The sequence below is a fragment of the Delphinapterus leucas genome, chromosome 16, assembly GCF_059928025.1.
Source record: "Delphinapterus leucas isolate spDelLeu-1000000601 "Yukka" chromosome 16, BTC_Dleu_Yukka2, whole genome shotgun sequence".
In the NCBI taxonomy this organism is placed as follows: Eukaryota; Metazoa; Chordata; class Mammalia; order Artiodactyla; family Monodontidae; genus Delphinapterus; species Delphinapterus leucas.
In genome coordinates, this window is record NC_143144.1 from 45,813,020 (window position 1) to 45,885,108 (window position 72,089).

Genomic DNA, 72,089 nt, shown 5'->3' on the forward strand with positions numbered 1-72,089 from the left:
AGAAAAGGGAACCCTTTGGAATGCACTGTTGGTGGGAATGTAAATTGATACAGCCACTATGGAGAACAGTATGGAGGTTCCTTAAAAAACTACAAATAGAACTACCACACGACCCAGCAATCCCACTACTGGGCATATACCCTGAGAAAACCGTAATTCAAAAAGAGTCATGTACCACAATGTTCATTGCAGCTCTATTTACAATAGCTAGGACATGGAAGCAACCTAAGTGTCCACTGACAGATGAATGGATAAAGAAGATGTGGCACATATATACAATGGAATATTACTCAGCCATAAAAAGAAACGAAATTGAGTTATTTGTAGTAAGGTGGATGGACCTAGAGTCTGTCATACAGAGTGAAGTCAGTCAGAAAGAGAAAAACAAATACTGTATGCTAACACATATATATGGAATCGAAAAAGGAAAAAAAATGGTTATGAAGAACCTAGCGGCAGGATGGGAATAAAGATGCAGACCTACTAGAGAATGGACTTGAGGACACAGGGAGGGGGAAGGGTAAGCTGGGACAAAGTGAGAGAGTGGCATGGACATATATACACACTACCAAATGTAAAATCTATGGCTACTGGGAAGCAGGAGCGTAGCACAGGGAGATCAGCTCAGTGCTTTGTGACCACCTAGAGGGGTGGGATAGGGAGGGTGGGAAAGAAGGAGGCGCAAGAGGGAAGAGATATGGGGATATATGTATATGTATAGCTGATTCACTTTGTCATAAAGCAGAAACTAACACACCATTGTAAAGCAATTATAGTCCAATAAAGATGTTAAGAAAAAGAGTAATTAGAAAATAAAATAAATTAGCTTTCAGAAATATGAATGTAAATTCTTTGACTGCTTTTCAAAAAGTATTTTTTTTGTATAATTTTGTTTTCCTCATTGACATAAATCTTTATCCCTTTCTTTTTCCTTTATATGTTAATTGTAAAACATAAAGACAAATTAGATAATATGGTTAAAAAAGCCAATGCAAAAAGCCTTTTAGGAAGATTTTTAGAGTAACAGAAAGCAAGATCTTGCAAAGAGCTTTTAGGAGTACAAAATCCAGTTTACATTAGATTACCAAAGCAGATTTTTTATTTTTATTTTAGTTATAAGCATTCCTGTGATAATTTTAGAAAGATCTTTTGCTTGATTCAGCTATAACTATGTATTCTTAGCAATCTGTGGCCATATAATTAAATGTATTGCTGCTATTCCAGTACATTAAATGCACAACAAAAATGCTAACATATATGAAGCCTATTTTGTTCTGCTAATAAAATATGGTTTTCCTTTGACTGTTGAAGAATTTAAGAAACTACTACTTAATTAAAAATATGTAAAAGTCACTGCTTTTAAAATGTAGAGATATACAAATTTTGTATGTGATTAGCTCATTTGTTTAGAATTTACCTAACAATAACTTATAAAGCACTTCCATATGCCAATCACTATTCCATACAATAATTTCAGTTTTACAACTAATGCAACTGAGCTACAGAGAGTTTAAGTCACTTTCAAAGATCTTAAAAGCTAACAAGTGCTAAAATGTGGCTAGTACTGAACCTAGACAGTCTGTTTCCCAAGGCTATGTCCATAACCACAATACCATGCTGCTTCTTCTGATGTCAGCGGTGACATAAATACCTTGGACCAAGAACTATTTCATCCATGTCAAATTCCTCAAACGTAGTTATGATCCTGTGACAGAAGTTTATATGAGTAAGGAAAAACCGTCGCTATCAATGGAAAGAAAACTCAAAGAGCTTCTAACTCATGCAGTGTGAATTAAGTAAGAACATTACACTTGGGTACAAATACTAACATATTTGACAATGCATTTACATGAAATTATAAAATAATGAATTATAGTAATATTCCCAGTGAACAAAAATAATTTTAAAAGTATTACTTGAGGGCTTCCCTGGTGCCGCAGTGGTTGAGAGTCCCCCTGCCTATGCAGGGGACACGGGTCCAGGAAGATCCCACATGCCACATGCCGCGGAGCGGCTGGGCCCGTGAGCCATGGCCGCTGAGCCTGCGCATCCAGAGCCTGTGCTCCGCAACGGGAGAGGCCACAACAGTGAGAGGCCCGCGTACCGCAAAAAAAAAAAAAAAAAAGTATTACTTGATCTTCTGATCAGGCTTCTGACAATTCAGTTCCTGTTCTGCCTTCTTCCTGCAGCCCTTTACTTGTCTTTCTTTTTATTACTTAGATCCATTAATTTCTTAAGAATGAGAATGGGCTTCTCTCACCAAATGCCAACCATGTAAAAATCTTAATGTTGTTGATAGACCAATTAGAATATGAAATAAATAGTAACTTCTGAAAAAAATGTAGAGATTGAGGGAGCCATGGCCACTATGTAAATCGTCCTAATGAAAGCAGTGACACAGAACAATAATCATTAATGACTTCAGTGGGCATTACTAGACCATATTGTTGGAACATCGTAATCAAATTATATAATCCAATTAATGATGACACTAAGGCATCGTAAAATACACCTTCCTTCATCCATGGTGATATTTGAAATCTATTAATGCTAATATCTTATTCTTGAATTGAAAATGACTTACTTGTAATGTCCTTTAGCTTACTCAGTTCATTTTCCTTTTTCAGTTATGGTCTATTTGTTGACTGCAGTTTTACAACTTACAGTTCTATCGATCTTATAAATTTCAAGGTCAAACTCCTTTTCTTTTGAATGAGAGTCAAAATGTAAAAGAAGGAGTTTTTATATTAAGATTTCACTCCTGTGTGTATTTTCCTGGAAATGAATATTCCAAAGATCAACAGAAAAATATAAGAATAGTCTCTCTGCTACTGCTTGTGAGAAGCAAATTGAAAATAAAATGTTTGTGCAGCCAGAAATTTTGAGAGTGCAGTACTCCTTTGAATGAGAGGCCAAATTGCTTTGAACTAAGTGATCCAGAGGGAGACGGAGAGGGGAGAGGGGAGAGAAAATGTGTGTGTGTGTGTGTGTGTGTGTGTGTGTGTGCGTGTAGGAAAATGAAAGCTTCTAGATAAGAAACACCAGATGACTTTGAATATCCAAAGTGATAATAGAGGAATGTTGAAAAGAGTAGAGTTTTCAGAATATCTGTGACTCTTTCATGATCTTTCTGCTTGATCATTTGGACACCAATGCACTTCCAGACTATTATGGGACCAGTGGGTCATTGTGAGCACATTATTTTCTAAAATGGTCTTGCAATCCTTATTGGAGGACTCATGGAGTTCAAGGATTCTATTTGCCTCTAGTAAATTCAGTCCAGGATAGTGGTTCTAGGTTGATATCTGGAACAAGAATTCCAATTTTTCTGTCCATACAGACCATCAGTGACATGTCATGTGGCTGCTTTTATTCTTAATGAGAATGCACTTCACAACCACATATGTAAGAAGATCAGCCCTCACTGAAAATTTAGGGAAATCCAAGGGATTCTCTGCCACCTTTTTGTCAAAGGGAAAAAAATAGGAACGATTTTCCAAATACATTCCTTAAAATAATGATACTGTACAAATTAAGGTGCATCTATTCTGCCTGTACATTTTGCCACACAAAATGAAGTTATCATAGATTATCTCATTTATGCTTGTAATAAATCTATGAAGTAGTTACACTTACTATTACACCTATTTACCTAAACTGAGGTATAAGAAGTTAATAATCTACTTAATTTACACAGCTATTAAAAGGCAAGGTTAGGATGTAAAACTTGGTTTTCTGACTCCAAAGCACATGTTCTTAAGCTCTATACTGTACTAGGAATCAATTCCTTTAACACTTTAAACACTCCCCAAAAGATGTGAAATGATGAATAATAATGATTTAATTGGTTATTTGTTTTATTGCTTTACCATGGCGGAAGATGTTCCCTAGTTCAACAAATATATTGAATGAGTATAGTATGTCAAATACTCTGCTAAGTGCTAGAATAATTCACTGATACTCATAGGGAGCTGGTAAGGAAATGGCCGAGTAAAAGTTCTAAAAGACTGACACAGAAGTATTTGTGATCTTTGATATCATGAGAGCTTTGATATCTGAAGTCTTTGAGTTTTATTTCTTTAAGATGCAATTTGATAAAATCATGAAGGAACTTGGAATGCATCCTTGCCATTAATATGATATTGGAGTAAGTTTGCTCCGTAATAGTTCTTCAGTTCAGTCAATTGGATGATCAGAGTGTAGAATTCTAATAGAAACTATAGATAATTGGAAACATGTGAAAATTTTCTCCTCCTCTTTTCATTACTCCTCTTTATAATTCTGAGCTCTCTATGATCTTTCATAACTAATCCCTCAAAATCCTGAATTCCTACAAAACTGTCTCTTTACTTAAATAGTAGCTTTTTCCTCATAGGGAAGGAAAAATTTTTCTTCTCCATTTCTAGGTTCTTGACTGAGACCTCCCTGTAATAGAACAATTAATGGGGGAAAAACAAATTTAACTATGTACAAAAATATGAGACTCAAACACAACCAGGCAATTGAGGCTTAAATACCATCCTGAGCTAAGGAAAGGGATAAGTGGTCTGAGACTTCAAAGGGAAAGAGGGAGTTCACAGGAAGATGAGAAAAGGAAATGTTCAGTAAACAAATGTTTGCCCTGCATGCAGATACTTCTCTCAAATGAAAAAATTATCTCTAGTAATAGCTCTCTTCCTGGTACAGACCCCCTTTCTAAATTCTTTTAGGCTGTTAAAAAGGAGGAGGAAAATAAAAAGGCTTTTGCTGAGTCTGCTGGGTCTTTATTGCCTTCAGCTCCACGTGCCAAAGTGACATATTTTCAGGTGGCACGTGGTGCTACCCTTCGCATTTCTGCTGAGGTAGTATCAGTGGTCCTGTCTTTTAATAACTAATTTGTTACACATTCTTTCCCCATTATTTTTATATGAAAATGACATTTCAAACGTTAAAAAGAGAAAAGATTAAGTTATAGAGGGCTTTTTAAAAATTGTTGCAAATTTGGTCGAGGCTCTTCATTTTTGCATTCAAGAAATAGTTGCTGACACCTATGTGGCAGGAACTTTGCCCTGGGAACACAACTCTGAGGAACAGAAACAAGATCTAGATTATCACTGCGTTTTCTGTCAGTGAGGAGTCAGATATTCATAACTTGATATTAGAAGGCAGAATTAGCTGAGTATATATCAGGGAACCTGGGGATTGGAAACGATTTCTTTGGAAAAGCGAAGCACAGGTTAAAATCTAAAGAATATATAAGTGAATAATGGGTTGAGTGTGAAGATTAGAAATAAGAAATAATGTAATCTGGAAAGATCTTTAGGTATCTCAGGACAAAAGATAGCATGATTAAAGAAAAGAAAAACCTGTCTGGAATGCAGAGAGCAAGTGAGAACATGGAAATAAATGAGACTGGAGAGGAAGGAGAAGGCGGTATCATGCAGGACCTTGTAGGCCATATATTTTGGTTTTCATTCTAAAATCATACTATACAGAGAGTTGTAGACCATGAAAGTTTTGTTTTAACATAAAAGCAATGGTACATCATTAACTGGTAAGCATGTTTTAATTTGTAAAAGATCACTGTGCTTAAAGATAGAAAATTAAAAGAGTGGGGCAAGATTGCCTGTAGGGTGAACAGTTAGGAAAACCTGTTAGACTAGGTAAGAGATTGTATTAGCATGGTGACATCAGATTGAAAGCTGTAGGTGGATATAAGAAGTTTTTCTGTAGTAATGAAAGTCAAGATTTATTGAAGGATTCAACACAGGAAAGGGTGATGGGCAGGCTCAAAGGTGAACCCCTGGTTTCTGGTTTATGCAACTCGGTGCAAAATTGTGCTATTCACTGAAATAGTACATACTGGAAGAGGCCAGGTATGGTCTGGGGGTAGCAACTAGAATCCATTTTGGAGTGTTACATTTAAGGCACCTTTGAAATTGCAAGTACAGATGTTATCTGAGCAGCAGGACCCAGACTCAGAGGAGAGGTCTAGGCAGGAAATATGCTAGTCATTGGACATATTGATGGCAATTGCCATGTTAATATAAGAAAAAAGTTAATATATTTGAAATTTTATTAAAAAGACATTGTTTGGGGCTTCCCTGGTGGCGCAGTGGTTAAGAGTCCGCCTGCCAGTGCAGGGGACATGGGTTCCAGCCCTGGTCTGGGAAGATCCCACATGCCATGGAGCAACTAAGCCCATGCGCCATAACTACTGAGCCTGTGATCTAGAGCCCACCAGGCACAACTACTGAGCCCACATGCCACAACTACTGAAGCCCACGTGCCTAGAGCCTGAGCTCCGAAACAAGCGAAGTCACCACAATGAGAAGTCCACACACTGCAACGAAGAGTAGCCCCCACTCACTGCAACTAGAGGAACCCCGTGCGTAGCAACGAAGAACAAAAGCAGCCAAAAATAAATAAATAAAATAATTTTTTTTAAAAAAGACATTGTTTGAACTTAAATGGAAGTTTTGAGAATAGGCTAAGGTGGAAATAGGGTCTACCTGGCTGTTCTCTCTTCCTAGTAAGGAATGAACATATATGGACAATTCTGGAGATTCCCTTTGTAGAGTAACATGATCTTAAGCTTCAGGTCATAATAAGAACAGCATATCACAGGTTCATTTCATTTGAAACCAGTCCTTCCATATCTTGCTAATACATTTTTAGGTTTTAAATCTGACTTGTTGCATGAAATTTAAAAATATACAGAAAAAATATACGGCTTTTTAGCTCGATGACAAATTTGTGGAAATAAATCACACTGGGCATTCAGCTGTTTGTATTCATATCCTGCACTTTACAACAAATTGGATATGGGAATCAGGTAGGGGCCTGAGTGGTTAGAAGTCTGAGGCAGGAAAAACAATGAATTTGTGAAATCTGGACAGTCAAGGGTGAAATTAAATAGATTACAGAAGTTTGTTTCCAAGGCACAGGCATCATCAGCTAACCTGTCTTTCCTTGGCAGACAGATTATCCATAGACCGTAGAGAGCAGGATCACCCAGCCCCCAAATTGCTTTCTAGTTTTCACTTTGATCTCCATTTGCATATTTAGCATACATAATACATCCTGGTTACTTCATCCAAAATTACTTTTTTTCAAGACAGTTCTGAATATACTTGTCGTTAAAAATATTTTTGTGCATTTCAAAACTAATTATACTTTCATGAACACATCATTCCAAAGCAAACACTTAGCCTGTTGTGAACACTGTTATTAATAGATTACTTTTATGTATCTGACTAACCTCTCTTCATTAGTGTTTGGGGCAAAATTATTTAATCATTTTTGTTTTGATTCAGAATAAAGAAAGTTTATTGGTTGGGCATGAAAAATATCTTATTGTGGGGTTTTGGAAGCTGCTAAAAGAATAAAGCTGAGTGAAAGTCATCTAAAGGGGTCTGACTGGGAGGAACTGTAGCTGCACCTATATTCCTGGGCTGTTTCTGTCGGCCAGGACATAATGAGAACAGTGGCTTCTGAGCAGCACTCATGGAGGGATATTCAATGAGAGACTGCAGTTGGGCTGACTGCAGTTCAGAAAAAATCAACAAGCATTCTTTCAGGATCAACTCTAGTCTGATTCTGAGGTTACTTAGATATATAAATGTGACACAGACTTGGTCTGAAGGAGCTTTTATGAGAAGAAAATACTAATATATTTTTTATGAAGTAATTTTTCCAGTGGAATACAGTGTATATTGAAGGAATGCAGAGAAGAGGCATTTAATCTAGACAACAAGGAAGATTTTCTAGAAGATGTGATGCCTTGCCAGGTTCTTGAAAGAGAAATAGAAGTTAACCAGGGGTAGAAGATGAGGAAGGGCCTTTTGGCAGATGGCACAGCAAACATAAATTTGGTTTGTTATGGCTAAAGAATGAACTGAGAATGGGAAGGGTAAGGGAGGGAGGGAGGGCTGGAATACGAGGAGTCGTACTTGACTTAGATGTGTAGAAAAATCTACCCATAAATGTAATAGTAACCAAATGGTGAGGGGTTTTCGTATATGTATGCCTAGCTTTCTCCTTCTTTCCTTTCCCTTTATCCTGCCTGCCTATAAAGTTATTGATTAAATATCTATTCCTCTATCAATATTCACATGCAGATTCACCACACTTTTTCTCTACTTTGCAGCTATGAGGATCTTAACTAAGGCAGTGACCTCATATATAAATATTATATATATATATATATATATACACATATATATTATATGGAGGGAGGGAGGAAGGGAGAGAGAAAGAGAAAGAGAGTGAGGAGAGAGAAAATAGTATTGAAAGGTAACTACTCTTTGAAATACAAACAGAAGGCATGTTGGTAATCCAAGAATTGCATCTTGTAAGAACTGGTCATGTTTCCTTTATTCTTTCCACAGATTGCCTCTGCTTTCTTGTGTATCCCATTTCCACTCCCAGCAGGCATTCTCTGTATTTTAACCGTTTGTGTTGTTAATGAATTTATTAAAGAATTGACTCACATAGGCCACACTGTGCCATACCTATGTGGTTGTTTATGAGTCTTTCTTTTATCTGATCACTCAGATCCATGAAGAAAGAAGTTGTTGGTTTTTAATTCCCATGTTCAGCACGTAGTAAGTTATCTACAAATTTGACTGAATAATTTTTGAATGCATAGATGAATAAAAAACTAGATGAACAAAGTATTATGAGAACATGGAAGTAAAAGATAAATTCTGACTGGGGAAATAGACAAGTTTTCATGGAATAGGTGAAATCTAGTTCTACCAAGAGAAGCAGAGACTTGCCAGGCAGAAGTAGAGGCAGAAATGAATTTAGGTGACAAAACTTCCTTAATAAGGCAAGATACATTCTAGCAAGAGTAAGGGCTCTGATGTGACTGAAGGGCACAGTGCTTAATTCTAAGTAAACAATGTTAAGACCATGACATCCTTTGAATGATATTCGAAGACAATTTTCTTCACTCCAAAGGAAACTGAAGTTCTTTGTGCAGAGAAGTACCATTATTTTACCTTTGATTTGGGTGCATAAAATAATTCTCGTGAAATTAATAAATGAATGCCGAATGAGAACAAAGCTTCTAGGAGATCAGTGAGGAAACCACTGCAAGAGTAGAGGTGACAAATAGTGAGGAGCTGTGCTATGTCAGGGGGTATAGGAAGGAGAGAATGAAGTGTAATGAGATATTTTAGATCTAAAAATGCTGTGACCTGAAACTCCATGAATACTGACCAGGATGAAGAGAGAAAAACTGGAGATTTCTGATCTTTTCAGCTTCATATGGGAGAGCACATATCTTACAATATAGAACAATGCTCGCCAAAGCCTTTTTTATTCATGCCCATGTACATAATAGCAGAATTTTAATAGATAAATAGTAAACCTTGAAGTCATCTTCCAAATAGCACACGTACTTGGATGGCTTTAAGCCAATTTATGTTGCAGTCACAGGACTGTGCCATGTACATTGAACTGTGTGACACAGCCCTATCAGGCTGACCGAGTACCTCCTCGGAGAGTGCTTTATGTCTCGGAAGTGTACTTTTGACATCTTCCAGGCAAAACCTTCACATTTTAATTATCATGGATGTTCTAGCTCATGATACTATTTATGTTCATTATCATGAGATACTTCGGTATTAGCATTGTTTGAAATAACAAATTAATCACTACTGATTGACAGGCACTATTCTTAAGGTTTGTTCAACACAGGGATAACAGACGATTCATAAGTAATTTTATTTACCTTTTCATAGGACACATCGGTGTACTGTATGTTATGTTCGAGTTGATCTATAAGTTTTAAGATGTTAATGACATACATTATCAAGTAAACTTGTTACTACTGTTAGAATTACAAAAATCTAAGGATTTTATATACTTCATTTCCAGAAATCATTAGGTGATGTATCTGTTATTGTATAATGCTATTTATGTCTTTAAATCCTCGCTAAATATATACATGTATTCTTTCTTCCTTTCTTTCATTTTTCTGATCTGCTCCCATTGATGACTCTATACTTTTGACTCCAGACTGGCAATATGAGGGTAAGATGACAAAAATAAAATCTCAAACAACCTCATGAACATTGCTTGTCTGTCTTTGTTTTATTCTCTTCAGAACATTATTAAAGATCTATTCACTCTTTTTAATTAGACCCTTTATTACAATTAAAGTCCAATTATGTTTGTTTCTGTTGTGATGCTTTAATTACAATTTATCCTTGTTAATCATTCCTTTATGTTGTTTTTATGGGTTAAATTACCATCCCGTTATCTCTGTCCTGAAGGACCTCTGCTCTCCAGTGGTCTCTGCTGGTGTTTTCCAGTAAGATTTGAACAGTTTCATGGTATACAAAGTGTCTTTGTTACGATGTGGTAAGGAATCTATATAGCTCTTACGAGAATTTTTAAAAAATAAAAAACTGTTAAAAGAAATGATGCATAGTAATTTGATTGCAGGATTTTTCTTTTTAAATATCAATATACATCTCAATGAATTTAATCTCAGGGTGAATGCTCCTGCAGTAGCTACTTCTTACTTTGTCTTGTTTTCTCTTTAGATTGCAAACTAGCTAGGGGGGGACCACCAGCCACCATAGTTGCCGTTGATGAAGAGAGTCGGAATGGTGAGTAAGCTATGTGTTTTAAAAGTGACTTAATCTAAGAGGGATTTCTCATTTCAAACCTAGAGTTGATATGTGTGGAAGTACTAAATGAAAGCTTCAAAGCAAATCCACTGACAGTTCCTCTTTAATTTCTTACCTGTGTGAGTTTAAATTAGGACACTAACTGGAAATACTTTATTTGGATTACATTATGAGAGATTTAATGAATAGAAATGTTTAGTTTTGATTGCAGAGAAGTCATCTGATTCACAATCAGTCTAAGAATGCACCTAGATACCGGCTAGAACTTTTCTTTGTCAATAGGTAGAGTTGACTATCACACATACTGTTACCTAGTGTACTTCTCCAAAAGAAATGGACCACAGGGTAAGCTCTGCACTGCTAATTTAAATTTGCTACAATCTGGTAAGGATTAAGATCCATAATCTATTAGACATGGTGATTTAAGAATAGTTACTAGGGGGACTTCCCTGGTGGACCAGTGGTTAAGACTTTGCCTTCCAATGCAGGGGGTGCAGGTTTGATCCCTGGTCACAGAGCTAAGATCCCACATGCCTCGTGGCCAAAAAAACCAAAAAACATAAAACAGAAGCAATATTGTAAGAAATTCAATAAGGACTTTTAAAATGGTCCACATCAAAAAATAAAAATCTTAAAAAAAGAATAGTTACTAGGAAAACAAAGTGCTTGGGAACGGAAAACTGACAAAAGGTGTAGAGCAGAGGAGGAAATCTGAATTTTCATTCAGTCTATCTGCCATAATTAACAGCTAACTCCTAATTTATATTACAATCTTCAAAATTTTAATTTTCCTTAACAAAAAATTAGCACTTTTGTTCCCCAACACTCTCCTAGTCTCTAAACTTTACAGATATTTAGAGATTCTCCTCCTCTATTAGGTAACAGTAAAGTGGAAATCCCTTGAGTCTTGGTTTCTATTTCAAACTATTCTAAATATGAGAATGTTCTGTGGCTCATTTTGTCTACTAATTCTGTAACAGACTTTCCACTGGGTTTGATTTGTACTTTCTGTCTAGGCTCAACACTGTTTTTCCATATTGATATCTTTTTAAAAAAGAATGTCAAGTGGTTTATTGGAAAGTGACTTTTCCCTGAAATTCAATCTACGTGTATTTTGAAAATTTCTATAGTACACATAATACCTGTGTTGGTTCACTTTATTATGTATCAGTATTTATTATGCTTTACTAGAAACATTTCTTTTACTTCTTAGAAGAATTGGCATAAATTTTTATTCTTGAACATCTTTCACTTCCTTTGGAATCAGCCAGAAATGTCCACAACACTGCTGGCCTTTGTTTAAACAAATTTAAGTGTCTATACTAAATTATAGAAATATTATAAAAATTACACAGGTTTATTTTTAAAAAGTCCCTATTGAGCTTGAAAGTATATGAAGATAATGAGTTATTAGGATGCATTTAAATAAATTAGAAATAAGTCCTATATGTATCTGCAGAAAAGAAAAAATATATATATAAAAATACTATACCAGAAAAATTTCATCTCACATGTAAGATTATGGTTTATCGTTAACTACTTTCCTGTCAACAAATCTGTTTTCTAAATGTCCTACAATAAAAAGTTTGCTTTTTAACCAGAGACAAAAAAATACACGTGATAGAAAACCAATCTATATTTTCTCATTGTTCACCTATTCCCTTGAACATATAAGGTGAGCTGAACTAAAGCATTTAATTTTACTAAATAGTTGTTTTAACATGTAATTCTATACAGAGCTTATTTTGCCAACCAGATAATTATAGCCACAGTAATGATATTTTACCTTTCCTTGTGTTGATGAGATCCCACTTTTTAAAGGAGCTCAGGAAGTCTACAAAGATGTTGTCATAGCAGTTCTGCATGATGGCATGTAGTGAAAGTTCAATATTTATATTTTAGAAGAATGTGACATGATGTAGTTGCTGTGCTCTTTAATTGGCATATTTTGTAGAAACTGCCAACTACTCAGAATGCTGCCAAAGTTATTTGAGTGTCAACATAAGGAGTATAAATACCAATCTAGAGATTAAAGGTTTTACATTTCTCTTTCATATTAAATTTCTAAAAATATGGTGATCAAATGAACCTCTGCCACATATTACAATGTAGTGTGCAATCATTCTTGCCTTAAAAGTCTGAAGGAAACAATCCATGAAAGTGTTTTCATATTTTTCTTTAGGCAATCTAAGAAACTTCCCAATAGGACAGTTAATTCTAGTCTGGCTCTTAAACTCTTGGTTTCTTTTTTCTTGCATCTTTTTAATTGGTAGTAACAAAACATGTGGGTATCCTATTTTACCAGAAAAATAAGCACCTATTTGTAAATGTTCTGGGGCTTCTTAAAAGTAAGGCACAGCAAATCCTTTATTAAGCCAAACTAGTAAGTTTGGGTGTCAACTTGCTTTGGCTTACTTTATTGATGTCTACAGCTGAACAATCTCCATTGCCAAATACATCCTCTACTATACTACTATAGTATAGCTTTTAAATAACTCAGGTATTTTTTTTTAACTCGGGTATTTTAAAATATATACTTAATTTTCTTATATAAGTCACTAAGGTACATTCATAGAACGTCCGTTATTTGTCACATGCATCTCCGTATTTCAAGACTTTTATACTCTGTGGGATGGAAATATTTCCTTTTTATGAATATATATGCTAAATTAATTTGCACATCAGTATAAGTTTTAAAGAATTAAAAATTTAACAGGTAGAGATCCATAAACTTCTTTCTCACCCTGGGACCTGTTAGATTGTTCCTCTCCTTGGTCCTTGTCCTCAGTAGTATATTGATAACAGATTCATTATATCACCCTCGATCTGAACCAGGAGTTTATTTTCATCACAACTACCAGAAAATCAAGCTTATGTGGTAAGAACACAAAATCAACCCATTAAGAGAATCACATTGGTTCCTGACCACCACCAGAAAGCTCTAGAACTAGTATGTAGAAAATGTTTAATGAGTATTTGCATTTAGAGAGGAGAATGTGTACCAAGAAACAGACTTAGATTATTTTTAAATATCTAAAATTTTTTTCCAGAAAAGCTTATGTATACACAAAAACCTGCACATGAACATTTATAGCAGCTTAATTCATAATTGCCCAAACTTGGAAGCAAGCAAGATGTCTTTAGTAAGTGAATAGATAAGTAAACTATGTACATCCAAATACAGACTAAAAACAAATGAGCTATCAAGCCATGAAAAGACACGGAGGAGACTTAGGTGCATTTTACTAAGTGAAAGAAGCCAAGCCGAAGGAAACATGTACTGTACGATTTCAACTATGACATTCTGGAAAAGATAAAAATATGGGAAAAATTAAAATATCAGTAGTTTCCAGGGGTGAGTGGGGGGAAGACAGGCAGAGCAAAGAGGATTCTTAGGGCAGTGAAAACACTCTACATGATATTCTAAGGATGGATATATGTCATAATACATTTGTCCAAACCAACAGAATGTACAACACCAAAAGGAAACCTAAGGTAAACTGTGGACTTTGGCTGATTATGATGTGTCAATGTAGGTTCATCCTTGGTTAAAAAAAAAAATGTACCATTCCAGTGAATGATGTTGATAATGGGGAAGGCTATGCATGTCGGGGGGAAGGGGGCCAAGGGGTATATGGGAAAACTCTATCTCCCTCTCCTTTTCACTGTGAACTTAAAACAGTGCTCTAAAAAAACTAAGTTTTAAAAAATTATTTCTGGAAATACATTTTTAGATTCACTGGACTCAGAGCTGCCTAATGGCATTGAGTCCTTACTGGAAGGAGTGAGGTCAGGAACGGTTACACTGGAACTATTTAAAGCTTGCCTCTGGGTGCCAGCCAAGTCAGGGCCCTGGCTGCTTTACAACAACTACAGAATGGCATTCAAAAAGACTTTGGAACAACTGGTTCAGACTAATTCTTAGAAACTGGGTAAATACATAGGCAGTGCTGAGTCAAGGGGACAAGAAAATGATTTGAAGTCATGGTTTGAATATAACACCATAATTGTACAAAAATAAACAGGCTCAGAGGCAGAAGGAAATCACTATGTAGGTGAGAGATTAGGAGGCTCATCCTAAATGTTCTTTATGGATTTCCAGTTAAGATATTGTGGGCTCACAGCAAATTTGAGAAATGAAAGATGACGGAGTGTCTTCACATTATGAAAGGAGATGCCAACAGAGGATGCCACAGCTGATTCAATGAGAATGTGTCCTGGTCAGCACACATGGCAGAACCAGGTGTGAACTAGGTTGAGTAGTACAGACCCTCCTGTACTTCTAGGAAGGTAGAGGAGGTTATAGAAAGGAACAATGAATTCAGTTCGTCACTTCTTCTGTGGGGTTTCTCTGGCCCAAGCATGGAGCTAGGGGAGTGAAGGGAAGTTGATTCTTCATTAGAAACAATTATGTTGTTGAGGGGCATTTGCAAGTTGCTCGTCATCATCCTTTTCCTTCCGTTGTCAAAAATCACTAAGCTTGGAAGAGTAGAAGATTAAAGTTTTATGTTGATGTTCTTCTTTCCTTATAGTTGCCAATTACATATCTTAGATTTATAGCAAGGGAGTTCGCCAAACTCTGCCTTACACACCTCCAAAGGGTTGCAAGTAGAGTTTCACATACTCCTAGTAAAATAGGTCTTGCACTCATGGAAAGAAAAGTCTTAAATAACCAATGTTTCTGTATGAATATTCCCAACGTTTAAACAAAGTGTAAAAAAAAAAAAAGTGTAATGCGGTTTTTTTTGGTTTTTTGTTTTTTTACATCCAAGGGTTCAGAACCCTCTCTTTTTGCCTATTTATCTTCATTCTTCTCTTTCATTCTCTAAAGAGAGCAAGGTCTAAACTGGCGGAAAATTTCTGCAAGAACAACTATAGTGGAATAAGAATAAACTCTGTAGGATACCTCATAGTAGAAGATGGCTAGAACCCCAGATGAGAGACTGCACAAGATGCTGAGAAGAGAGGAACCTGAGAAACCAAGATGGCAAGTTATCAGGCAGACTGGATGACAGTGTTCTATTGGGGTAAATTGAAAGTGGTTGAAGATGCCACCAAGAGGTTAAAGGTGCTAGAGATTATATAGTAGGTGGAAAAATGTTTCAATATAGTTGCCAAAGACAGAGTCCTCAGCTCATGTAAATGTTTGGGAGAAATGTTATTAAAGATAGAAATCCTTATCTGGGCCTATTCTTAGGCCATGTTTCTTTCAATGTGTCAGGACAAAGATACAGCTTAAGATCTGGATTTAATTCTCTCTCAGTTCTATGATAACGATTCTGGTTATTTCAAATATGACATATAACAAAGGGTTGCCAACATAATTTACATATTAAGTGAAACCTGAAGTACAGAACATGTTCTTAGATATTAAGCTTTTGAAAATTTGTACAGAGCTTTACTCATGAAAATAAGTGAGAGAGGGATCTAGTATATATGTCCTATGGGAGGGATAGTTCTAAGGATTTGGTTTTAAACAGTTACTTTCTAAGGCACTTTTATCCTACCTCTATTCTGCATTGTTGCCTTATCACTAAGGTAAATAGTGTTTGTCTCTCTGGTGGTTTTCATCAACAAATCCTAGAATTCTATTTGAAACAATAATTAAAAAAAATAAATGTATAGTCTGCTGCATAAAGCCTTATGAAACACAGCAACTCTAACAATAGAAGTTCTATACAGATGAAGGTAGATTAATAGATGACTGTACAAGCTTTTGAAGTATTAAGACTAAAACTTCGTTCGGGTTATACAAAATCATCCGCATTGACATCAAGCAAATGACCTTTAGTGCAATATGCGAGTTTTGTTTTTCTGGAAAAATAGGGAAAAATATATTCCCACTGTTCTATAATCTTATAACATCCAAACTTGATTCTTGACTGCCAAAATATTAAATATTTTTATAAGACATTAGTGGTCTTCTGGCTAGATTGCTGTGGATGTTGCATAGCCCCAAAATCATGATTACAAATTTCTTTGCTATTCTATTCTTTACTTTTCCCAGTCATCATTAAGTCATTCTGAGTTCTTTCTAGTGAAAGGCATACATACTGATGAGGAAATATAATTTTTTGTAAGTTTTGAAGAAGTTAAATGAAACTATCCAAAATACACTTGTCAATATTAGACCTAAGTTGATGTAAAAAAATCATGTCCAGGGCTTCCCTGGTGGCGCGGTGGTTGAGAGTCCACCTGCCGATGCAGGGGACACGGGTTCGTGCCCCGGTCCGGGAAGATCCCGCATGCTGTGGAGCGGCTGGGCCCGTGAGCCATGGCCACTGAGCCTGCGCGTCCGGAGCCTGTGCTCCGCAATGGGAGAGGCCACAACAGTGAGAGGCCCGCGTAATGCACAAAAAAAAAAAAAAAAAAAATCATGTCCAATTCCTCATGTATTTTAATCCTCTTATTACAGTGACTAAGACAAATATCCTAGTAGAAAACAATTTGGCTCTGCTCATTACTGTTGGAGCTACATATGCAACGATGCATTCACTACTTTTCATTTGTGCCAAAGTATTATTTTATGAAAGGTCAGCAGCTGCAAACTTCTGAATATATAACTGTGAAATAAGTAAATTGAAAACTTTCTAAGCATTAGGGAAATAGGTTATTTATCTCAAGTTATCTAAAATTATATTGACATTTAATATTTCATTTTTGATATTCCTTTTCTCATTTGTTTACTCTATAGCACCTAATATACAATGGTATTGCTGGATATAGTGAAATGATCATAAAATAAGGGACAGGAGAAGTACACAAAGCAGACAGAAGTCAAAAATTATACAAAGCAGACAGAAGTCAAAAAGGGCAGCAAGCTAGGGTGTTTTATACAAGGAAAACAACTCTGTTCAAGATAGTGGCTCTCATTTACTGTTTAAGTTTCAGAATGATGATGAAAAGATTAAGTTGTGCAAAGTAACCCTTGGTTTCTAAGGAAATGAAAAACACTTAAGAAAAGAACATTCTATTCTATTTTTCCTTTTTCTTTAAATCCTTTATTTTAATCTCATGTCTAATAGAAAGAAATCTGAATAATATAGAATTAAATTATGCCACACATACACACACTTAATGCCAAGTGATGCTGTTATAATGAACCATTTTTCTGTAGAGAGAGTATCTAAACCCTGTCACTAGGGAAGACAACTGAAGCTAGTATTGGTTTCATCTTTATAGACTATTGGACGATGGACCATGGGCCTTTGTGGGCAATAAGAATGGGCCTGTGTGCTGCAAGAAATGAAGACCTATTAGGTTCTCTCTACTCGTAACCACATAGAAAGAAACCTTCAATTTTTTTTCAGAATAGGAAATTCTGTGTATTAAAGATAAGTCATTCTAATTTAAATTGTGATTCCATTTATTAGCCAAACAAAATACATCTGTGTGGCTCCTGTGGCCTGCAAGCCACCAATATTTTGACTCCTAATTTAGGCAACAAAGATGAGAGACGTGCATGGTGGAAAGGACATCCATAAGATGACATTGTTTTGGGAAGGGCGTGAAGGGACTTTGCTTTGAGCTTTCTTTGCATATCCAGCACACTCTTTACACTTACGTTGTATAATTTGAGTTTAGTTGAGGAGTGAGTCTGATGGAAGTTTAGGAACTCAGGGATGGGAGAAGCACCAAAGTTCAATTGCTTGTTTTAACATCAAGCTCCTGGAGATTCTGTCTACAACTGCTCTTTCTTATGCATCATCTTAGATTCCACTATTACCCTGTCCCCAATGACTCTTTCCCCAATTCCTGTTTATCATGAGTGGTTTTTCACTTCTGTTCCTCGTGATCAAATATTGGCTGCTAGATTATTGATCTTTGTTGTCAGGCAACAAAGGTATGACTTTTCTGTTAGGACACTGGAATTCTGAAATGCAAATCTGAAATGGACCACTACTGTCACTGACTATAGTAATCAACAGTGTAAATGTTCTCAGCAATCCCTGGATGAGAACCATAACCCTCAGATGATTTGAAACTCTTCTTGGACTTAAAATACCTCCTACAGCAGTTTTCAAAACAAAGGTTCAAATGCCACATATTTCCACCTGGAATTGCTAATGTAATTCAACTAAATATGCTTAAGTGTGCCATATGGATTAACGAATACGAAAGTACTTAGTATCTCTTCATCTATTGCTACTTCATGAAACTGAAGGATGCACTAAAGCTAGATTTTGTATTCATATCAGATGGTACAATTTCAGTAAATAGTATATATTTATTCCTTAGAATAAAAATGAATGTCTTAACTGTACTCAATAATAAAAGTTTTGTGGAATTGTCGTAGCTACATACCATTAAAGTACATTTAGCTTGGTTAAAATACAAATGGGTTTACTTAAGTAGAATATGGAGATATAATATATTGTAGTGTTCCTTTTAACCTACCCAAACCACTTGCCGCTGATGACCACAGGCAAGGTTTTTTTGTGTGGTTTTTTTGTTTGTTTGTTTAGTAGCAGTCCTCATTTTTGTCTTCTAGATTCTGAGTTCTGTCTAACAGTAATTCTTAATTCAAGTCTCAAGTGCTGGCTGCTTAGCACAGAAACCTTTATTAACTCAGGACCCCTCAGAAACAAGGTTCTTTTCATTATAAGAGCATTAAACAATCTCATTTTACCTGTTCTTGCTTTTGCTGGTATGTTTTCCTTGTTTGTCTGCCTCCAAAAATTTACAAGTCTACAAAACAGTGATTTGAATTGTCAGACCTGTGTGTAGTTGAGAGAGTTGCTTCTTAAAATGGTTTTGAGTAGGAAAGGAATAGCTACCAGTTAAGGTATACTAGAAAAACTAGAAAAATAGAAAAACCAATGCCCTCCTGGTGGCAGAAGCAGGACCTCTAGGGAAAAAAATAAAGCAGGCCAAGACAACAGGGAGTGATAGACAAGTGGGGAGGCAGTGGTGCTATTTCAGGTGTCTGTCTAAGGAGACCCCATTTGAGCAGAGCCCTGACCAAAACTGACTGAAGATGTGAGCCATGCATTTAGCCGGGGAATTTACATTTCAGACAGGAAAATTAAAATTCAAAGGCTACAAGGAAAAATATCATTGGTCAGTTTAAGGTACAGCAAAAAAATTGGCTGGAGAAAATGATTGATAACAAGTGTGGCTGAAGCAGAGAAGACAGATGTTGACTGAATATATGTAAACTACTCAAAATTTTTTTGGTTTGCCAACAAATCAGTTGATAGTGAACTATAGGTTGCTAGATTAAATCACTAAGGTTAGTTCTTCTTCCTATACCTCACTCGATATCTTAGTTTAGATACTTCAAAATTTGAATAGGCAACTGGGTGTGTATGTATTTATAATCTCAGATAATTTTACCCTTTAAAAAAATCTGTCTGCTAAAAAAAAATCAGAAAATACATTAATTTGCTCAGTTTGGCTTGGTGGTATCACTCCCTCATTTAACACATAATAGAGGATTACTGCAACCATTCCAAAGGTAAACGTGGATATGACAGTTACATAAATATTGAGTGTCTGAAAGTTTGATAGTGTGGTACCATCAAAATTATAACCAGAGATCTTTGTTATATTACATTGTCTTCAAAACACCATTAATATAAAAGGGAAGATTCAGTGCTAGTGGAGTCACATTTCAGAAAAATATTTGTAAAACCGTTCACTTTGCTTAATAACATGATCATCTTTATAGGAGCATGTTTTGGTGAAAATGCTGAATAACGTGTTTTATCTTAATCTTTAGGACAGGCAGGATGTGGGCATTATTAGTAAGGAACTGGCAACCCATCAATCTCTACAGGGTTCATTTACTATCCTTAAAAGTGTTTTTTTAGGGATGTGAGGACTTTTATAGACAAGAGTCAGACTAAAGGTTATACGTGAATTAATAGAGTGAATAATTTAAATGCTACCTTTGAAAAATTGTCCTAAGTCTTAGAAAGAATTTAAGATTCCTCTGTAGTGAATAAGCTTTATGGAACATTGTTCAAAGCAAAGCTTTTCATTCTAATTTTGTATTACTAATGACCAGTTAATACCTCTACATTTCCATCCTGTAATGAATAGCAAGTATGAACGTGAACGTTTTATTTATATTATTTGCACATTCTTTTGACATCTTGAATTTTGATGTCTCTCAAATGTTCTACAATGAATAGATTCTTGTCAGTTAATACCATTTGTTTTTTGAAATCTATTATATATCCCAAAAGAAAATTATTTCAGTTTGATTTTAGTTTGTTTCAAAATGTCAGCTAAGTCTCACAAAATATTTTCTCTGTACTTTTTCATTCTCCAGCATAGGCTACTTCTTTCTTTTCTTTCATTTAGTTGAAGCAAAACAAGTAAACTGACACTTGACTTTGAGTAGACTAAAAGCAATTTGAAATTGAATAAACTATCTTCACATATAATCCTAAATAAGATTCTAACCTTGTGTATTTTTTATTGGAAATTCCTATTTGGTATATAAAAACTTTTATCATTGTAGGCATTGATAGGATACCACATAGACATTCGTATTACTATATTTTTTAGAAGGCTTCAGAGATCATCTTTTGGGCTTTGATTATATAAAAGCATGCTACTTAAATTAATATCTTTGAAGTGTTGTGTTGTATTTTAAGTATCACTGTGAATTCAACATTCTCCTCCATGGTATGTTTACCTGTAACTTCAAATTTTTTAATTGTTGACTATTAGTTAAAATTAAGGCTCTAGGAAGATGTACCTTTTTTCTGTGACACAGTCATTTAGAGATGGCACAAATATTCCTGGTATGTGACAAATATCTTCTGTAGGTCATGTTACATGAGTAAGACATAATTGTATTTATATTAATAATAGTTGAAAAAAGAAGAATCTACTGTAAATAACAGAGTTCAGTTGGCCTATAAATATAGAGTCATGCTTTAAGAGAAAGGCAAGCTGGAAGGCAAACATGTAAGTCTGTGGCTAGTATTTTTTCTGCCAACAATTGATGGTACCTTTTATCTCAAAATGGGAAGTACGTATTAGGATCATTACGTTAGACTGCAAAAATTCATGAGAGCAAAGATTATCTGCTTTGAGTCATTGCTCTAATCCCAGAAGGTAGTGAAATGCCTGGTATGCAGCAGGCATTCAAAAAACTTGTTTGATTCAAGTAAATCATCAACACGAATCCCACAAACAAACTACCATCTGAGTTAAATGGCACATATATGTCTATTTAGAATAGTTTGAAGTGTTATTATTAAAATCTCTCAATATAATCAACGTTTAATCAAAATTCACTGTGCACATAAAATATTTATAAATTTCAAGTGTTTTCTGCCTGCATGAAAATGTCTGCAATAATCAGATAATTTTTGTTCAACAGAGCATTTTGAAAGATGCTCTATTGAACAAAAATTGAAGTATTGAAAGAGGGAGTATTTATGATAATACTAAAAACAGGGAGTGCTGTTGTATATGCACAAATATAACCATATTATTACTTTAAATCTAAGAAAAAATAAATATAATTTTAAAATGTTTAAAAAGGCTATATTATGGCATCTTAAAATATGAAGTACATATTTCATGTATTCATACTTTTTGCATATTTAAAAGTATTTCATAAAATAATCTGTTCTAAATAAATTTACAAAAATATATTTTATTTTAATTTTTGGTGTTATAATTTTGACTATCTGAAAATATCAACCTAATGATTTGATATGATATCAAGGTATCTATGTAAAACTACTGTCTAACTTTAGAAAAATGTTATTTCTCAGTTTTTAGGTCTATTAGCCTTTTGTAGTTTCTCTAAGAAACTAGAAATAAGAAATTCCAAACTATTTAAAATTCATCAAATTGTCATATGAGTTTGCATTCATTAAATGGGAAAAATAATCTCCATTTGCAATTTTACATTTCCAGTTATTTAAAATAGAAATTTTAATTCCAGAAATAACTGATTTTTGATAACCCATTTCTTCAGTAAAATAACATTAAATTTAAATGCCATCTTTGTAGGATAGCAACATACGATATATACAGAAAAGGGATACATATACATAACCTACCAATGTCACTTGTGTACATACTCACACACAATACCAGAAATGTGCCATATTTTGAAGAAATGTTTTAAGATATTTAGGCTATGATAGGCTTCCTGAATCCTTGCATATCTACCAGTGAAGGAAAAGTACTCCATATTCTAATAGATCTCTTAAAGTTTTAGTAATCAGCCTTAAAAACATATTATGGAAACTCTATCTTACTGGTGAAGAGAAATTTAGAAAACAAAAAACCTCGAAAGGAATTTCTCATTTAAAATAGTTTACTTTAAAGATTAAAAACAATAGCAGAGGTCCACCTGGAATTAGAAAAATGACGTAGACCTCTGAGTTTTCACCCACTGAGATTGATTAGCAAGTATTAGTTCTATATATTCAAGATAATATTTATCATGATCTAGCTTCTTAAAGATGTGATTAGAATCTATTGTTAACTTTAAAATTCATCTGACCCTGCAGCCAGACTCCAGGATGGCTTTGCCTGCCAGTAGTCAGACACTAACCCCAGGACCCGGCTTCACTCACTAGTGGGCTGGCAACTCTGACTCTCCTCAGCAGTAAGCCAGCCCTGGAGCTCCCTGGGGTTCTGTAGTCAGCTGCCTTGTGACCAAGCCCCACAAACCAGCAGCCTCCAGAAGAGTCTTGACTGTTGGGTCTCACAGCCAACCAGACTAGGAGACAGTCAGGCCTACCAGACCACACACATAGTCAGCCTGCCACAAGAAAGGATCCATGCAGCCCTCACGAGGGAAACCCCAGAACAGATAGCTCAGTTGACAAGAGGGGAGTGCACTGCTGTGATGCATAGGATGTCTGCTAGAGAAGGCCACTAGTTCAAGGTCAGGAAACCTACCGGATATCCAGAATTACTAACACCAACTTAGGCAAAACAAGGCAGCAGAGGAACATGTTTCAAATGAAGTAACAAGATAAAGCCCCAGAAGAACAACTAAGTGAAGCAGAGTTAGGCAATCTACCTGAGAAAGAGTTCAAGGTAACTATCATAAAGATGATCAAAAATCAAAGAGCTCAGAAGAATGGATGCACAGAGTGAGAAGTTAGATGTTTTCAACAGAAAGAAAACATACAGAACCACCAAACAGATGTAGAATAAATGGAGTGAAAAATATACTAGAAGGAATCCATAGTAGACTAAATGATACAAAGGAATGGATCAGGGAGCTGGAAGACAGCAGTGGAGATAACTAACACTGAACAGAAAAAGGAAAAAAGAAAAAACGTGAGGACAGTTTAAGAAACTTCTGGGACAACATCAAGTTCACTAACAATCTCATAATAGGGATACCAGAGGTAGAAGATAGAGAAAGGCACTGAGAACATATTTGAAGACAAAAGAGCTGAAAAATTCCCTAACCTGGGAAACGAAACAGTTACCCAAGTCCAGGCAGCACAGACATTCCCATACGGGATTAACCCAAAGAAGAAAATACAAAAAGACATATTGTAATTTTTGTCATTTAATTACAGACAAAATGTTAAAAGCAGCAAGTCAAAAGCAAATAACATACAAGTGAATTCCCATAAGGCTATCAGCTGATTTTTCAGCAGAAACTTTGCAGGCCAGAACAGAGTGACATCATATATTGAAACTGATGAAAGAGAAAAAGCCTACAACTAAGAATACTCTACCCAGCAAGGCTCTCATTCAGATTCAATGGAGAGATCAAAAGCTTTACAGACAAATAAAAATCCAAGAGAATTCAGCACCACCAAACTAGCTTTACAACAAATGTTAAACTTCTCTAGGCAAAAAAGAACAGGCCAAAACTAGAAATAAGAATTATGCAATGGAGAAGCTCACGAGTAGAGGTAAACACACAGTAAAGATAGGAAATCATCCTCACACAAAGCTAGTAGGAAGGTTAAAAGACAAAAGTAAAATCTATATCCACAATCAGCGGTTAAGGAATTCACAAAACAATTAGATGTAAAATATGATATCAAAAACAGTAATCATAGAGGGGAGGAGAGTATAGATGCAGGGTTGTTTTTTTTTAATACATTTGAAATTAAGAGATCAGCAACTTAAGTTTTGTGTGTGTGTGTGTGTGTGTGTGTGTGTGTGTACAGTCTATATATACATAGACTGCTATGTAAAAACCTGGTGGTAACCACAAACCCAAAATATTGATATACATATACACACAAAAAAATAAAAAGGAATCCAAACACAACACTAAAGATAGACATCAAATCACAAGAGAAAAAACAAAAAAGAAAGAAAAAGGCCTACTAAAACAATTAACAAAATGACAATAAGAACATACATTATCAATAATTACCTTAAATGTAAATGGACTGAATGCTCCAATCAGAAGACAGAGTGGCTGAAGGGATACAAAAATAAGACCTATATATATGCTGCCTATTAGAGACTCACTTCAGATCTAAAGACACACAGAGACTGAAAGTGAGGGGTTGAGAATAATTACTCCATGCAAATGGAAATCAAAACAAAGCTGGAACAGCAATACTTATCAGACAGAATAGACTTTAAAGCAAACTGTTACAAGATACTGCATAATGCCCAAGTGATGAATCCAAAAATGTATAACAATTATAAATACATATGCACCCAACATAGGAGCACCTCAATACATAAGGCAAATATTAACAGACATAAAAGGAGAAATCAACAATAACACAATAATAGGAGACTTTAACACCCCACTTACATCAATGAATAGATTATCCAGATAGAAAATCAATAAGGAAACACTGGCCTTAAATTACACTTTAGACCAGATAGACTTAATTGATACACATGGAGAGCATTCTACCTGAAAACAGTGGAATACAGATTCTTTACGTGCACATGGGACATTCTGCAGGGTAGATCACATGCTAGGCCATAAAACAAACCTCAGTAAATTTAAGAAAATTGAAATCATATCAAGCATGTTTTCCTACCACAATACTATGAGACTAGAAATCAACTATAATAAAAAGATTGTTAAAAACACAAATACATGGAAGCTAAACAGTATGCTACTAAACAACCAATGGATCACTGAAGAAATCAGAGAAAATCAAAAATTACCTAGAGACAAATGAAAACAAAAAACACAATGATCCAAAACCTGTGAGATGCAGCAAAAGCAGTTCTAAGAGGTAAGTTTATGGCAATACAAGCATACCTCAGGAAACAAGAAAAACCTCAAACAATCTACCCTTATATCTAAAGGAACTAGAGAAATAAACAAAACCCAAAGTTAGAAGGAAAGAAATGAAAGATGAGAACAGAAATGTGAAACAGAGACTAAGTAGAAAAAAATCAATGAAACCAAAAGCTAGTTCTTTGAAAAGATAAACAAAATTGATAAACTTTAGTCAGACTAACCAAGAAAAGAAGGGAAAGGGCCCAAATCAATAAGATCAGAAATGAAAAAGAAGTTACAACCAACACTACAGAAATACAAAGGATCATAAGACACTACTGCAAACAATAAAATGGACAACCTAAAAGAAATGGACAAATTCTTAGAAATGTATAATCTCCCAAGACTGAACCAGGAACAGAAAATATCAACAGACCAATTTACAGTAATGAAATTGAATCAGTAATTTAAAAACTCCAACAAACAGAAGTCCAGGACCAGATGACTTCACAGGCAAATTCTCCCAAACATTTAGAGAAGAGTTTATACCTATCCTTCTCAAACTATTCTAAAGAATTACAGAGGAAGGAACACTCCTGAACGCATTCTATGGGGCCAGCATTGCCCTGATAGCACACAAAAAAAGGAAAATTACAGGCCAGTATCACTGATGAACACAGATACAAAAATCCTCAACAAAATATAAAACTGAATCCAACAATACATTAAAAGGGTCATATACCATGATCAAGTGGGATTTGTTCCAGGGATAAAGGAGGGTTCAGCATCTGCAAGTTAGTGTGATATTGAAGAATAACCATAGGATCATCTCAATGGATGCAGAAAAAGCTTTTGACAAAATTTAACATCCATTTATGAGCCTCCTTTTGGGAGGAGGAAGAAGAGATCCATAGCCCTGCCATGCTCCGAGGCCCCAAATTGAGCCACGGTGGGTGGGAGCTATCCTTTTGTGATTAGGAAGTTTTGAGAAGCAGGCTTCAATCATCAGAGTGGAGAAAGTGAGGACAGGGTGGGTGGGGAGCAGCTGGCACTCCCATGTATCTCAGGCCGGGGTCCACAACATTGCCCCCTCTTCCCTCTTGGTCGGGGGAAGGAAAAGGGATTCCAATCATGCCCTATCCAAATGCACATGAGGCTTTGGAGGGAACCCTTCCCTGCATGTTTTATCTGAGTCCCCCTGCCCCACCTGCTCCATCCCCAGAATCTCCAACTTTGGAAGTGGGCTGGATAGGTAAGTTGTTTTACTCTTAAAGAAGCATATGGAATAATATGTCCCACGGCAGAGTGAAGAGATTAAGTATGAGATCAGATTGATGGACCCAACCTATAAGCTACTGTATTTTGTGGGATGGAATATCTCAGGAGTAAGGAGGGTTTTCCACATCTTGTCCCCTTATAACCCCCTCTTGGGATAAGGTGCTGAGAACTGTCCCAAGCAGTGGGTTGTGATGCTGGGCAAAAAGGGTGATTGAGGGAATGGCTGCAGACCTGCTGCTTCTAAGCTCACTCCCACCCCATTTTGGGCCAATACAATTTTATTTATTTGCTCCCTTGGATGACTCTACCTTGGTTCCCACTTTCTTCAGGATGCCAATTGCACTAGCTGTGGGTGAATGACATATCTTGTGCATTTCAACTTTTTTCCCCCCATAATATTCTGGTTTTGTATATTTTAATCTAAGGCCCTCATTCCTGAACTGTGTTCTCAGGTATGTGAACAATCTCAGGGATAAGTTGGCAGCAGCTCCAGGAATTTCTTTCATTGCTGTATCACCAGAGAGAACAACTATTTGGAGTGTGTAGTCTATTGAGCTACCTCAATTTTGTCAATTAGAGGTGGCTTTTCTGCCATAGTGTCCTCTTGAAACCCATCCCTCTTCCGTGTTTCATGGGAGACTACATTTGAACTGGGTCGCCCCATGACTTGGTCTCCTACTGAAAGATTGGAAATTGGTCTGAACAGGAAAAGGTGGTGCAGAGAAGTTAGGAGAGTTTTGTTTGGAATCAGAGCATAAGCAAAAACAGTAAAATTAAATTTCAGTGTATCAATTTTATAAAGCAGTTTAGGTTACGGTGATTTAGCAGAACACAGGAAAGCAAGAAAATGTGTCACACTTATACCAAATTAAGGATGCTGAGTTATGCTACTTATGTATGCAACTTTAATTTTAACACTCTGTGCCAAAATAAACTTTATTCCCTATAATAACTTAAAATGTGTGTGTATATTACACATATATATGTGTGTATACGTGTGTGTGTGTATATATATATATATATATATATATATATAAAATAGTTTATTATGTATAGTTAATTCCACTGTTTTGGCTGCAATAAAATCCACTTTGAAAAAGTGAAAAAAAAAAAAAAGGTGCAGAGAGGGGAAGCCAAAGTTAGGTGAAGGTCATCTGTATGTGTGATAAAGGATTCCTGGTTCCAGACTTCCAATTCCAGGGCACAGGACTCACTTTATACACCACATCCTTCACTGGATTGGGCTAGGCCTACCATGCACAACAGGGTGTATGTGGGTGTTTTTTGTAAAAAATGTGAGCCGGTAAGAATAGGTTTTAAGAATGATGCCTCTGTACCCATCGTGAGCTGCCCAGGGATGGATATATGAAACAAGGACAAAATCCTTAACTTTTAACAATTCTGGGCTTTACCTCCTTGGCTTCCAGAGAGATCATCAGCAGTGGCTTCTTTGTGGTTCCCAAAGTCAATGTCCTGCCCTGCTGCAGCAGTGATAAGTGTCATGGTAGCTAAAGGAGAAAAGGTTTTTGTTTTGTTTTGTTTTGTTTTCACAGGCTGTGAGATCACTGCAAACCTACCTCAGTGTGTTGTAATGGAGCAAATGCAATAGAACACACTTGGTGATGTGTGTCTGATCCTGGCTTCTTGTCACCCCCAATTGCTGCCCCGCTCTAATTATTGTATTTGTCTGGGCTTTGTAGGATTTCACAAGTAATTGATTTGGTGATTGCTAGGTGGCCTAGTTTGTGTAAATATGATGTGTTGCTCTTCTCCATGTCCTTTTGGGGTTTTACTGTTTATAAACTTTTTTATATTGAGAAAAATAGGCAAAGAATCTTTGACAAAGTGTTCTGCACCAGGCAAAAAAACTCCAAAAGATAAGCATGGGGGCCCCTCTTCTTGAAGTGAGGGTCTTGAACTATATTTCTTTTGTGTTCCTCTTCCCCTATTTTCTATTTTGAACAAGATCTTCTGTCCTAAAAACTAGATTTCTACCCCCTCCTGTATTTCCCCCTTCTCCCCCCTTTAAAAAATAGACCATACACCTATACATTTAATTTGTGGGGTGTCTGCAATTCTTAAATAATTTGTGCAAAAATTCTGAAGAAGCTAAGAACCCTCCTCTCTTGTTCCCAATCTCCTGAATCAAGACCATTCCTTGAGGCTATTCATGCCAGACAAACTGCTGTCTTCGGATGGATTAAAACCTACTTTAGTCTTTAATCCTAGGGTAGAGAGAAACAACGAGGGGGACTTCCATGTAGAAAGTGGCTTGGGAGACCAAGAAAGGAAAGATGAATGTATATCCAAGGAAAGATGAATGTATATCCAAGTCACTCAAGGACTTTTATGCATGTGCAAGAAACTTATGTCAAAGTGGCTACAAGATTATTTCAATAGGAGACGGAAGAATATAACTCCGTGTTTACTGCTAGAAACCAAAGCTTTGTGTGAAATCTTGAATTTATGGGGAGGGAGGGAGGGTAGGAAAGCAGGTGCCTGTTTGTTCTTTCTCTCATCCTGAACTGCAGGAGGCTGAGACTCCTTGGGCTTTGGCGACCCCATCTGGGGAGTGTTTATTTGATGGTTGATTTTGCTATGCCAGGTACTTCCTTTCCTGTTTGGTATCATTTTGTAACACACATGCTGACCCTTTTCCCTTTCCCTTCTTTTCTCTGGGAAAATACAATGAATAAAGACTTATTGGCACTGAAAAAAAAAAAAGTGACCATACTACCCAAGGTAATCTACAGATTCAATGCAATCCCTATCAAATTACCAACGACGTTTTTCACAGAACCAGAATAATTTTAAAATTTGTATGGAAACACAAAAGACACTCAATACCCAAAACATTCTTGAGAAAGAAGAACAGAGCTGGAGGAATTACACTCCCTGACTTCAGACTATACTACAAAGCTACAGTAATTAAAGCAGTATGGTATTGGCACAAAAAGAGACACATAGATCACTAAAACAGAGTAGAGATTCTAGAAATAAACCCACACACTTATGGTCAAATGATCTATGACAAAGGAGCCAAAAAAATACAATGGAGGCAAGACAGTCTCTTCAATCAGTGGTGCTGGGAAAACCAGACAGCTACACATAAAATAATGAAATTAGAACATTCTCTAACACCACATACAGACATAAACTCAAAGTGGATTAAAGACCTAAATTTAAGGTCGGATACTATAAAACTCCTAGAGGAAAACATAGGCAGCACAATCTTTGATATAAGTCACAGCAGTATTTTTTGGAGACTTTTCCTAGAGCAAAGGAAACAAAAGCAAAAAAAAAAAAAAAAAAAAGGGACCTAATTAAACTTACAAGCTTTTGCACAGCAAAGGAAAGCATCGACAAACAGACAACCTACTGAATATTTTCTTAATCAGTAGGTTGATATCATTTGCATATCATTGCAAATGATATGACTGATGGGGGTTATTACCCAACATATATAAACAGCTCATACAACTCATCAAAAAAATTTTTTTAATGTGCAGAAGACCTGAATAGATATTTCTCTAAAGAAGCCAGACAGATTGCCAACAGTCACACAGTTAAGATGCTCAACATCATCAATCATCAGGGAAATGATGAGGTATCACCTCATACCTCTCAGAATGGCTATCACCAGAAAGAACACAGATAACAAGGGTTGGTGAGGATGTGAAGAAAAGGGAACCCTCATGTACTGTTGGTGGGAATGTAAATCGGTGCAGCCACTGTGGAAAACAATATGGAGGTTTTTCAAAAATCTAAAAATATAACTACCATATGACCCAGCAATTCCATTCCTGGGGAATTATCCAAAAAAAAAATACTAGTTCGAAAAGATACATGCACCACGATGTTCATAGCAGCATTATTTAAAATTGCCAAGATATGGAAGCAACCTAAGTGTCCATCAACAGATGAATGGATAAAGAATATGTGGTGTGTGTGTATATATATGTGTGTGTGCATGTGTATGGTATACTAAGCCACAAAAAAATGAAATTTTTCCACTTTCAACAATATGGATGGACTTGTAGGGTATTATGATAAATAAATAAGTCAGAGAGACAAATACTGTATGATATCACTTATATGTATAATCTGAAAAAATACAACCAAATAGTGAATATAATGAAGAAGCAGACACACATATAGAGAACTAGTGGTTACCAGTAGGGAGAAAGAAGGGTGGTGTGGGCATTATAGGCTTAGGAGACTAAGAAGTGCAAACTATTAGGTATAAAATAAGCTACAAGGATATGTTGTACAACACAAGGAATATAGCCAATATTTTATAATAACTATAAAAAGAGTATAACCTTTAAAAAATTATCACTGTATTGTATACCTGTAACAGGTAATATTGTACATCAACTATACGTCAAGAAATTCATTTGAGAACACTCTCCAAAAGGAAAAACTTAATCACTCCCATACTTCATAATTTCATAGCACCTGGGGATCACAGTATATAAATCTATACACTTGTGTTATATATTGCTATTACAAAGAGATTATTTGCACCTGAGGTAATAGATGTATTTCAATCATATGTTAAAAAGTGAGGCTAAATATGTACTCAGATATTTGACTCTCAGTCACAAACCCAAGGAGTTTAAAGCCCTTTTCAAATTTCATGTGATCACCTGATGTGGATTATATATAAAGTGACCTTTAATATACAAACTGAGTGTATCAATTGGAGTTTGATATGGGAAGCCAAACTACAATAGTCAGAATGGAGTAAGATTTCTCATAGGTAATAGACTTTATCAAACTGTAGGTTCTGGTGAGGAAATCTGTGAAAGAATGTCACCTCTGCATCTGGTGTTAGGCATGAAAAATCTACAGGTAATCTAGGTTCTCCATTGGGAAGAAAACCTGGAAATGAAGCAGAGGAGAACTTGGAGAAACCGGTACCCATAAGGACAATTGAGATTCCATGAGGACAAAAGTGGGAATGCACTCTGTCACCACATTTAACGATTCAAATGACCTACAGAAGCAACAGATGCTCTTTGCCACAGTGTTCCACATACATTCACCCAGGACTCAAGCTGAATGAGGAGACACAGTGGGATCTGGAGAGGTTGCACGTCTGACTCATACTAACTAACTCCCTCATACTAACAAGGCGAGTCAATGTGTTGTCAACAGCATGCATGAGGGGCAGCAGGAATGTACCCTACACCAACCTTCAGGTTGGCTAGCTGCTGTTTCATTTTTAGCTTCCAAGTTTTTCTTACTGCCAACCTTAACAGGAAAAAGCATTATTTTGATATTCAGATCCAATATAGTCTACTCCTCAAACTGACATCAGTACATTTCTTTTTAAATCATGTTTATATTCCAAATAAAAGCCTAACATGACACATCTATCCCTCTAGTAAAGTACACTAAACCTTTCTCCAGAGTAGATAAACTCACCTAGGTCACTTTATTCACCTTTGAGAGGTGTTCATTCCTCTTCTCAGACACCCTTTCCCCCTTTAACTTAAATACAGAGATATAAAGATGAACTATTATTAACACGTTAGTAGAGAAATGGGAAAAGGGAAAATTTAAAGTAACCTTTTTCAAATATATTCCTACCAAAGTAGGGAAGAAATACTCATAGCTATTACAATCCTCGTTTCTACAACCAGTCACATGGTCATAGCTTATTTATAACTCCCTCCTTGTCCTACCCATTCTGTTGTCTCCCTTATTTGCAATAAGCACTGCTCGTGGTCATGGCTCCTTTCCTGGTAGAATAACCAAAAACTTCATCCCTAAAGAATCTGGGCCATTAGAAATTCTGCCTGTGTTAGATAATTGTAGTTTTCCATTAACTTTGATCACAGGACAAGAGAGTACTAAGAGGACCCCCAGGGGATGTCCTACTATTCAGGCAAAGAGTAGCTGGGGAAATGGGCTGACTCATGTCCCCAAAATTGGTCATCTTGCCTATCTGATGATGTCACTCTTCAATTAACATCCACATGCAACAATTATCTTCAGACTCCATACCTAATTTAAGAGGTTGACACACCTTCAGACTTCCTTATCACAAATGCACCAACTGTGTTCATTTCAAGTCCAGACTATATAATCAAACCATTAGCTGTTCCCAATGAATCAGTGTAAATGTGTTCTTTGGCTCTCTCTCCTTTCAGGAAAGATGAAAAACTAGACATGATGCTTGAAGTTCTCACTTTCAGGGTTTGCCTTCCCCACTATGTCAGAGCCACTTCTGATTTTATAGTGTTGTACTTGTCTACTTTCAGATGGTACCAGTATGTCATACAGAATTATCTCTAAAACAGGCAGTTTTAAAATATTCTTCAGTCAACTGGTTACAAGAGACTCTATGTGAGGCCACAGATGCTGATTAAGACAGAATAGGAAATGCAGGAATAGGGACTATAGTTATGAGCAACGTACTCATGCAATTTATATCTGCCTTAAAAGCCTGCTTGAGCCCAATATTACATATCACCACTTCTGTTTGGTGGTAGAGAGCTTCTGTGCACACCTAACTTATTGGGTGGGTCACACAGCACTTTGCAGATGATGGGCCACTCATGTCCCATAGGAATTTGATAACCTGTGGTCAAATGTATACCTTTTCTAGGGTCCAGTGCAAGCCAGAAGCTCTCTCAAAATGAAAATAGTTTTCTGTATAGCATGGAAGAGCTTGGTTATAAACTTCTAAGGTTCTGTCCTATGAATTAGCTATAGGGATCTGCCAAAGGGATATCTGTCAAATAAAACACTGTTGAATCTGCTGGTATAAATACACCACATGGGAATACTTTTGAGCACAAGGGACCACTAATATAAAATTATGCCAGGAATATAGAAAAACTGAATGGCAAACTAGAATGTTTGGCATCCCTAATATTACATTTGAGATCTAATTTTCAGTCATTTATAACTACATTTTGTAAAATTTGTTGAAAATCACAATAAAGTACACACTATTCATTTCTATAGTTTTAATGGTTATGAGGGATCTGCAGAAAGGCAGTAAAAGTGAGTAACAAAAAATAATCCAAAAACTAGTAATTCACATGCACTATATACAGGGTACCTCAGTTTCCACCTGCTGTTTTACTTACAAATTTACAAATCAATACTTCAAGTACTAATCAGTTATCAAGCTGTATGGCTGACATAATCCTTCACATTTTAGAGGCTATTTAGAAAACTATCCTCTTATTATACTGTACCTTGGGTCCCAAGAAGAACAATATTCCTCAAAAACATACTTGAACACTTTTGGTTGAGTTCTGGTAGTCTATGGATATTTTTGATCACAGACAGTTATTCTTTCCTGAAGTGCAATATAGGCTAGGCAATGTATTTCTGTGGAGGGATAGCATAAGTTACATAATTTTCCTAATGTCTCTTAGAATTCTTTATTAATTTGTTCAATAAACACTTATTTCGCCTCTGTTTTGACTTGAGCACTACATTAGGAACAGTGAACAAAATCATTTAAGAAATGGTCCTTTCCCTCAGATTGGATAGAAGAATCAGAGAGCAAATTACAGTGTGGTATTAAAATATAACAGATATGGACAAAGTGTTATGAAAACAAAAAGAATGAAGAAACTCTGCCTGGAAAGACTTAGAAAGAAATCACCATCCATGCCAGACTTCCAGGAGAGATCCACAGAGACGGCTATTGCTGTATGAAAGATGAAGGCAGGAGTGATATCAGCAACATGGCGGCATGAGATGGTCTTCCTTTCCATCTTCCTTTTTAATCAGTGAATTAGATATCCATATACAAACAAAGGCACTTTTGTGGGTGTTTTTAGACCTAGCACTTTACTAAGGAAGAATCTTGCTCACCTGTGCAGCCAGTAAGATACAAACAACTATCTGTATGGGCTGCAGAACCAGTGGAGCCAATGAAACTGCCTCTACTCCTCTTGCCATTTTTGGGCAAAAAATTGGGCTGGTGTTGTCCCAGGAAGGCACTCACCCATGAGTGAGAACCTGCAGAGGTCCAGCCTTCCCAAAGGGAGACTCCAAATACACCATTTAAGAAAAGAAAAATATGTATTTGGTCAAAACAGAGGCAGTAAAACAGTCCCAGCACTGCCCTTTCCTTGAGGGAGCACTGAATGGGGCTGATTTATCCAGCTTAGGCAACCTCTTCCACAGGGGGAAAAAGAGTAGTGAGTGACAACCCAGATACCCCAGTTGGATAGGAGAAACCCAATTTGGGGGGAAATGTATAAGCAGAATTATGTAACTATAAGCAATATGAAAACTCAATGTAGTACGGCATCACAAAAGGAAATTTTCCGCAGCAGCACCCAGAATACTAAGGTGGGAGCTCTACAGCTGGAGGGAGGGAGATATTGGAAAAGAGGCAGATGAGAATTTCAAACGGTGTTGGAGGGGCTGTGCTCAGCAGAAAGTCCACCCATGTTCCTCTGGGGGTAACACCACCAGAGATCTCCCTTCTGGTCCATGGAACTCCCCAATGCACTGAGTACTAAACCCATACTTCCCTACCCCCACTCTCTTGTTGACTTCCAGTGCATGCTTGTGTGCCCAAGAGAATGAGCCCAAGAAAATAGGGAAAGTCCTAAGAAAACAGACCACAGTTGGTGGGCAAGGGATAAACTAAAACTTGAACTACAGCTTCACCATCTGGAGAACAAAAGAAAAGCTTCCAATAGCCAGCCAGGTGAGAAATATAAATATAAAAGCTTATATATTCACCTGCAAGAGGTAACAAGAAGCGTGGAGCAGATACACTTTTACAATGACAAAAATTAAACAAACAAACAAAATCCTCAGATAATAGCAGTATGTAATATGACACTTTATCTCCCAAAGAAAATGGACAAAGAGTTAAGGAAGTGTCACCTATTTCAAATGTATAAGCAGAAACATGTAAACTATAAGCAATATGAAAACCCAACGTAGTATGGCATCACAAAAAGACATTATTCTAAATAGCTGTTATAAAGAAACTCCATGAGTTACAAGAAAACTCAGAAAGATGATTCTATGAAATCAACAATGAGAAACTGGGGAACTCGCTGGCAGTCCAGCGGTTAAGACTCAGCACTTTCACTGCAGTGGCCTGGGTTCAGTCCCTGGCCCTGGAACTAAGATACTGCAAGCCACACAGCACAGCCAAAAAAAAAAAAAAAAAAGAGAGAGAGACTCCAATTGAGATGAGGGAGGAGGAAGACACAAAATTCAACTCCCCCCAAAACCCGTCAAAAATACATCTACCTGTGGAACAATTCTCACTAAAAGCTAACTGGAAATGGATAGAAAGACTTCTACAACCAGGCTTGTAACAAAGATCCACATGGAATCAGGTAGGAAGGGAATAGTAGAAGTGATCAGGTTGGGAACTGTGCCCCCGGAAGAAGACTCAGAGGAAAAGGGAGATTACATGGGTGGAGGTCTTCCCTGGGGAGTGAGCAGTTTGAGACACATATTGGGTGCCCCAGACCTGAGATCCGACAAAGGGAAGATGACCCTGCTCCACCCCTGCCTTTGGCTGGTTGGAGGGCCAGTAGGCCTAATAAGAAGGCTGTGGGAAACCTGGACTCTGCTCATGAGGCACACAAAAATGCTTGCTTGCTTTTGAGGCAGGGCAAAAAGGAGTGGTTTGAGAATGTGCCGGTGGCTGGCTGGCTTCCTGTGACCATCCTAGTGTTCACCACTACAGTATGAGACTAGGAATCATTTATAGGAAGGAAACAGCAACAAAACACAAAGACATAGAGACTAACATGCTGCTTAAAAAAAAAAAAAAAAAAAAAAAAAAATGGATTAAAGACCTAAATGTAAGGCTGGATACTATAAAACTCTTAGAGGAAAACATAGAACACTCTCTGACAAAAATCGCAGCAAGATCTTTTCTGACCCACCTCCTAGAGTAATGAAAATAAAAACAAAAATAAACAAGTGGGACCTAATTAAACTTAAAAGCTTTTGCACAGCAAAGGAAACCATAAAACAAAACGAAAAGGCAACCCACAGAATGGGAGAAAATATTTGCAAATGAAACAACCGACAAGGGATTAATTTCCAAAACATACAAACAGCTCATGCAGATCAATGAAAAACAAGCAAACAACCCAATCAAAAAATGGGTGGAAGATCTAAATAGACATTTCTCCAAAGAAGACATACAGATGGCTAAAAAGCACATGAAAAGATGCTCAACATCACTAATTATTAGAGAAATGCAAATCAAAACTGCAATGAGGTATCACCTCACACAGGTCAGAATGGCCATCATCAAAAAATCTACAAACAGTAAATGCTGGTGAGGGTGTGGAGAAAAGGGAACCCTCCTACATTGTTGGTGGGAATGTAAATTGGTACAACCACTATGGAGAACAGTATGGAGGTTCCTTAAAAAACTAAAAATAGAATTACTGTATGACCCAGCAAACCCACTACTTAGCATATACCCAGAGAAAACCATAATTCAAAAATACACGTGCACCCCAATGTTCATTGCAGCACTATTTACAATAGTCAGGTCTTGGAAGCAACCTAAATGCCCATAAACAGATGACTGGATAAAGAAGATGTGGTACATATATACAATGGAATATTACTCAGCCATAAAAAGGAACGAAATTGGGTCATTTGTAGGGATGTGGATGGAATTAGAAAACCACAAAACTCAAAGTCAACAAAACAGAGGAAATAAAGAGATAAAGGAGACCAAAAATATAAATAAACAAATAAAGTTGAAAACGAGTTTTTTTTTTTTTTTTGAAAAGATAAACAGAATTGATAAACCTTTAGTCAGGTTCATCAAAAAGAGAGAGGACCCGGGCTTCCCTGGTGGCGCAGTGGTTGAGAGTCCGCCTGCCTATGCAGGGGACACAGGTTCGTGTCCCGGTCTGGGAAGATCCCACATGCCGCGGAGCAGCTGGGCCCGTGAGCCATGGCTGCTGAGCCTGTGCATCCGGAGCCTGTGCTCCGCAACGGGAGAGGCCATAACAGTGAGAGGCCCACGTACCGCAAAAAAAAAAAAAGAGAGAGGACCCAAATAAACAAAATAGGAAATTAAAGAGCAGTAACCACCATGGATACCTCAGAGATACACAAAAAAAAAAAAAAAAAAAAAAAATTCTATGAACAGTTATATGCCAACAAATTGGAAAACCTAGAAGAAAATGGACAAATTTCTAAAAGCATACAACCTTATGAAACTGAATCAAGAAGAAATAGACTATCTGAACAGACTGATCACTAGTAGTAAAATTGATTTTGTAATTAAAAAACCCAGCAAACAAAAGTCCAAGACCAGATGGCTTCACAGGAAAATCCTACCAAACATGTGAAGAGCTGACACCTGTCCTTCTTAAACCAATCTAAAAAACTGAAGGGGATGGATACTCTCAAATTCATCCTATGAGGCCCACCATTACTCTGGTATCAAAACCAGACAAAAACACTACAAAGATTTAGTACAGCCACTGTAGAAAATAGTATGGAGTTTCCTCAAAAAAACTAAAAATAAAGCTGCCATATGATTCATCACTTCCACTCCTGAGTATATATCTGAAAAACACTAATGTGGAAAGATATATGCACCCCAATATACATGTACCCCAATGTTCATAGTTTATTTACAATAGCCAAGGTAGGGAAACAACCTAAGTGACCATTAATGGATAAATGGGTAAAGGAATGGATAAAGATGTGGTATATAAACAATGGAATTTTACTCAGCCATAAAGAATGAAAGTCTGCCATTTGCAACAATGTGGATGGACAGAGTATTGTGTTTAGTGAAAGAAGCCTGACAGAAAAATAGATACTCTACATTGTCACTTATATGTGGAATCTAAAAAACAAATGGATGTATATAACAGAAACAGACTCACAGACAGAGAAAAAACTAGTGGTTACCAATGGGGAGAGGGAAGTGGAGAGGGGCAAGGTAAGGATATGGGATTAAGAGACACAAACTACTATATATAAAATAAGCAACAAAGCTATATTGAACAAATTGACTTCTTTACCACAGAGACTAAAAAGTTAAAAAAAGAACCAAACAAATTCTGGCACTGACAAATTCAATGAATATGGTGAAGAATGCAATAAGATATCAGTATCAGGGCAGACCAGTCGGAAGAAAGGATAAATGACCTGGAGGATAGGAATTCTGAACACAGAAGATAAAAGGGAATTAAGACTTTAAAAGAGTCAACAAAGCCCACGAGAGCTATTGAAATCCAGCAGAACAAACAAGTATCAGAACTGATACTTTAAAAGCATAAAGGATGGGGCAGTTTATTTAAAGAAATAGCTGAGAACTTCCCAAACCTACAGAAAGACTTGGACATAGAAGTCCATGAAACTAATAGAACACCCTATTATCTCAATGCTAAAAGACCTCCAAGACACATTATAATGAAATGGTCAAAACAAAACAAAACAAAAAACAATGGGGTGGGGGGAAAGATATAACCTACAAAGTAACCCTTTTAGTCTATCAGTGGATTTCTCAGCACAAACCCTACAGGCTAGGAGAGAGTGGAATGACATACTCAAAGTGTCAAAAGAAAAATTGCCAGTCAAGGATATTTTACTAAGCAGAGCTATCCTTCAGATATGAAGGACAAATAAAGTCTTTACAGACAAACAAAAGTTGAAGGAGGTCAACATTAGACCTTCCTTGCAAGAAATGCCAAAGTTGAAAAGATGCTAATCAGCAACATGAAAACAAAACATTGATAAAGGTATGCTGTCAGGCTTAGAAAAATTTAACTCTAAATTAAGATAGTGCATTAACCACTGAAGGAGCATAAAGGTTAAAGGTAAAAGGTTAAAAGAAAAAAAAGAGTAGGAAAAACTATAGCTACTATAAATTGTTAGTAAACAAAGAGGTAAATTGTGACATCAGTAATAAAAAAAGGAAGGAGTAAAAGGCTGAAGCCTTTATAGGGGAAGAAATTATAAGTTGCTATCTCCTAAAACAGACTGCTTTATCTCTAAGATGTCTTATAGAAACCCCATGGTAACCACACACACGAAAAGAAAAACCTAGAGTAAATCCACAAAAGACAAAGGGAAACAGCATACCACCACAGGAAATAACTCATCTCCAAAGGTAGGCAGAAACAGGAATAAAAGGATGGAAATACAGAACCAGAAAGCAACTGAATTCAATCAAAAGGCACAGAGTACCTGGATGGATAAAAAACAAGACCCAAAAATATGCTGCCTATAAGAGACCCATTTTAGATTTAAGTATGCACAAAGACTTTAAGTGGAAGGGATGGAAAAAGATATTCCATACAAGTGAAAACCAAAGCAAGCAAGGGTAGCTGTGCTTATCAGACAAAATAGACTATGCCAAAAGCAGCAACAAGGGATAAGGAAGGTCATTATAATGATATGGGATCAATTCTTCACGATTTAACAATCGTAAATACATATGCACCCAACATTGGAACACCTAAATATATGAAGCAAATACTAACAGATATGAGAGAAATAGGCAAGAATGCAATAGGGGACTATCCTTTCAATAATGGATAGATTACCCAGACAGAAAAATAAAAAAGAAACGATGGACTTGAACCATACATTAGACCAGATGGACCCAATAAACATCTTTAGAATACTCCTTCCAACAGCAGCAGAATAGACATTTGAGTGAACATGGAATATTCAAGCATAGATCACGTAGCAGGACACAAAATAGGTCTCAAATTTAAAAGGACTGATATCCTACCAATTATCTATTTCAACCACAATGGCATGAAACCAGAAAACATAAAGAAAGCTAGAAAATCTACATGTAGACGCAAAACACACTCCTGAACAACCAGTGGGTCAAAGAAGAAATCGAAAGAAATAAAAGTATCTAGAAGAAAATAAAGTGGAAACATGAATACCAAAATCTGGGAGCCACTGCAAAAGCAGTACAGAGAGGGAAGTTAACAGTGATAAATATATTAAGTTAGAAAGATAACCAACCTAATCTTATGCCAAGGAACTAGAAAAAGAACAAATTAAACTCAAAGTTAGCAGAAGGAAGGAAAGAAGCTCAGAGTAGAAATTACTGATATAAAGACCAGGAAAATAAAGCTTTTTTAAAAAAATAAAATTGACACTAAGAAAAAGATTTGAATATCAGAAATGAAAAAGACATTACAACTGACAATACAGAATAAAAAGGTTCATGAGAGACTCCTATGAACAATTACATGCCAACAAATTGGGTAACTAGAGGAAATCAATAGTTCCCTAGAACCATGTAATCTACCAGGACTGAATCAGGAAGAAATAGAAAGTCTGAACTAACCAATAATGAAAACCTTTTAAAACAGAAAACTACAGGACCAGATGGCTTCACTGGAGAATTCTAACCAAACTTTTAAGATTTAACACCAATCCTTCTCAAACTCTTCCAGAATACTGAGGAATGAATACTTCCAAACTCAATGACACCAGGATTGCACTAATACCAAAGCCAGATAAGAACACAAGAAAATTATGGACCAATATCCCTGACGAACATAGATGCAAAAATTCTCAAAATATTGAAAAACAAATACCATATGCTAACACATAAATACGGAATCTAAAAAAAAATTTTTTTTAAAAAGGGTTCTGAAGAACCTAGGGGCAGGACAGAAATAAAGACACAGACGTAGAGAATGGACTTGAGGACACAGGGAGGGGGAAGGGTAAGCTGGAACGAAGCGCGAGAGTGACATTGACATATATACACTACCAAATGTAAAACAGATAGCTAGTGGGAAGCAACCACATAGCACAGGGAGATCAGCTCTGTGCTTTGTGACCACCTGAAGGGGTGGGATAGGGAGGGTGGGAGGGAGATGCAAGAAGGAAGGGATATGGGGATATATGTATACATATAGCTGATTCACTTTGTTATACAGCAGAAACTAACACAACATTGTAAAGCAATTATACTCCAATAAAGATGTTTAAAAAAATTCTCAAAATACTGGCAAATCAAATTCAAGAACTAATTGAGAGGATTATACACCGTGACCAATTGGGATTTATCTCTGGGATAAAAGGATGTTCCAACATATGAAGAATATATGATATATGTGGTATAATGATATACCACATTAAAAGAATGAGTGATCAATAGATACAGAAAAAGTGTTTGACAAAATACAACATTGTTTCATGATTAAAAAAACCTCTATAGCTTGGATATAGGAGGAACATATCTCAACATCATAAAATCTATATATGACAAACCCACAGTTAACATGCTCAGAGAAAAATTGGAAACTTTCTCTAAAATCAGGAATAAATGTGCCCACTCTCATCACTTTTATTCAACATAGTACTGGAAGTTCTAGCTAGAGCCATCAGTCAAGACAAAAGTCATTTAAGAAAGGAAGTAGTAAAACTGTTCTTTGCAGATTACATGATCTTATTAAAAATCCCAAAGACTCAACTAAAAAACTTTTAGATCTCAATGAATTCAGTAAAGTTGCAGGATACAAAATGCAGTAATCAGTTGCATTTTATGTACAATGAAATATCTGAAAAAGAAAGAAAACTGGGCTTCCCTGGTGGTGCAGTGGATAAGAATCTGCCTGCCAACGCAGGGGACACAGGTTCAATACCTGGTCTGGGAAGATCCCACATGCTGCAGATCAACTAAGCTCGTGTGCCACAATTACTAAGCCTGTGCTCTAGAGCCCGTGGGCCACAACTACTGAAGCCCACATGCCTAGAGCCCATGCTCCACATCAAGAGAAGCCACCATGAGAAGCCTGCACACCACAACGAAGAGTAGACCGCGCTCGCCACAACAAGAGAAAGCCCGCATGCAGCAACGAAGACCCAACACAGCCAAAAATAAATTTTTAAAAAAATTAAAATTAAAGAAAGAAAACTATGTCACAATAGCATCAAAACCAATGAAACACCTAGGAATAAGTTTAACGAAAGAAGTGAAAAATCTGTGCTATGAAAACTTACAAGACTTCGTTGAAAGAAAATTTTAAAAAGACAAATAAATGGAAGGACTTCCCATATTTATGGCTGAGAAAAGTTAATATTGTTAAAATGTCAATGCTATTTAAGCTATCCATATCAAATGTGTAGATACAATGCAATCCGTATCAAAATTTCTTAGCATTTTTCACAGATATAGGAAAAAAAATCATGAAATGTGTGAAACCACAGCAGACCCCAAATAGCTAAAGGAATCCTAAGAACAAACCAGAGGCATCAAATCTCTGTTTGTGATTTCAAACTACACTGCAAAACTATAGTAGTTATGGTACTGACATAAAAAGACACATAGATCAATGGAACTTAATAGAGAGCCCAGAATTAAACCCTTGCATATACAGTCAACTAACATTTGGTAACATAGCCAAGAACATCCAATGGGAAAGGATAGTCTCTTCAACTAATGGTGCTAGAAGAACTAGATAACCACAGGCAGAAAGATGAAATTTGACCCCTATCTTCTGCTATTTGCAAAAATTAACCTGAAATGATCAAAGACTTAAACATAAGTCCTGAAACTATAAAACTCGTAGAAGAAAACATAGGGGAGAAGCTCAATATTGACCTTAGCAATGATTTTTTTGGAAATGACATCAATGGCACAAACAAGAGAAAAATACAAGCAGGACTACTAACTTAAAAGCTTCTGCAGAGCACAAGAAATAATCAGCGAAATGAAAAGGCAATCCACAGAAAAGGCAACCAACCGAATGGGAGAAGATAGTTGCAAATAATGTGTCAGATAAGGTGTTAATGTACAAAATTTATGAAGAATGCATACAACTTCATTAAAAAAAAACTGACTAGAAAAATAATGGGCAAAGGAACTGAAGAGACAATTTTCTAAAGAAGACGTCTAAATGGCCAGCAGGTGCTCAACATCACTAACCAGGGAAATGCAAATAAAAGCCACAATAAGATATCATCTTAGACATTTAATAATTGTTATCAAAAAGACAAGCGATAACAAGTGTTGGCAAGGATGTGAGTAAAGGAAATCTTTGTACACTGTTGGTGGGAATTTACAGTGGTTTAGCCACTATGGAGAACAGTATGGAGGTTCCCCAAAAAATTAAAACAGGACTACTGTATTTCCCAGCAATCTTATTTCTGAATATATGTACCCAAAGGAAATTAAAACCAATTTCGATACAGGCACTCCCATGTTGATTGCAGCATTATTCACAATAGTTAGATGTGGAGACAACCTAAGTGTCTATCAACGGGTGAGTGGATAAAAACATGCTATATACACAACCGAACACTATTCAGCCATGAGAAAAAAGGACATTCTGCCATTTGCAGCAACATGGGTGGACCTTGAGGACATTATGCTGAGTGATATAAGTCAGAGAGAGAAAGACAAATACTGTATGATACCTCACATGTGGAAGCTAAAAAAAAACAAACCTCAGTTTATAAAACAGTGGAATGGTGGTTACCAGGAGCTGAGGGCGGGGAGGTGGGGTGGAGAATGTGGAAGATGCTGTTACAGGATACATGCTTACAGCTTGCAGATAAATAAGTCCCACAGATCTAATACACAGTTCAGTGATTATAAACAAAGTGGTTTTATCAACATTAAACTTGCTAAGGAACTAGATCTTAATTGTTTGAACTAGAAGAAAAAAGAAAATTCAGTCAGATACAATAGGATATTAATCCCAGGTATTCTATTTCCTGGTTGAATGATCTTGGGAAAGTTACTTCATCTTTCTGATACTTAATTTTACCAATTAACCAATCAGATATGATATTTGCCTTAGAGGATTATTATGAGGATTAGAGGAACTACAGACATATCTCAAAGATATTCGGTTCTAGACCATTGCAATAAATTGGTTTTGCAATAAAGTGAGTCACACGATTTTTGGTTTCACAGGGTATATAAATGTTTATATTATACTGTAGTCTACTAAAGTGTGCAATAGCATTTTGTCTAAAAAACAACATATGTACCTTAATTAAAACATGCTTGGGCTTCCCTGGTGGCGCAGTGGTTGAGAGTCCGCCTGCCGATACAGGGGACACGGGTTCGTGCCCCGGTCTGGGAAGATCCCACATGCCGCGGAGCGGCTAGGTCTGTGAGCCATGGCCGCTGAGCCTGCGCGTCCGGAGCCTGTGCTCCGCAACGGAAGAGGCCGCAACAGTGAGAGGCCCGCGTACCGCAAAAAAATAAAACAAAAAAAACATGCTTTATTGCTAAAAATGCTAACAATCTGACCGTGCAGGGTAGACACAAGTCTTCAATTTGTAAAAATGCACTCTCCGTGAAGCACGATAAAGCAAAGTGCAATAAAACAAGGTACACCTGCAGTGTCCAGTGTTTCTGGTACACAGTGGGTGATAAGTAAATGGAAACTTATTAGCACCACTATTCCTACTACTAAGACCACTACTGTGGGGCTGCACCCCACAGCCCTGCAAGCCTTGTAGTTGCCCAGCCTCAAGACTGAAGAAAGAGCCCACGGACAACGGCAGACATCAGTGGTTTAGTAGATGGGGGAAATTACCTCTGAAGTAAGGTCCTGGAGAGATACCCCACTGTGTGGGGCGGACAGATTACAGGACGCAGCAGTCTTCACTACCCGGGGAGAAGGAGGTTAAGGTTTAGAGGGGAACTGATATCAGCTTGGCTCATCAGCTACCAAGGAAACAAGCCCCTGGGGCACGTTGCTCGCAGCCCCTCAGGTTAATGAGTATCACAAGGGCAGATATTTCCCTTTAATAAACTAGCAGGTGGAACCATTCTGGCCTAAGGGGCAGAGGGCAAGCACATTCCTGTGAGCAGGGTGTAGGGGAAGCAGGGGCTGGTCGGGCAGGGGATGTACAGAGAGCAAGACAACAGCCATCTTGAGTGACCTGACCAGACACTCCACCCCAACAGACCCTGCACGACCCTTATCTCTTGGGCTGCCCCTCTTCCTCCATATCCCTGCGCTCAGGTATGTAGGGGTGGACTGCAACCAAATACCACAAATGCAATACAAACAGCAGCTAAAAAGTATCAAGACTCCAAGAGGTGGGCAAACTCTGGAGCCAGGTGCTTATTAAGTCAGTTTTTCATGGAAGTCCAAAAGAGGACAACAAAGGCAACTGGCTGTAAACCCAGCAGAAAAATTCATTTCACAGTGAGGCTACTGCTGTCACCCAGTCCACGAACAGATTCCTTCTGCTCAGACTAGAGAGGAAATGTGAGCTGTTTAAAGGCACAGTACAGGGAAGGTCATGACCATTAAGCAAATTACGAGCAGTAATAGCATTCTGAGATAACACCACCCCTACCTGAGGTTTTCGGCCCTGGCCTCTAGGACCGAACTGCCTGTCCACCCTCAGTCCCCACAGCAGGTGACAAATACTGGAGCGGCAGTGTAACAACAGACAGTTAATATAACGGTGACTTTCTTCTGTAAGGCACTGTTGTAAAGCACTGTAGACTGCATAGCTGTGTTCCCTTATGGCTGCTCTGCCCCCTTCCATAGCTGAGACCAGCAGCCCCAGGGTACTCTTTCATCATTTTGCTGTTGCCACAGTCCCCCATCAAACCCTTCCCGGTAACTGGCCACGTCCAATTCGCAGGCCTGCCCGAGTTAATATCCCTAAAGCCTGTGTCTGTAATCGTTTAGGGGTGATGGGTCTGGGGGTATATTTGTATTTTGTAGATAATCCAGGTCCTGGCATTTTGTATTCACCAGTCACCCCCATGCAATCAGATAAGCCACGATTACAGGGCTGCTACTTTTAAACTGGGAAAGAGACTCTGAGGTGAACAGGATATCATTAGTGTAACAGCAAGAGAAAGTCATCTATCATGGTAGACAGCTGCCACTGGGTCGGTCCCACATGTTAGTGTACGGCGATTCCACCCAGAGCTTTCCGTTCCCGTCCTCACTTCCCCACATCTCAGCACTCACAGGAGTTTCCTCGGCCTCCTAGCTGGCTCAACAGTTGTTGCGCTACACCCCACGGGGCTGAAAGCCTTGTAGTTGTCCAGCCTCAAGACTGAAGAAAGAGCCCACGGGGCTTCCCTGGTGGCGCAGTGTTTGAGAGTCCGCCTGCCAATGCAGGGGACACGGGTTTGTGCCCCGGTCCGGGAAGATCCCACATGCTGCGGAGCGGCTCGGCCCGTGAGCCATGGCCGCTGAGCCTGCGCGTTCGGAGCCTGTGCTCCGCAACAGGAGAGGCCACAACACTGAGAAGCCCGCGTACCGCAAAAAAACAAAAAACAAACAAAAAAAAAGAAAGAGCCCACGGACAATGGCAGACATCAGTGGTTTAGTAGATGTGGGAGCTTACCTCTTAAGCAAGGTCCTGGAGAGACACCCCACTGTGTGCAGCAGACAGGGAGCAGGACACAGCAGCAGTCTTCACTACTTGGGGAGAATGAGGCTAAGGTTTAGAGGGGAACTGATATCAGCTTGGCTCATCAGCTACTAGGGAAACAAGCCCTGGGGCACGTTGCTCGCAGCCCCTCAGGTTAATAACCATCAGGAGTGCATACCTTTCCCTTTAATAAACTAGCAGGTGGAGCCATTCTGGCCTAAGTGGCAGAGGGTAAGTATGTTCATGTGAGCAGGGTGTAGAAGAAGCAGGGACTCATCGAGCAGGGGATGTACAGAGAGCAAGAGAACAGCCGTCTTGAGTGGCCTGACCATACAACTACTATACATCTTGACAGAATGTTTGTGTTGTGCACTTAAAGTTGCAACACTCCTAAATTTTCTTAGAAGGAACCGGAGGCTCAGTGACTTTCACAGGTGAAGATGATAATTAGTCGCCAAACTAACTCTGTAGGGAGTTAACCCAGTGTTTAAAAAACCAGACTCTAGAGATGCATTTTCATGATTCAAATCTTGGCTCTTTCACTTGATTACCTTCTTGGGAAACTTTCTCTCTTTGTGCCTCAATATCCTTACCCGTAAAATGGGAAAAAAATATATACCCACCTTAAAGAGTTGATATGAGGTATCATATGAGTATAAGGCATGTAAATGTATTATATACTTATGAAATGTAATAAATATTAGCTATCAGTGTTGTCAGCTTCTCATTTTTTAATTCTACATATCTTTGACAAAGCAGTGATCATAAAATAAAATTCTAATAAGAATAATATAAAATTATTAAATTATATACACACACATACATACATCTTATCATATGCATTCATAAGTGTATACGTGAGAAACAATGACTTTTTTTTTATTCCTACTTAAATGGCACTGTGTAAAATGAAAAAGCAAGAGACTTACCTCAAAAGTACACCGGGGTTCCCAACAATGTGAGATTATTAAAGTACTTTGTAAGTGTAAACTGCAAAAAAATCAAAGAAAAGAAAAAAACAACAAAAAATGCATTCAATAATACCCTGAAATGTTCCCATAGGAACAACTTGGTATCTTCTTTATATATGCATGAGGATAAACAATAGTTTACTAGCCATGTAATTATTGAAGAGACCCTAAAGGCATGCATATAATTAGGTCCTGGTTAAGAAAAACGTACAGTTGTTCAGAAATGACCATTGCTTTTTTTCTTTTTTTAAGATCAGTTAATAAAAACATGTTTTGGACTTTAAAATCTGTCTACTGAATTTATGTCTATATATTTATTAGTTTCCAAATGTTGTGATGTCCTAGTACCTATGCACAATCATTAGAATAAAAAACAGGAACTTTTATGTACTTGATTCATTTTTAAAATTTTTCTCCTACCATTGGAAAGTATTGCTGCAGAATACTGATGATTTAATAATTGGACGTAATACTCGCAAAAATTGTTTTTATAGTCCAGCTTTTGCAGGCAATTTAGTATCAACTCACAGTTTGGTAGACTGGAAATATCTTGAGTGTTTCTACTTTATTATTCTACTAAGCTCAAAGGTATTAACCTTCAGCCTTTAAACTTTAAGCTTTAGGGCAGACAAATGGCCATTTATTACAGGATTACAGCTCTATTTAAAAATTGCTTATTAGGTATAAGGACAAGCATTCTTTACATTTTGGGATGTACGGTTCCAAGTTTGTTTTTTTTTTAAAACCCAAACATCAATACTCTCTCACATACATTCTAATGTAATATGGAAATTATTTGATTTCTTTTTAGTATCTCAAAGAACAGCTCGTCTAAAATTTTGAACTTGAGATGTCCAATGTAATCATATTTTCTTCCTAATGTAGTCCTTAATATTCCTATTATATAAGGTGCATTCCCTTTGACTTACTCACCAAAACACTAACTTTATAGAAATGATTTTTTTAAGCCAGGCTGCATATTTTCAGTATGCTTTATTTAGATAGAAAGAAAATAATAATAATCAGTGTGTTATAGTCTCACTATTCTCTAAAATCTCCAAGTGGCTTAAATGTGGTTCTCCAACACACAGGTCTTACGTTTAATAAATACTGATTAATTGACTCTTTAAAAGAGCTGATTTGAGCCATGCACTGTGCATTGGACACAGCAAATAATGTGATGAAAAATATAAGATGTATAAGATGAAAAATATCTAATGATATATTGTACACATTGGTATTTAGTGTCAGTAAACTTTTTCCAAATGGTAGTCCAAATATGCTTTATACCTAACTGCTATTATCACTAAACAATGATTCTGTTAAATAATACAGGAGAAGGAAGACCTCACATGTCATTGAGAATTCTATTTTAGTTGCAGTTTAATTAGGTCAACTTTCACAATTTTATTTTGTACCTCCTTAAAAAAAAATTTAATCTGGAAAATATCAGTTCTATTTTTAGTATGCATAAGAACATTTTCAAATTATTTGAATTATATTTGTATGGCTAAACTACATAGGACTTAGAAGGGAAATGTATTGACATATGATGAAAATTTATCTGGGTAGTATAAAAATATTTGCATGTAATACATGTGTAAATGGGTTTTATACTTATGACCAAGGGAAATATCGCCTTACTTCCTTTCACTTCATTTTATATATGTATATGTATAGATATGTATAGACATACACTTCATATGTATACATATACATATGTATATACTTCATTTTATATATAAATTTTATATATAAAATGGAATGAAAAGAAGGAAGATATATATATATTTAGAGAGAGAGAGAGAGAGAGAACTGAAGGGAACTTTGGAATATATGTGTAGTTCCTTTGATAAAGGGTGTATGACCTTGGATAAGGGAGAGAGAGAAGGATTTTCTTAAAACAACCCATTTTAGAGTGTGGCTACAGGTACTCAATTTGAAGGTACTGGGTTATCATATATGACTCTATGGTTTTGTTGATGTCAACCTTAAATAGAGCAAAGAACAACTTTATTTAAGCAAAAATGAGTTTATTTAGGAATAGCACAGGAATTGCAATTTGGGACAAGCAAGCTACGGTGAACCATAAGCAAGTCCAGAGAGCAAAGGAGGAGGGTGTTTTTTCACAGAGGAAAGGAGGAAGTTGGAGGAGTTGCTTTGAACAAAAGTTCATTGGAGGAAAATGAGTGTTCAATGTGCTGACGGCTTCTCATTGGCTGCAGAGGAGGGCAACTTCCTTTTGCCGGGTGAAAAGAGGAACTGTTTCTTCTTCCTGCTGAACTCTGCAGGCTGTAAGGAGTGGCCCTCCCTTCATGGTTTCCCGACTTCAATTTTGAATTAGGTTTCCTTAATACATTTTCACAGGGATGATGGCTAGGGAGTGGTAGAGTTTTAGGAAAAATAACAAGGCATAAAAATAGATTTTTAAAAAAAATTTTAAAGGCATCTTCATTTCTGTGATCCCGCAATTCACCAAGCAGCCTTCCCCCTCCCTCTTTTTTAATTTCCAAGTTAACTCCCCTATTTGAAATGAAGTATCCAGAGTATAAGGTAATAATTTATTTTACATTATAAATCGGTTTATCATGTGATTTTTTTCCAGCCCAATTTATTTATTGATGGTGAAAATCTAGACTTACATTTTCTAGATGAAAAAATCATGGAGTGCAGAGAGACAATGGCACCTCTACCTTTCCAACCATCCAAGCCCTCTCTCCTTTCTACAACTTAGGACTTGGGTTAAGAGAACCCTACCCAGAAACTGATATATGTGATAGGGATGAAAAAATTTTTGAAACCAAGACTCGCACTTTACTCTTGGGATCAGCATAAGAGATGCTGAGGTTCAGTAATCATTTATTATGTACTTAACATGTGCCAAGCACTGTGCCAACCACTGGGAATACAAAAAGTGATTATGACATTATATCAACACTTCAAGAGTTTATACTTTAGTTGTGAAGATAACAATAAAGAGACAGTATGAAAGCATTGATACATAACTGCAAGACACAATTAATACAGAGGAAAGACTGATCAACCATCTGGTAGAGGAGTTGACTAAAATAAAAATGCACAACATAAGAGTGGTAAGTTAAGCTATACTTGAGGCAAAATGAGGACTATAGCCTGGGAGACAGCATCTCAGATAGCTCTGAGGAATCAGTATTATATGTGATTTTGGTGAAGGGGGAATACATGAAATCAAACACACATTTTTGCAGAAGGTTACTGCTGGTCTCATGAAAGTTGCTGCTGGTCATGAGGAGCAGATGTCTCCATGAATGATTTTAGTGCTTTTCTAGATAAGGGGAGATGCAAGAATTTGGGCTCATAAAATCTTCTCCTGAAAATATCTAACTATCTGGAGGCCTGTTCTGCCAGTTTTTTCCAGAGCACAGAGTGCCTCATTCCTGATCTCCACCCTGAACTCCTTTCAGGATGTGCTGAAGGTCAGCAACTACAGTGGCTACTGACTTAATCCTTGTAGAGGCAGATAGCAAGTGCCAATTCTTCGCTGGCAGAGGGAAGGAAGAGTATAGGAAAACCTGGAGAGGAGGGTAATACCTTAGCGACTCCTGCGCAGGATTGTGAAGAATTTATAGCATTTTCCCAAGACAAAATGATTGAGTGGGGAGGGAAGATATTCTAGGCAAATAGTCATGAAATAGCATGGTGCTTAAGGAACCTGGCAGTTCTGCATGCTATATGGTATTTGATCTCACTTCCTGAGGCATGTGTTACAAATTAAATCGCTAGGTCCCATCCCAGAACTATAGAAATCAAATCTTTGAGACCCAAAGATGCACATTTTACAAGCTTCCTGAGTGACACTGTGTGTTTGAAAGTTGGAGGACAACTATGAATATGTGAGTGGCCAAAGATAAATGTGATGAGAGCTAACTGACTTCTCTCACCAGGAACCTGCAGTGTGACTTAGCAGTGTAGTGCCATGGTCAGCTTGCACTTAAGAGGATCATTCCGGAGACTGTGGATTGGCCTCTGGAGTCAGGGGGATGCTGGGTTTTTTTGTTTGTTTGTTTGTTTTGCGGTATGCGGGCCTCTCACTGTTGTGGCCTCTCCCGTTGCGGAGCACAGGCTCCAGACGCACAGGCTCAGCGGCCATGGCTCATGGGCCCAGTTGCTCCACGGCATGTGGGATCTTCCCAGACCTGGGCATGAACCCGTGTCCCCTGCATCGGCAGGCAGACTGTCAACCACTGCGCCACCAGGGAAGCCCGGGATGCTGTTTTGATCCAGGAGATAAATGATGAGGATTTGGACTACATCCATTGCAGTAGGAATGGAGAGAAAGGGACAGATTTCCCAGATTTTTAAGTATTAAAACACATGATTGAAAAATGTTTTGAAAAATGTTTTGCCTCTTGTTGTCTCACATTTTACATGGTCCTCCTTCATTTCTCTCTAACCTTAATATAAGAAGGGGCTAACTTTCAGTGTCATGTATTCCACAAACCATAGTTTTGTCAGCCTGATTATTTAAGAGTGCATGCTATATATAGCTAGGAACATTCGTGTGTGTCTTGAGAGAAAAAAAATTTAGAGATCTCTTGGTTTAGTTTCACCTCAGTACAGCAATCTGAGTCAAGCTTATTACAAGCACTAGCTTTTTAGATTTTTCAAAAATTCTCTCTACTCTGTTTCTATCCGTGTCTATTTCTGGCTAAAATAGCCCACTTACATTCCCTTGGTCATCATAGGCCCAGCACACCACCTGCCCTAGTTTCCCTTACTTGGCAAACCACAGCTGTCTCCTGCCTCTGAATTGCTGTAGCATTAATATGTCCTCTTCCCATTGTCTTCTGACTTTCATTTCCTTGCCTGATCTGCTATGCAGATTGAGATTCAGAAATCATCGACGTCCCCTAGAGTGCCATCGACATTCTCTGCATACCTGTTGAGAAATTAATTTTAACTACGAGCACCTACACAAACAATATTTTATAATAAGCTTAGAAAAAGTCATTTTTACGTATATCATACAGGAGGCATAAGCATAAACCCATGAAGGAGAATCATTACTAACAACAAATGTTTATTGTGTGCTTACTGTGAGCTAAGCATTATTATATAAACTACAGACAGTAAAATGCATGATTTGAAGAGACTTACAATCCCATTGAAAAGTCTGAATGTGTACATAATAAAAAAAATAAATAGTATTTGAGAAACAGTGGAAAGAATACTTGAAATAGAGGAAGGAAAATTGGATTCAAACCCAATTCAACAGCTTACTATAACATTCAAGAAAGAATTTAGCCTCACTTTCATTATTTTCAAAATTGAGGAAATAATACCTATCTGTATAGGTCACCCTGAGGCTAAATATAAAATGAAATCATTCATTCATTTAACAAGTACATGTTAAACAAGAGACTCTGTCTCATACATGATATTAGAGAATAGAGATGCAGTGTAGAAAAAGAAAATCCAGACTCCCACTTTCTTAGAGTTTATATTTTAGCAGGCAAGATGAGGGGGGAAGAAAAGGTGCATAAATAAATAGATGATAAAATTCTAAAGAGTGAGACAACCAGTGCTAAGTCTCCAAAAAAACTTCGCCTGTTTAAGGTACGGAGAGAAACCTCCTGTGGCTGAAATACTGTGATCCAGATGAAAAATGTAACAAGAAAATCTGGAAAGGTGAGCAGGGGACAGTTAATATCAGCTTATGTTGCTTAAATTTTCTTTTTACCAGATAGTGTATTAAGCACCTTTTGTATATTAATACTCTTAATACAATAACCTTAAAATGTTGAAACTACTATTCTCATTTTACAAGTAAGGAAATGGTGTCTTGCTCTAGGCTACCTATATATTTGGTGGACCCAAGATTCTAATTTAAGCACTTTGATTCCAAACTTGATGTTAACTTGAGGGAGGAGTTCAATTACAGAAAATTAAGGTGGAGAAGCTAAGGAGGAGGAGACAGAGGAGGAAGAGGAGGAAAAGGAGAAGGAGGAGAGAGGGAAGAGGAAGACGGAATGAAAACAGTTAAAAAATTACATTAAGAAAACCCTTTCTAGCATGTATCATACACTCCAATTCATGCAAAATTATATATAGACATGTATGCATGCAGAAACTGGAAAATATAAACATTTGCTTACCTTGAGATGACTGTTACATATTTTTAAAAGCAAGTCATAGACAAGTATGTATAGAATGATTTTTTTTTTCTTTTTTTTTTTTTTGCGGTACGCGGGCCTCTCACTGTTGTGGCCTCTCCCGTTGCGGAGCACAGGCTCCGGACGTGCAGGCTCAGCGGCCATGGCTCACGGGCCCAGCCGCTCAGCGGCATGTGGGGTCTCCCCAGACCGGGGCACGAACCCGCGTCCCCTGCATCGGCAGGCGGACTCTCAACCACTGCGCCACCAGGGAAGCCCTAGAATGATTTTTAGTTTAAAAATATCATATATAAATTTGTACTTATTGTATATACCTGAATAGATATAATCATGGAGATGTGTACACATCAAATTTAATAACTGGATATGTTTAAAGGAGTTGAAATACACCATACTAATAAAGAAATTAAAACTAGAAAAATGGAAGAGTGGAAGGGAGAATGTAAAACACAAGTGACCTTTCTTTTCATCGGTCATTGGGCCTGTGTATAAAATATATGGTGGATCAAAAAATAAAAGCATAAGGATTTTGGCATGAGACTCTTTTCAAAGTTGTAGGTTAAACACTGTGCAAAGTAATTATCACTTCAGATGGAATAATGGCATTTACTTTATTAGTTGTGTTAATTGTTAACAAAGCACTATTAATTTGCAGATTGCTACAGGCAAATTAGGGAGTTATTTTTAATCCATTCTGAACATCATTTCTTTTGTAACTTGTAAGTCTTCTTCATCCCTAAGCCCTTGGATAACCAATGTGCAGTTCTTCCATTATAACTCTCTTTGCTTTGATTTTTGCCTATACCATATGGCAGTTTCTCTGGGTGCAGGAGGGTGAGAGGAGTCGTCATTTTATCTAAGATTCTGTCCTCTCCCAGGTGACAGTAAGTGACTTTTGGGTTAATTGTTAAGTGTTCCTTGCTAATGTGTTTATTCGTAATACATACATTTTTCTAAGTAAAATGATACTGTATTCAATTTTGCACTTTTAAGATAAACCATTTCTGATCTGCTTAGAAAAGAAAACCGGTGGTAAGAGTGGGAGCAGAATGGGTGAAGTTATGGATAAAATGAGAATGAGTTGATCATCCTGAAGCTGGGTACTGGATAAATGGGAGCATATTACAGTATCTGCTGCTTTTGTATATGTTTGATTTTTTTTTCTTATAAAAGTTAGAAAGAGAAAGAGGCAGAAGTATTGAGACTGAGATAAAAATCTTACAAATCTAAAGTTTTTATCATCATAGTGTTCAAGGCAGAGCTTACTAGAAACGTTGGAGAAAAGCTGAGCAGAATTATCAGTATCTCTTGGTGTTTTGATAAAGTACATGAACAGAAAACCTCCAGAAATAATGACTTAATGAAATAAAGGATTATCTTTTAGCAGGTGAAAAAAGTCTGGAGGTGGGCAGCTGAGGGCTGTTGCAGTGGCCTCATGATACCACAATGTCCTAGTCTCCTTCCCTCTTTCTACTCTGCTATCCTTAATGTGTATCCATTGTCATCATGGTCATAAGATAGTTCCTATACCTCAAAGCACCACAATCACATTTCAGGCATTAAGAGGAAGAAGGAGATAACAAAAAGAAAAGAGAAATGCCCGCATAAGGAAAACAAAACTCTCCCTAGCAGATTTCCTCTCTGGGTTCATTGTCCAGAATTGTGTCATGTAGTTGCAAGGGAATCTAAGAAATTTAATTTTAAGCTGGAAACACTGCCACTTCCCATCCCAAATCAAAGTAACACCAATCAAAGGAAGATAAAGAGAATGTACATTGGATAGGCAGGTAACAATGCCTGCCAGAGTCTACCTCTTTGGCTATACAACATCCTTAGGCAAACTTCTTCCCAAACTTAGAGCATAATCCTTCCTTCTCACCTCTCTTGTGAGAGACAAGAGCTTGAAATTTAATCTAGTTTTTATATCTCATGCAAAGTCCAGAATTTTACCTTTATCTGAAACAGAATCCAACTGTTAAGATTCCTTCAATAATTTAGTTAAGATAATAGGGAATGTTCACAGGTTACTATTAAGAGTAAGCACATTCAGAGGAGTGTGTAGAAGAAAAATCTGATTTGTAAAGGACCAAGTAGCAGGCTATTGAAAAATCCAGATGAGAGACAGATAATGTGAGAGTGAACCGAAAGAGTGGAATGTTAAAAGAAAATTTTTGAATAGAGACTTCATTAGATCTAATAAATATTGAATGGATGGCAGGAGGTCAGGTGGTTAAAGAGAGAGAAATCAGAGGTGATGCCAAGGCTTAAATATGTGAGGAATAGTTAAAAGAAAGCTCCCTATCTCTATAACTTCTCTTATCTCTGTAGAAGGAACAGAGATTATAATATGCATTCTTCTCAAGGTAATAATAATATACTCTCTTACTTCTGAATGCTACTCTTCAATTTACAAAGATATTAATGATAATAAATATTATTTATTCAGTGCTTATTATGGGCCAAGTTTCATGCAAAACACTGCAGCAATTATCTCATTTAATCATCCCAGCAATCTAATAAGAAAAGACATACATATTCTCCTTACAGATGCAGAAGTTATCTTAGTAAAGATCAAGTGGAATGAAAGGGTGGCATGATTGGATAGTAGATCAGAGAAAGTTTTACCCTGAGTCCTGCCTATTCACAGGAGGTGTTGTGTGCTGGAACAGCCTGAAGGTGGGTCAAAGTTCAGGGGTCTGGAGGAAGGAGAGAAATTTAATCAAAGTTTGCTTAACAAGCATTTTGCTTCAACTGATCAGTGAGTATAAAACAGTTCAACTAATTATGTGTGAGGCAGAGAATATGAATTTGGAGGCCTTAGCATAGGGAAGCAAGGGAGGTGCCCAGAATTCTTATCTAAGTCGTGGGGAATTGTGGTTCTTTGCAGTAAATCATTCCCTGGAACACAAAGTGATGAATGTGTTTCTTAACCTTCACTATTTTCCAAGATCACAGTACTTGGGTAAAGTTCGATGTTGTCTCCTATTCCAGACAAGTTTTCTCTCTGTAGCTGTTCTTCCCAGGCACACACCTTTAAAGTTAGCTTTAAAGAGCAAAAGAGATATATCATTCTTTTCTAATTTAGAAAATTCTTGTCTGGGATTCCAAGATACCAAATGCCAATACCTGTGCTCAGTGATGATAAGGAGCTATGATGTAAAATGCTGCTCCACGTGGGTGGGTAGAAGTGGGAGGTGTCAATTCATCCTTCATCCTTTCTAGGACTACACTTCTAGTGTAGTCCGCCATGCTTTTTTTCTTTACGATCATTTTGTAAATTTTACTTTGAATCATGTACAACTGGGAAATGATTTACTGAGACCTGAAGACTCATAGTATCTGCCTCAACAGCAAAGTATCTCTGACACTTGAATGACTCCACACATCTCTCCATTGGGAGTGGTAGAAGTCTTTGTAACTCTCACTTGTGTGCATAGAGATGAATGTCTGTTCATGTTGACTTAGCTTGCCTCTTCCATTATTCAAGGGGGCTCTGTGTGATACTGACATTTTAAGGTAGTCCATGAAATAATAGAGTTCAATCTGAAGTCTTATATTTCCTTTAAGACATACAACTTTGATGTTATTGTAGCTACCCTGTGCCTAATGGGAACAGAAGCAATTATTACTGAAGAACGGTAACACTAGATATGAGAGTAATAAACGATATATCATCAGTCAGGGCATGTGTAATATAAGCATGGCTTATGTTAGTACTTTTATAACTAACCTTTTTCAAACATGTAAAATTAGATTCTCAATTGATTACAAGAGATTTCTCAATGAGATTGTTTCATTCTCATTTTGCAGAGATATTAGTAATGAGTGCATAGAGACACTTTAAAAATAGATCTCTAAAAGTGAAAGCAAAACCCAGAATTTTGGGTTTTCAGAAAACATCGTAAACATTATGACAGGGTCACTTTGATTTTTACAGATGAACTTAATCAAATTCACTAAACTGGATTTCGAGGTTTAATTATTTTCAAATGAGCATCTGGAGACTTGGGATCTTTAAGAAAGGGCCTTTTTATTTATTTTAAAAATTTTAATTTTTTAGCAAAGTGGGTTCTAAAGTAGTAAAAGCCAGTCACTAATAAAAAATGTAATTGTTGAATCTCTGCATTGCTCTTGAGACAGAAAAATGAAAATAAAAATGTTATACCTAGTTCTAATTACAGGAAATTATCACCAACACTTCCCATATTTTTCCCTCAGCAGTATTAAAGGAATGTGATAACTTTCTTTACTTAACCTTTTAAGAACTTATTACTTCATAAGCATCTACTCTATAAACATAATGTGGGGGGGGAGGATTACTAGGTTGTAGTTTAGATTTTTTTTTAACTATGTAGGTTGTTGAAGAAAGAGCTCAAAACTTGAAAAGAAAATTAAGTTTAAACCCTGAATTTACCAATTGCTGTGTGAACTTGCACAAATTTCTTAGGGATTTTTTTTTTTTTTTTTGGATCCAGCATGTGGGGATAATACTTATCTAATGGAGTTTGTTAAAAAAATTTAAGATATACAAAGAGCCTGGCATGGTAGCCTAATATTTACTTGGTAACTATTAAAATTCCATCTTCGGTTTTGAATTTTTCCTACAAAGTGCCCCACCTCCTTTTTAATGACTTTTAAGTGATCTCTTAACTGCTACCACTCTGGAATTTTATTTTATTTTAAGTAATTAATTTTTAACTGGAGTAGAGTTGATTTACAATGCTGTGCCAGTCTCTGCTGTTCAGCAAAGTGACTCAGTTATACACATACAGACATTATTTTTTTTGAAATATTCTTTTTCATTATGGTTTATCCCAGGATGTTTGATATAGTTCCCTGTGCTCTACAGTAGGACCTTGTTATTTATCCATTCTAAATGTAATAGTTTGCATCTACCAACCCCAAACTCCCAGTCCATCCCTCTCCCTCCCCTCCTCCCCCTTGGCAAACACAAGTCTTATCTCTATGTCTGTGTTCCACTTTGGAATTTTACTGTGGCTAACTGAATTTGCTATATGTACCTCCATAGAAGAGACTGATTGCTAAGAGCTGCCTTCTTTTACCTGTACATGTATTACCTAAAGCTCACACCTTGATGAAGACCAGACTGTTGTCACTAAGGAAATACATCCTGGCCAGGATGGGCTAAAATTAAACCCACCACCCAGTGCTGCTGAAGGTGAACCATCTAGAATATCATGCAGTTCTTGAGTTGTGGGGCTTCACTTCTTGTCTCTGAGAAAAGTGCCATTTTTGGAGCAGCTGGGTAAAATATTTTCTCCTGATTTTATGTGTTCACAAACTCACTTGTTTAGTAAAGCCAGAAAATGAGTAAATTGACAAAGAATTCTTTCTATGAAATCTTCAGTAAATATGATCAGTCTTTCAACTTTTACTACTCTTTGAATTCTTTGGTGGAGATTTGTAAAAATATTCTACTTCAGACATTCTGATTCAGCAGATCTTGGATGGGATGGCTGATATCTACTTTTAAAATGCCACAGGTGATTTTGGTATTCATCAGAATTTAAAGGCTCTTATTATTACATCTTCAACATAAAATTGAAGAGGTATGCTGACTTTTTAAAGGAATTAGGAAGTAAAGACGCACAACTACAAAGATACCCAAGTATTAAAATGTTAATATTAACAGTCAGGTTTGTTCCTTGGACTCTTGACCACTCAATGTTTCTCCATAATTAAGTGTAAATAGTATTAAACATATCAGAATAGCTGAGATATAATCCTAATACTCTCCCATTTTCAATTTCCTTTTTAGGATAAGATTTATAATTTATTTAATTCTTATCACATGTCAGTTATCAAACTAAACATTTTACACAGATTACCTGGGATGCTAATTTTCCTCATCTGATGCCTAAGGAAAGTGAAGCTGGTAGGGTTAGTTGAGGATTGTTGACAGAATGCCCAAATTCATATTCATTAACAAGGTGCAGAAGAAGGATATCAGCCTGATTCCAGCCAATTCCAAATCTTGATCTCCCTCCTCTAAACTTCTCATCCTCTTCAGGGGTCAAGTGAAAACTAAATCTGACTTTTAGTTCTCTGTTCTCTCTGTCTAATTTCCAGCGTTCTTCTTTTCTGTTCTTTCCACTGAGGTCCTAAAACTATACTTCTTTGTTGAAGGTCCAATTTCTAGCATATTGCTTTTAACAGAGCTTTTAGGCAAGCATGAAAAGAAAGCAAAACTTACCTGTTGGAGACAGCATGAAACAGCTGTGGTACATTTATTAGAGGAAAAAACGTATCAGAATGGAATATAATAAAATCTTCTATTAGGGTATAATTTATAACAATTCATAAGAATTTGTAATAATGTTTCCCTGAGGTTAGGAGTACATAGCAGTAGTACTTATAAATCTCCAGAGTACACAGCCTCTGGAATATGTATATTTCTTTATATTTATATATCTCTCAAACATGTGTGTGTATGTATGTGTAATGTATATATTTCAGAAATTATATACTCTGGAAATTTATAAATATACGTTTTATTTGAACAAAATTATCTTAGGAAAGGCTTTTATTTGACAAGTTGTCTCTCACAACAGTGCTGAACTGTGTAAGAAATGTGGAGCACTTCAAACAAGGATAATTATTTTTAGCACTACTTTTTTTATAGAGTAAAAGAACAAACATTTATGATTGGCCATTTGAGACATCACAAAAATAGTATTACGTATAAAAGACACCCTGAAAAGTGTATTTTCTAAATGTTAGGACCTAATCTTGGGAAGACATCAAAAGAGTTATTTGGATGAGATTTATTCACTTGATTAATATATGAGCATCAATATCTGAGAACAATGAAAGGTTGTAGCTTGACGACCTGTTGATCAAGAGACAATGTTATATGTTAAATAAACATAGAAAATAGGAATACAATTTAAAGTATTTTAGGTCTTTCAGAAGTGAAGGAATAATCCAGGGGATGACAAATTCGGCACAACACATAGGAAGTTATTCTGGTAAGTCACAGAATCTCTGCCATTTGAGTAGATTACATGGAAAATAAAGAATAAGCTCTTCTTATTTCTTAAGATCAGCCCAAGCACAGCTTAATAGAAAAAAACATCTAGTTTTGCCCTGTTAATATTTGGCAGTAAAAGATTCACAAGCTTCTTTAATATTTTCAATCTTAACAGACCAACCACCAAAACTGACCCAATCTTAGCAACAGTTTAACAAATTCCTCTTTTTTTTTTTCTGGATTCATTATTTGCAGACATTATAATCTTAGATAATTAAATTTTCTTTTCACAAACCTACAACTTTCTATTTTATCATTCATGATTCAATTTTACATTTTGAAAACAACAGATGCTTTAGGATAAAATGACTCTCTTTTACTCTTTAAAAAAGTACATTCTCTTTCTTTGCATACACAATTTTTGTTTTCTGCTAATACTGATCCTAATATACTTTAAATCACCCATATTAACATGACTTTTGGTAACTAACTTCTATTTTACAGAGTGAAATGAGATTTAGGTCTGTCTGACACACCAGCAAATCTAATGAGTACTAATAATATTATGCCCAACACCCATACACATTCTTGTTACAACTTCTTAAAAAGGCAAAAATGAAGATATTTGCAAACATGGCCCAAAGATATAGCTAGCTACTCTATAACATATAAAAATAAGAATCAAAGGAATATGTATTAAAGCTATGTTTGATAACCATATTTCAGTTTTCTACCTTTGTTAAAAATAGTCCAAGTAACCAGATAATTAACTTCATTTAATATTAGTTCAAAATTATATTCTATTAATATAAAAGTGCTTGTCAGAAATACAATTTTTTCTAATTGAACATATACTTTTTATAATTCTATGTGGGAATAATGTTAGCCTAATTTATTAGTAAAAGTATAAAAAGTGTAGGAATTTCATATTAACTAATCCTTTACAGATAAAAATACAGATTTTTAAAAAAATAAAATAAAATGTACAATAATATGCTGTACTCTTAAAATCAGGGAAGATAGCTGTGTTAAAACCTAAATTAGCAAAATAGTCTGATTTTTCCAAGTATTTGCTTTAATTATGTGACCTTTGTTTATTTTAAAATATGCTTATCATCTGGAATTTTCAGTAAGAAAAGGTTTTTGTGTGTATATACATTTTTGTTGTTTTCCCAAAAAGGCTAGCAGGTTAAAGGTTAAGAAGTTCAGTTTCTTTATTTTCTGGATTCAGTCTGCAAAACCATATTATATATTTATACACCCAGCACCTTCTAGCAACTTTTGACCATGATTTTAAGAGGAGATGGAGACTTTGATTAATATGTGGATTCTTTTACAAACTTGACTAGTCAATTACCTTTAAAAATAATACATATAATTTCTTTTGTAATTAATTTGACTGAAAGGCACCACTTCATGTGTATTTAAATAACCCTTATAAGGCTAATAAAGTAAAAGTTGTGATTTTTTAAGACCTTTGAAATGTTCTGACTCGTAATATAAACTAATTTAACATATGGCTTAGGTTCATGGAACAGAAAATCCCAAAATAATAACTTAAGTAAGAATGGCAGTTTGCTTCCTATAAAGGAGGCCTGGATTTAGTAAGCAAGCAACTAATCCTGCAGCTCTCTGCGGTTCTCACTAACTCAGGCTCCCCCCAGTTTACCGTTCCTCTAACGTCTGACCCTTATTCTCCTGGTCTTCAATGGCTGCTTGAACTAGAGTCACCACATTGAATTCCAGGAAAGAGAATGGAGAGAAGAAAAACAGCAAACCCTCTGTGTCTCCAAAGACACTTTCTGCAAGTTTTACACAGCACAACGCTTACATCTAAGTAGTTAAAACTTGACCCCAAGGTCACAAATAACTGGAACAGGGAATGAAGGGTTATATGGTCTTTTAGACTTATAAAATCAGTTTTTACTGCTAAGAAAAAGGGAGAAATGGACATTTGGTAGCAACTAGTGGCCTCTATCACATGTATTTACCTATGTTAAATCTAAGTTTAACATCATGAATGTAAGCCAATTAATTATACATTTTAAATTTGAATTACAAGGTAGAAATGTTACTCTAAAAGGCCAAATTTTCTTAAATATCTTAAGGACATAAAATAGAAAATATTTATAGATTCCATACATTACTACTCTAATACGTTTTTCTTCAATATCTACATGAATGGTTCTAAATCTTTCCAGGGTAAAATAAAGAACACATACTCATTAAGGGAACCTTTTTGTATCATGTGTTTTCAATGACATCCCAAGGCCATGTCTGCCATTGCCTTCTTGCTTGATGGAGCTCTAATGTGGGGCAAGGACCTGATCAGATTGCTGACCAGATTCTTGTCTGTGACATGGATGGGACTCACTGAGCTCCGTTTTATTGTTCCAGTGTTACTGTGGCTTCACATGCTGTATTGCTTAGATTCAGATTACTAACTACCTGATTGGTCTGACCACTCATGGAAGTTGAAAGTTAACTAACTTCCACCCTTGGTGCTAATCAATGACTCAACTTTACAATTGGTATGACTGATAAGATATTTAATGCCTTCTCAAAGAACCAATAACGATCTATTTCTCTCATGGCTTTGTCTTTGTCCCAACCTTTAACGTCATTGAACTACAAGAGAGTTTTAAGAGTTATTTCAAGCTCCTGGTTGCCAGGGCATACCTCAAGAATGTTTTGGCCAAATTTATGGAGAAACAGTCTTGTTTCAGAACTGAATGTGAATTGCACACACTCATATGGATGTTCCCTGCTGACAACTGGACTTTTGAAAAATAAATGGCTGAAAAACTCATGGTCTGTAAAAAGGTGAAAAAGCAACTCTACCTGTTCTGTTTACTTCAGTCTGAAATTCTCCAGCTTGTTTCTTCTCATGAATATATCACAGGTGAAGCCTAGCAAGTGGTTGACATCTAACTTCATGAGAAATAGAACCAAGTGGCTTGTCATTTTTATTTTTCAGGGGACAGAGACAAAGTTTCTCTCTCCTAGAAAGAGACAAATATAAAATGTAGCAAGCAGTATGAAATTTTACTTTTTTTCTCCCTAAACATTAGATATAATTGACTCCATCACTTCTTTCTCAATATTCAACTTTGGCCTTACTTCAATATGCTGCTTATAAAATGAAAAGAGGTCCAATTGCTTGGCTGAGGAACTAGACTCCCACATAAAATATTTTGTAAACCCTTTCTAGGAACGCATTTTCAGTTAATGGGGTCCTTTGATTTCCTAGGATAACAAGGAAGATGAAAGATTCTGGCATACAGAAATGTAGAAGAATTTTATTATCAAAAATTCTGAACGTCATGAGCATTACTGGCAGGACTTACTTCTATTCCATTCTAAAAATGGATACTCTGAGCAAAATTTATGAGATTAAAAGGTCTCATATCGTAGAATCTCACAATCCCATCCCTGATTCAGCTTCACCTGATAATTATTACAATTAAGGGTCTCTTCATAGGAGGAGTCTTGCTTTCCCTGTGGTCTTGACTTTTATATCTAAGATGTTTGGCCTGAGAATCACTATTTACACACATTCATCTTTACTATCATCACATACTCTTTGAGTGGCCACATACAACTACAGTGTTTTATGGGATATTGGTAAAAGCTTTACTGATGTGTTCATCATGGATGAAGTTAGCACCATCAATAATCGCATCTTGGGACTTAGAGATTGTTGAAGTATAGAGGTATATATATTTTTTCTCTTTGTTTTTATTTTTGTTTTTCTAATTTCCTACACTGTTATGTAATTTCTGGTTATGAATCTATTCTACTTTTATTGATTTTAAATTTATCCCAAGATTAAAAGAAACCCTCTCTTCCTCCTGAGGAGCTGGAATTGATTTTATCTCACACATCTCAATTTATTAATGTGACTTTTGTCTGATTTATGGCTACTGTTCCCTTTTCTGCTCAGTGCCTTCCTGACTGCTACTATTTGTGAATTTCCCATTCGAGATATTCCAGATTTCCTTTGAAAATTCTTCCAATTCATGTGAACAATATATTAAAAAAAAAGTATTTGTAGAGGCTGCAGCTGGAGCCTCTACTCAGGCAAGTGAAAGCACTCTAACTGGGGAACTCCATTAGGAATGCATTAAAGGTTGAAAAGCACTATTAGGTGTTTGAGTGAGTCTCGAGAGAGAGAAGGAAAAGCAATCTCCTTGCTTCCTTCTCAAAAAAGGACACTTCAGTGCCTCTCTACACAGATACAGTCAAACAGCCAATCTACAAAACTGTCACATATTGTGCTCTGTTCACATGCTAGAGGTGTTCTTTCTTTCTTTTTTTTTCCTCTCTCTCAAAAAAAAAAAAAAGAAAAAAAATCATTACTGCCAAGCAGAAACTAACACACCATTGTATAGCAATTATACTCCAATTAAAAAAAAAATCATTACTGCCTTTCTGTTCAATTCAAAGAGCTAGCATCACTTGTTGGATTACATTACAACAGCAAAATTGCAATTTTTGATCATCTAAGCTATTTTTCCTCTTTAAAGGAGAGAGGAAACATTTCTGAAGATTATGGATAACATAAAAAGAAAAAAAAACAGGTTTTGGACATTAGGAGAATCATCTAAAATCTAAAACGGTATGTCAGAAAGAGCATGGTTTTACAAATGAGTCAGATTCAAGTTTGTATACCAGCTATGCTACTTACTAGCTACATAATTGAACAATTAAATGCCATTTCCTTCTCTGTCAAAACAGATTCATAATATTTATTTGATAGTGTGGATGTTAGGATTAAACTGAAAATGTTTTTTGAGTACCTGGCATAAAACAAAAACTAAAATAATAAATAATTTATTCCCTTCCCCACATTTTTGGAATTATAAAGGTACTTTTCAAGAGAAAAAGTGGGGAAAAAATAGAAAAACTGGAGAGAACGAAAATGTAGCATCCATTTGTTTTTCTTGATGTTTGTTTTATTTGTTTGCATCATCTTTCCTGCAGTCCTGTCACCTTCGTCTGGTAGACATCACAGTTTGCTTGTGGAGCTGTTCCTCCTTCCCACCAGTGTGACCCTAGGGGGGCTTCCAATTGCAATGCTATCTTGGAATTTAGTTAAGAAATAAAGTCACAAAGAACGGAAGGAATTATGAGCTGACAAAACACGGTGGAAGCACCTAAAAAGTAAAATCCATAAATTCCTGCAAATGGGAAGATTTAACTGAAGCTTAATATTCAGTCCTCTCCCTTCAGAAAAAGTGTTGCTCAAAATCCCACATCAATGTAATTTGTTCTTTGTCCATCAAACATGATCTCTAGGCATTTGACTCTGTCTACATTTCAGTTCAAAATTCACTTGACCCCAGACAGATCCTATGAATAACATTTTCTAAGGCTGCTCTTTCTCATAACTCTGTGTTCCTATTGACTATTTTTTAGAGTCTAGAATTAGGTAATATACTTCTTCTATTACTTTCTTTTCATTAAGAGTTTGTTTCATAGGTGGGAATCTAAGAGATGTTGCTGGAAGGAATAGGACCATTTCTTATTATTAGATTCTTTTTATGGTATTTGATTGCTGATGCTTTTATTAATTCACCTGCATTTCCATCTTGAATGTTTGTCATGCATGTTTCTGAGAGCTAGTAAATATATAGCAGCTTATAATTGTTTTGATACTGGCACCTGCCTAGCAATCCATATTTTACTCTTTTGTGCAGTACCCCTGTCAGCCAATCTCCAGGCTTTATTCTCTCGTCCACTTCCTACATTTCTGATTCTAGGTCACAAATGTTTGGAGAATCAGGTGAGTCCATGTGAAGTTCTATCACAAACATATGCTGTTCCAATAAAGCCAGACCTTCTGCTTCCAGATAATCATTGTGTTCGTTTATTCCAAATGCTTTGATGAACTCCATTTTGTTTCTGCTTTATCCAGAAACATGGGGCCATGTCCTAAAGCCTGTGCTTGAAAGACATAGCAGAAAATAATATAATTTTGAAGCAGCGGCATAGTTTGGGTCTCTTACATACTAGTTAGGTAATCTAGAGCAAGTTATTTAACCTTCCTGGGCTTTTGTTTTCTCATCTGTGAATCATGAGTAACCATACAACTTGCTTGTTATAACCTCATAATGTTGCCAAAAACTCGGCCTTTATGCACTAGTGCCTCCTAAATGAATCTCAGAGACAGAGTTTTGGGTGAAGTAGAAAAGAATAGCTTTATTGCTTTGCCAGGTAAAGGGGGACATGGCAGGCTCATGCCCCTCAAAGACTGTGTGTCCCAACCCAGGAGGATATGATGAAGAGTTTTATAGCAACAGTTCAAGGGTAGGGTTGCTGATAAGATTAGGTTGTGTGCAGAGCCTGCATTCCTTTAATCTCATCTCCAGTGGTCTGTCTCCTAATCTCGATGAGTTTCTCTTGTTCCTTTAATCTTTCCTCAGGTGGTTTCTTGGCTGTTCCTCCCTTGATTAGCGACAGTTCAAATCTGCCTTTGGAACTCAGGGAGGGTCATGGAGGCTGGAGTCTGTTCCCTACAAAAAAGAAACAGCGGACAGAAAGGATTCCGTGCCCAGGAGCCCCACAGGGTCCTGCTCAGTTTCACTAACACACAGTAGATGTTTAAAAATTTTTGTCCCCAAGGTCTACCATTAGGGAGGAAAAATAATTTTTCCTGTAGCCATCAGAGTTCTTAGCTGCAATCTTTGTAATAAAAGACACATTAATAAGAGAAAACAAACAGAAGTTTATTAACCTGTATACCTCCTTTAAACATGGGAGATACCCAGAGAAAAATGAGTAACTCCTCAAGATGGCTTAAAATTCAGGCTTAAATGCCATCTTAATAGGGAAAGGGGAGGAGGGATGTAGGCCTCTTAGGGGAGAGTAAATTGTTCTTAGGAAAGATGACTGGGACCCAAGAAGAATACATGGGAGGTATGGTAGTTTGTGATAAAGTTTGTCTGAGTGTGGTTTGAACTTGTAGTTTCCTGTCCTCTGATGTGTCAGTCTTCCCTGGTGCATGAAATTCCCTGGGAGGGGATCTAAGACAATTGAGTTTCTTTTGGAAATAAGGGGAGATAACTCCTTTTACAGTTCCTTCAGGAAGATAAGGGGAGTTGAGGGACAGCCTCTGCCTGTATTTGCTGATTTTTAAGCGCCTACAGCTGAAGATATTTGGGATGACGTCTTCTGCCACACTTTAGTACCTTCACCTCCTTATCTCTCCACTTTATTCTTCTTCCGTCAACCATATATACTTGTTTCTGATCTCTGTGTTATGGGGGATAGACAGACTGGGGGAAATCTGAAGTCAGTTGACTGTGAGTTAGGGAAGACAATCTAGTGTGTAAATCTTCTTACAAGTGTTTCAGTTAATCTTTTTTCGTTAATCCCAACTTCACCCACATTGCCTGCTGAAGTACTTAATGCCTTCTGTTCCTGAGATCTTTCTGAGAAATTGAGGTGCAACTAGCATTGCTTCCTATTGACTCTATCTAGGTAGTTACTTTGGTTTCAGTTCTTTCAGCTCTGCTAAATCATTTAAACACTTAGTATCTCCCAATACTCCTTAATTTTGTTAACATCTCCAGTATTGAATATCTCTTTCCAAGTCCCTTTGTTATTGTGAGTTAGATCTTTTTATTCCTTTAGATAGGGTATCTGGAATAAGTCCTGATAAGTTCACATCCATACCTTACGTTATCTGGAACTCTAAGGAGATAATCCTCTCAGCAGTCTGCATCTGAATCTATCATAAAATTTGTGATTTTAATATAGGTACACTTTTTTTTTTTTTGGCTGTACCATGCAGCTTGCAGGATCTTAGTTACCCAACCGGGGATTGAACCTGGGCCACAGCAGTGAAAGCACAGGGTCCTAACTACTGGACTGCCAGGGAACTCCTTAATATAGGTACACCTTAATGGCTGTATTTTCTGAACCTTGATCCATATTTAACTTGTTTATCAGATATTAATTACATAGCATAATACATACTTACTGAAAACATGTTATTGCTTTGGGAATTCAATAGAAAGTGTTTTGCTTCATTTGTTGATTGAGATTATTTTTATTATCTACTTGTACTTTATTATGAGAAAATAACTTATAAGTTTACTCAGGTTTTTTTTTTGCTTTATAAACAAAGAAAAATTTGAGATAAAAGGTAGAGTACACTGTGTACATTTCTACCAAACTGAAATTTGCTTTGTGCTCCAGAATATATATAGAATCTTAACACTGGCTATTAAAATTTTGTGATGTTGAACTTTTTTCCAGGTGAGTGGTTTGTGTTCTTATTATAATTTTTGAGTCATAGTGAATATTAAATGGCATGCATTACTACAAGAACACCAGTGGGGTGCATCTGAATAAATACACTCTCTGCTTCTCTACTTATAATAAGCTTAGGGAAATATCCTTTTTCTATTGGAAATTATGCTAATTTTCAGGGCAATCTTGTAATTTAACTGGGGTATCAATCTTTATCTCTTGAACCTGCATTTACATGTCTGGAATATAACATCTGTTCTTATGATATATTCAACATTGCACTTGCCTCCCTATTTCAACATCATTTTGTTACTGAAGAGAGAATTTCAACTTTGAGTGAGACTCCTCTAGTAATGATTTCCAAATAACTCAAAAAAGCATAATGTTAGATTTCCAACCAAAAATTCCAAAATTTTTAAATAGCATTTTTTCTTTAACAAGTATTAGAAGTTCAATTTGATTGCCACATTTGTTTTTTTAACTCAAATGTGCATGCATCGTGTTGCCAAAAATAGGTTTATTCCCAATGAGGTATACTCTGGAAAATAGCTATTTTGCTGTTTGTTTTTGCAGTGCAGTGGTGATCTTTCTGATACCATATGAGATTTGGAGTCTGGTCCTAAATAGGATGTTTCATTTTTTTTTTCATATTAACATTTGCCTCTGCATTAAATTGCAATTGATGGAACTTTTTATATGTGTAATACAGACTAACTCACTTTAGGCATTCAAATCCTAACAACTCTTTGGAAGTGCCATTACTAAGTTACCATAGCTTGTATAAAAACTAACAACTATTGAATGATAAAAACACAAGAGAAATAAGATAATTTACTTTTTATAATGTGTTAAATTCATATTTTAAAATGCATCCATTGTAGAAAAATAAAATCCCATGCAGTTGCATCATCCAGAAATTTCCGGTGTTAATATATGGACAATCTTTCAGTATGTTGGCAGCTATTAGAGTGAGCTCTAGATTAGTGAGCACTCATTAAAATGTATTATTTTAGCTATTATTGCTAGCTGCAATTTTTGGTACAAAAGTGTACAATATCATAATAGTATTGTAAATGTTTATAATTAGTTGTATTTATTTCATTTTCTTAATGTATTTTTAATAATTTTGTTAATCAAAATTTTATGGTATACGTATATATGAGCAGCATTTCTTTATATAAAAACCATTGTTCGCTTAGGCAGATCACTATTATTGATTGTTAATTTTCATTCAATTTGAAATGAAACAATTCCTTGTAAAACCAGACAAATATAGAGTGCAATGAGCATATATTTAGATGAAAATATACAATATAAGAAATTTTGTGCAACAAAACGTTTCTTCAAAAAATATTTAGGCCAATGTTAACTTGGTTCAAGCATGAGCTACATGATTACTTTATTCTGTTTATATAGAAAGAAATCAAGTATTGAATGAGTGGATCTTCAGGAAACTGTAAAATTCCTTTAAATTTAGAAATTCTGTGATACTAAAATCTACGTTTAATATCAAATTATAGATTCATACATTATTAGAGTTGAAAAGAACATAAACATTTATGTAAGGAATGTTGGTCTCCAGATATGGACAGTATAGGGCTCTTATACCTCTATCTAATTTTTGCACTGTCAGGAGGAAAAGTTTAAAATCACTGTCTAGTATTTTCTAAATATTTACTAGAAACACATCTCCTCATGCTTAACAGATACTTTTGATGTTTCTCTGAATAAAGAATGTTCATCTTCAGAATAGTCATGGTTTTAATTTTACTTTTTACTCTATTAAGTTGTTGAACAATTACTTGTCCCAGAAAACTTTAGGAAAGACCCCTGTACCTAATAATAATTTGAAGTTCCAGTCCTTATCTTTGAATTCCTATATTTAGGTTTGATAATGGGGATGGGACACAACCAAAAATAACTACTCTCATTGCATTCATGTAGGTTTTGACTCTGTAAAGGTTTGGCAAGTGTAACACATTTTGTCTTGGGATAAGATCTCTTTCTTATCTTTGTATATTTCAAAGAGAATCTGTTTGGATTTTGAGTAGTAAATAACCCTTTCATTTAGGCTCAGGATCTTTGATTTAAGTAAGATGATGTTACAGCCCAGCTGAGCTCCCAACAGAATGTAGTTAAATGAATGACCTAGTCAACACCATATTGAAGAGAGGAACCACCCAGCAGGGCTCAGCCTACACACATAATCTTAAGAAAAACTACATTGTTGTTTTAAGCCAGAAAAAAAAAAAAAAGGCATCCAGTTACCTGATCGCTATTTTATCAAGTAGCTAGCAAAACAACTGTGCTTTACAATAGTATGTGGACTTATTCATTTTGCTCTTA